The sequence below is a fragment of the Gorilla gorilla genome, chromosome 14, assembly GCF_029281585.2.
Source record: "Gorilla gorilla gorilla isolate KB3781 chromosome 14, NHGRI_mGorGor1-v2.1_pri, whole genome shotgun sequence".
NCBI lineage: Eukaryota > Metazoa > Chordata > Mammalia > Primates > Hominidae > Gorilla > Gorilla gorilla.
In genome coordinates, this window is record NC_073238.2 from 89,915,839 (window position 1) to 89,976,786 (window position 60,948).

The 60,948-nt window shown below is 40.4% G+C and overlaps 1 long non-coding RNA gene across 1 annotated transcript; it reads left to right on the plus strand.

Moving 5' to 3' along the window:
- The first annotated feature begins 32,012 nt into the window (after positions 1 to 32,012).
- LOC109029382 (uncharacterized) lies at positions 32,013 to 43,454 on the plus strand. The gene is made up of 3 exons (XR_002008442.3): positions 32,013 to 32,065; positions 41,912 to 42,032; positions 43,191 to 43,454. It is a non-coding gene; the product is annotated as an uncharacterized lncRNA (long non-coding RNA).
- The last annotated feature ends 17,494 nt before the right edge of the window (positions 43,455 to 60,948 follow it).

Genomic DNA, 60,948 nt, shown 5'->3' on the forward strand with positions numbered 1-60,948 from the left:
AAAATATGGTAGTTGAGATTTTAAAATACAGCAACAGGATAAACAGCAGGAGGAAAGAGAGTACAAACTTGTTAGTTGGAACATTATATTGAGAAGCTCTCCAAGAGGGCAGTTGGAAAAGATAAGGAGATTTAAAAATAAAAAGAATATACAGATATCAGCATAGATATTGTTAAGTTTTTAAAAATCAGTATGGTTAAATAAATATAAGAATGGGTCTTAAGGGCAATGACCAAAGTATTAAAATAGAATGTGTACATTTGCAACCAGAAAAAGAAAATTTGATCTTTCTAAAGAGCAAGGACTGAAATAACAAAAGGAAAAAATAAGTGAGTGAATGGAAAATATAAAATAATATGACCAAATAAATTATAATAAATATTAATATTTAAGTTACTAAATGTTAGTGGGTTACATTTACCAACCAAAAGACAGAGACTCACAGATTAAACTGGAGAATAATCCAAATGTATGTCAGCTACAAGAATCAGATTCAAATGCAACAACAGTCAGATTAAAAACTGAAAAGAAAAGATTCAAATGGACTTAACAAGAAAACATAAACCAAAAGGAAGCTGGATTCACCATCTTAATATCTGACAAAATGTTTATCCAATGGTACACAGAGAGTATGACCCAAAACTGGGACCCAAATCAGATTTATCAGACTACCAAATTTATTCTTGGAGTCTATCTATGCGTAGGCTCCTTAGCTAAATACTTCCACAAGTAGATGAAGATTAGAAAAGAATATAGTTCTCCCAAGAACTTCACATTAATTCTACACATTCCAGCAAAATCTCAAGGTATAGTCAGACATTAGAACATTTACAGAGAGGCAGGTTGTCAACATAAATTCCTAGTAATTATTGGATTATGTTGCCCAAAAATCCATCTTGGCAATTTATCAGAAATTTCTATTGGGCAATTTTTACGATGCCACAGTCTGTTGCCATGAAAATGATTGCAATGTCATAAATTCAGAATTTCAACTCTACAGCAGGATCAAGGAGGAAAAGATGACAAAGCTGTTCAAAGAGAGTGGTACGAGTGCTTCTGGTAATTATCCACAAGAAGATGGAAATAGTAAAATGTACAGGGAGAAAGAAAATGGATATATGAGGCCAAGTCCTTTAATTTAAGTCACAAAATTGGCTCCGACCCACCCTGCCCATGAAGGTTTTAACATATGGCCACTTTTACCATTAATTACTATGATCCTATGGCAAAACCAGTGAACTTCCATGCCTTCATGAGTTGAACTATCTGTTCTTTGAATTCAACACCAAAATCTTGAACTAGAGTTTGAATTTGTGAGACACAGTCACTAAACTTTTGAGAAGAGAAGCACTTAAAATGTTACAGTTAGAGCTTTTTCCTACCTAATTACAGCATTTTAAATTTCATTTTTAGCAGGGATATCACTTTGAGGAGGTACACGAAAGATAATTTATAATTCAATTTTAAAGGTAGAAAGAAAAACATTACACCTGGATCTATAAATCCTCAAAAGCTATTGTTTTTGCATTTAGCACTCTGTGATGCATGGCACCAAGTCCTCCTTACTCAAATATTATCATTTTGGTTGTTATCTCCTTTCATTTATATTTAGCCCTAGCCCAAACCTCTCCTTTGAACTCAAGACCCATATACATGGGAGGTCAAGGCAGGAGGGTTGCTTGAGCCCAGGAGTTCAAGGGCAGCCTGGACAACATAGTGGGGCCTCATCTCTACAAAAAAGTTTTAAAAACTAACTAGGTGTGCTGTTGCACACCTGTGGTCCCAGCTACTTGGGAGGCTGAGATGGGAGGATCATTTCAGCACAGGAGATCAAACTGCAGTGAGCTGTGATCACACCACTGTACTCCAGCCTGGGCAACAAAAAGAGACCCTACTGCAGAAAAAAAAAAAAAAGAAAGAAAGAAAAGAGAAGAAAAAAAGAAAGAAAGAGAAAGAAAAAGAAAAAGAAAAAAATGAAAAGAAAAGAAAAAAAGAAAGCTCATCTACACAGATATGTCTCACATGCCATGCACAAACTCAACTTTTCAAAACCAAACTTGGCATCTTCCCATAAACTTGGCCCTGTTCTAGTGATCTCTATGTGACCAAATGGCACTCTTGTACAAGCCAGAAACCTTGACCTTTCTTTGCACTGCACACTTTACCTTACACATTGCTACGGTTTGAATGTTTGTACCATCCAAAAGTCAGAAGTGGCCCATCAACCCCGGACTTCTCTGCCTCCAGAGCTGTAAGAAATAATTGTTTTCTTTATAAAGTACCCAGTCTCAGGTATTCAGTTATAGAACAGAAAATGAAATAAGACACCCATATCTGAGACATGTCAATTTTATCCTTCAAACAGCTCTCAAATCCATATGTTTGACTCCATTGCCTTGCACACCACCTCAGGTCATGCTGGCCCATTTCAACAGCCTCATGACTGGTCTTCCACACCCAACCTAGTCTCTCCTGTAATCTGTTCTCCATGCTGCAGCCAGAATGATCATTTCAAAATCCAAATCTGATTATGTTATCATCCTGTTTAAAACAATTGGATGAGCAAAGGAAGTGGTTTCTTGAAATGAAATTTACTCCTTTGCTCATCCATAAGAATCCACTCCTCATCCATTAAAGTTTGATCATGAGATTCACTCACATCTCTAGGTTCCACTCCTAATTTTAGTTCTCTTGCTATTTCCACCACATCTGTAGTTATTTCCTCCACTGAAGACTTGAACCCCTCCAAGTCATCCATGAGGGTTGGAATCAACCTCCTCCAAACTCCTGCTAATATTGATATCTTACCTTCCCCAATGAATCAAAAATTGTTCTTAATGGCAACTAGAATGGTGAGCTTTTTCCATATTTTTAATTTTCTTTGCCCAGATCCATCAGAGGAATCACTATGTGCGGCCGCTGTAGACTTACAAAATGTATTTCTTATATAATATTTGAAAATTGAAATGACTCCTTGATCCATGGGCTGCAGAATGCATGTTGTATTAACAGGTATCCAAACAACATTAATCTCCTTGTAAATCTCCATTAGAGCCATTGGGTGACCAGGTGCATTGTCAGTGAGCAGTAATATTTTGAAAGGAATCTTTTTTTCTGAGCAGCAGGTCTCAACGGTGGGCTTAAAATATTAAGTAAACCATGCTATAAACAGATGTGCTGTCACCCAGGCTTTGTTGTTTCATTTATAGAGCAGAAGCAGAGTAGATTTAGCATAATTATTAAAAGCCCTAAGATTTTCAGAATGGTAAACAAGCATTAGCTTCAACTTAAAGTCACCAGCTGCATTAGTGGCCTAACAAGAGTCAGCCTGTCCTTTGAAGCTTTGAAGCTAGGCATTGACTTCTCCTCTCTGGCTAGGAAAGTCCTAGATGGCACCTTCTTCCATTAGAAGGCTGTTTCATCTACATGGAAAATCTGCCACTTCCTGTAGCCACCTTCCTCAATTATCTCAGCTAAATCTTCTGGATAACTCGCTACAACCTCGACATCAGCACTTTCAGCTTCATCTCACACTTTCATGTTATGGAAACAGCTTCTTTCCTTAAACCTAATGAACCAACCTCTGCTAGCTTCCAACTTTTCTTCTGCAGCTTTCTCACCTCTCTCAGCCTTCACACAATTGAAGAGAGTTAAAACCTTACACTGGCTTACGCTTTGGCTTAAGGAAATACTGTGGCTGCTTTGATCTTCTATCCAGATCATTGAAATGTTCGCCATAGCAGCAATAAGGCTATTTCAGTTTCTTATCATCCATGTGTTCACTGGAGTAGCAGTTATCATTTCCTTCAAGAACTTTTCCTTCGCATTCACAGCTTGGCTGTTTGGCACAAGAGGTCTAGCTTTTGGCCTATCTTGGCTTTGGACATGCCTTCCTCATTAAGCTTAATCATTCCTAGCTTTTGATTTAAAGTGAGAAACGTATGACTCCTCTTTCACTTCAACAGTTGGAGGCTGTGATAGTTATTAATTGGCCTAATTTCAATCTTGTTTCTCAGGAAATAAGGAGGTCAAAGGAAAGGGAGAGAGATAGGGGAACAGCCAGTTTGTGGAGTGGTCAGATCACACACAACATTTACCAGTTAAGTCTGCAGTCTTACATGGGCATGGTTCATGATGTCCCAAAAACAATTAAAATAGGAACATCAATGATCACTGATCCCAAATCACCATAACAGACAAAATAATGATAATAAAAGTGTGAAATAACTGCAAAGATTGCCAAAATGTAACACACAAACACAGAGTGAATACGTGTTGTTGGAAAATTGGTGCCAGTTGACTTGCTCAAGCCAGGGTTGCCACAAGCCTTCAATTTTTAAAAAATGCAATTTCTGCAAAGCACATAAAGCTGATAAAATGAGATATCCCTGTATGATATCCTTTCATAGAATCACATTCCTTTCCTTCAGAGTAAATATGTTAATGGGTAGTTATACAATTATCAGGATAGTTATTTAATTAACTTCTGTTTCCTATGCCATACTATAAGGTGCATGAAAACAGGCAAGATGTCTATTTTTGTTTGCATTATATGCCATACTATAAGGTGCATGAAAACAGGCAAGATGTCTATTTTTGTTTGAATTATACCCTCAGCTCTGGCACTGTATCCAGCACATAATATATGCCCAAGGTATTTTTTGAATTTGTGACTAGTAATCTGTCATTTATTGAGATGTTTTCACAAATGACATTTCAAAAATTCTCAAAAGAAAAAAAAAAGGAAACCTACACCTACCATTTTATCCAGCTATGCTACCGCTAGGTACTTTTTCTAGCAATTTTATTTATAATAGCCAAAAAACTACTGGAAACAGCTCATTGCATGCAATAGATGAATAGATAAATGTGAAGTATCCATATAGTAAATCAATACTCAGCAATAATTATGCACAAAGAATATATTTTTATGTTCAAAAGATAATTTAAAAAGGAATAAACTATTGACACATGCAGCAACATAGAAAACCTCAAAAATCTTTAGCTGAGTGAAAGAAGCCAGATACAAAAAAGTGTATGCTGTAGGATTTCATTTGTATGAAGTTCTAGAAAATCCAAACTAAATTATAATGTCAGAAAGCAGGCCAGTGATTGCCAGGGGACAGTGAAGATCTGTGAGAAATTACCACAAAGGAACAAAAGAAAATTGTGGGGGTGACGGAAATGTTTATTATCTTGATTACAGTGACCATTTTATATGTGTGTACATATGTCAACAAACATCAATCTTATCTTTTAAACATAGGCAATTTATTATTTGTCAATTATACCTTAATAAAATTGGAAGCTTATTATTCAGTAGGAATTATTAAGATCTCAATGTAAGCATAATATGTATTTAAAATGTCCAAGAAAATATATGGAAAGGATACAAATTCCAGGATTTTGCTATTACTTCGTTATTTAGTCATTCAACAATTATATCTTATTTTTAATAGAAATTAGTCAAATAAACAGACACTTCTCAAAAGAAGACATTTATGTTGCCAACAAACATATGAAAAAAAGCTCGACATCACTGATCATTAGAGAAATGCAAATCAAAACCATAACATACCATCTTACGCCAGCCAGAATGGCGATTATTAAAAAGTCAAGAAATAACAGATGCTGGAGAGGCTGCAGAGAGATATGAAGAGTTTTACATTGTTGGTGGGAATGCAAATTAATTCAACCATTGTGGAAGACAGTGTGGTGATTCCTCAAGGATCTAGAACCAGAAATACCATTTGACCCAGCAATCCCATTACTGGGTATGTACCCAACGGAATATAAACCATTCTATTATAAAGATACAAGCACATGTATGTTTATTGCAACACTATTCACAATAGCAAAGACATGGAATCAACCCAAAGGTCCATCAATGATAGACCAAAGAAAGAAAATGTGGTACATGTACACCGTGGCATACTATGCAGCCATAAAAAGGAATGAGATCATGTCCTTTGCAGGCACATGGATGGAGCTGGAAGCCATTGTCCTCAGTAAACTAATGCAGGAATAGAAAACCAAACACTGAATGTTCTCACTCATAAATGAGAGCTGAATAATGAGAACAAATGGACACAGGGAGGGGAACAACACACACTGGGGCCTGTTGGTAGGGGATAGGGAAGAGGAAAAGCATCAGGAAAAATAGCTAATGCATGCTGGGTTTAATACCTAGGTGATGGGACGATAGATGCAGCAAACCACCATGACACATGTTTACCTTTATAACAAATCTGCACATCCTGCACATGCACCCCGAAACTTAAAATAAAAATAATCAGGCAAATAAAACAACTAAGAAATTCTACAACTTGTAACTAGAAAGTAACCCTTAAAATAATATTCCCTCTCATAAACTTTGTAAACTAAAGATAACAAATAAAACACTTTTATTCAGATATTTATTTCCTGAGATTGCTAGAAAATATAATGATTTGAGTCCCAGAGTCTTTGGGGATATATTTTCTATAATGGCCTTGGAAAGTTGCATGACCAGAATTTAAAATCAATCAATCAGAAGGAGCAAAATTTTTTAAAAGGCAGTATTTCTAGCAATAACAACAGCAAACAACTCTTCCACTCTTTACCTTCCTTGTTCTTTATTTGTTATTCAAGTCTAGCAATCTGTGTTTAAGTAAAACCTTTGAGCATTTTTGCTACAGGCAAAATTTTATATTCTCTTAGTTCTGTGATACGGAGGAGTCAGCTATTTCAATTTTTTGCAGACTAAATAGAATATTAATGGCCCTAATGATTTTTAAATACTATCAGCAAGGTTGTTTAAAATGACTGTGTCATAGCAACAATCAATAAGATAATGAATGTGAAAATACTTTGTATGTGGCAAACAGCTATCCAAGCATCTGTGAAAAGATGGAAATTTTTTAAAATTATTTTTCAGATGAAAGTCATTTGAAAGAATAGATGGTAAACAATCATAACTTTTTCAAATAAAGGAAGTATTAAAAACAAAAGGCAGACTAGCATAGGCCACTTGAGAAAATGGAAGCCCACGGTCAGTTGTTTTAACACAGGGAGAAATAATTTTACAAATGGGAAAATAAACAGATTAGAAAGTATGCTACTTTTTAAACATCCAGAGAAAAATGTTCCTTAATTATCTTCAGCTCTGGGAATCTTCAATCTAGAAGGGTGTTTACCAAAATATTTTCATAGAACTATTCTACATCAACAAAATGTTTCATAGTCAAATAAGTCTAGAGCATATTGAGTCAAACAAGGCTAAAAGGTTATTAGAGAAATTTTCATAAACTCTAATATGATAATAATAATAATATGAAAGAGAAGATAATATGAAGAGAGGAATATATTATGCAATCTTTTCTAAACTTACTTGACTACAGAATTATTTTTGTCTTGAAGCCTCTCATGGGCCTAACATGGTTCATTTTTATCTAGAAACACCATGAATTAATCAGTATATGTGATTTAACAATTCCAGAGCCTAATGAAGACCAGAGTACATGAGCCTAGCAAAAAAAAATTACATATATACAACTTTGACTACATTGGTTTGAGTAAATGAGAAGATCATTGATTACCAAAATCTTGCATAAAACCATAAGGGGTTTGGTTACAGAAAAATACGAGAGAAGCTCGCGTCTACACGGAAAATGAAATTGTGGGAATAAAAGGAACTCTTTATGTTGTCCAAGTAACTTCTATTGCGTGAAACCCAATTTGTGTGAAAAACCAGAACTCCAATTAAAACAAATTCCAAAACCCAGAAAATGATGAGACTTCAAGAACCCAGTGATAGCTACAGGAACGTGTTTATCAAGCTGGCATTCATGAAGCCCTGGCCCTGCCTGAGTTCTCCATGAACTCTGTCCTGCTTGGTCCCTGGGTACCTTGCACAAGAGTAGCTGGTTCTACCACCCATCAGCCATGTCCCTCCTCATTCTTCATCCCTCTTCAATGGCCTAGGAAGTCTCAGTCACTTTCTGGACATCAAGCTGGAACTTGGAGTCTCTGGGCAGTGATTATCAGACTCAGGGTTTCTGTGTACGGTTGAGCCATGCGTGCACTGCACAAAGGCCAAAGGAGCAAGAAGGGCCTGAATCTGCATTATGCTTGCCAAGTGGTGTTCCCTGGCACTGGGCTGCTTTGGTCTGGAAAAAGAGAGCCTTTGACTTTTGAAAAAAAACATTGGTCAGCTGGCCAAGCATGCACCTGCCAGCCTTCCTCCATGCAGAGGGGTGCCTTTTTCTAATTCTTCCACTTAGAGAATTTTTCTCTTAATTCCCGCAAAAGCAAATGATTAGCTTGTTGCTTGGCCCATCTGCCTTGTCCCTTACTCAGTTATCTCTACTCTATTGCCTGAGAGGCACCTTGTGGTTCTGGTGACATGAATAAAGGTCTTCTCTACAGGACAAGACACAGACACCTGAACCTGAACCTGTTAGCCTAGAAATGCTTCTCCACTCTCCTCCCCTTCCCCAGGGTAAAAACAGCAGAAGGACTTAAGAGAAAGAAAGAGAACTGCTGAGAAGTGGAGACACATCGGGTGTATTTCAAAAATAAAACCCCCATTACAGAACCTGTTGGCCTAACTCAGTCTCTAGATGGAACATTCCTGGGCCAGGTGTCTACCATCTGGGTCTGCTCCACATAACAGGAGCAGAAGGGTAGGGCTGGCTGTGGGCAGTGGAAGAGTGATATGTCTGTTCTCAGAGTAAGTGAACATGCCTGGACAAGCGCACACTAAGACATCTACTACTATTTTTCTCTAGGCTTGGGGATGATGATAATTTTATATATATTAAATAGTCCTGCTTCTTTAACTTTCCACATTTTATTTTATATCCCAATGTCTTGAACTATAGCTTTTATATATGCACTTTTTTCAAGTTTAAAGTCTCCTTTTAGGTGTGAAACTGAGAGCTTTATAAGCACTTGGGGAAAGGTCTGAATCTTGAACTGTGCAAGGGAGAATAACCTGGTGATGCTTCATGGCTTATGCCTGTTTTCCGTACCTAATAGCCAGTACCTCTTCTAAAACATGTTCACATTGATACTCACTTGGCCATCCAGTAGGAATCTATAAAGGGAAAAATAAGCAAACCCTTCCACCAGGAGGATAGCTTTGTGAAGGAGTAGTTCCCTCCAACTCCTTCCCAAATTCCTTTAGCGATTCTTATTCCTGCTTGAACCCAAAAAATGACCTGGCCACAACCATGAGCCTCAGAATAATATTTAAAGAGGAAAAAAAAACAGATTCTGTTAGATACTGACAAAGTAATAAGCTTTACTCTTTGCCAGGAAAATTACAGCGCTGTGGTTCCATATGTCCCTCTTCTATGACATCTCTCTCTACCTTGTGGAGGTTGCACATAAAGTCTTCCCCTAAGGAAGGTGAAAGGTAGGTAGGGCTAGAAAGAATAAAAATAAAAAACCTCTCATGCCCTCACCAAGAATCCCCATATACACCCAGGCCAGCATAGAATTCCCCCAACCCAAAAATGTGGTCTGGAAACAGACAATGTAGGAAAGTGAGACATCAAAAGAAGTGACTGTACAGCTTCTGACAACACAATGAAATCAGAAAGACAGCTCAGGCAGGCTCCTTTGGAACTGCAGCTCCCATTCCTTCAGAGAGAACTCCTGATGCTTATTTCTTCCATGTTAGAATTAGTTTAACACTCATTCCTGATGCCCTCTCTGCGGGTCGGGACATTTTTCATTCCTCTCCAGGATGTTCAGGGAAGCCTTCGCTGTAGGAAAACAAAGCACACACCACGACCCTCACAGGACCAGACACGCTGACCACTTTCTCCTGGAATCCTCAGCAGACTTCTCCCTACCAGCGCTGTGCAAACCATTTGCAGCTGGGTTTTTTCCTACTTGTGAAACAATATCGTCTTCCCAGCAGAGCGCGACTTATTTGATGAATGGTGGCAGAGGGCTAAGGTGGAAATGGATTTTGATTGCTTTGATTGCAAGAATCCAGACGTTTAAAAATGACCTAGATGGCTTAACCCCTTCTTACCTGCACTACAGTAAATGAAATAAAAATATATATATGTATATTCAAGACACAAAACAGAAGATGAAATAGCTGTTTTTCTCAGTGTGTTTGAAGCACTGTGATATTTACAGTCACACTTTAAAAACTATCGTATTACATAAATACATTAATATATTTCAGCAAAAAAAGATTCAAACAACATAGAAGTACAGAGAGTAAAATGCAAAAGTTTACTTTTTACTCCTCATGCACTGCCATTTTTCTCCCCAAGGGTAACCAAATTTACAGATTACTGTATATGCTTCTCATCATTTTTCTCTGTATTTAAATAATAAATGTTTCCTAAACATAGTTTCTGCCTGTTGCTTTTTTCCTTTAACAGTACATCTTTGAAATTTCTCCATGTCACTATATTCGGGTCTCTCATTCTCTTTAATGGCTGCAGAATTTCTGTGTTTTAATATGGTAGAAAATTATAATTGTGTTTTCATGGCTAAAAAAAAAAACTTTGAAAAGGAAGCATACTATTTGCCTGGTTCTGCAGTAACTTTTTGAAAAATTAAGTGGTAGCTTGCAAAAGCATGCTTAAATTGCTAGTGACTGAAAAAATGCTTAACAAAATGAGCCACATTGCTCACTGCTCCCGGTAGCACCCTAGCACGGACCCTGCCTGGTAATCCAGCAAGTCTTGGAGGAAGTTCTTTGGGTAACAACTCTTTGCAATAGTTCCTTGAAACTGGCTAAGTTCAGATAGTTTCCAATCCTGACAATGCTTTACATATAGCCTGTATGATCCTGTAACCCTCCAAGTCTTTAACAAAAAGAGAAGATTGTTAAGAAAACGGAAAACAAGAGATAAAAGAAGAGCCACAGAGTCGTTAGGTTGATTTTCCTGACTGTGTTTACGCCTTTCCATAAATCCTGGAACGGCTGGGCACACCTTCATTAAATTAGGTGTTCTTGATTGGGTTACTCTCACCTTTTTACAACCCCGGATCTCTGTTTTCCCAGTGAAAGATTAATCTCTTGCTCTTCACAATTTAAAGATTCTTTTTGGTAATCAAGTTTCAGTTATTGAACAGATACACATCACGAAACGTTTTCTAGGACTTTCCTTTTCTTTTTAAGACAGTATGGGGGGCGTGTGAGGGGAACAAAACTAACAGCATTCTGTTATCCTCAGGAGCCTATACTTTTAAGTATTTTTAGTTTTTCCCCAGGAGCAAATAACATGGTCATTTCACGTCAGCCTGTTATGCATTAGCACAACTCTGATCAGCGCCATCAAAGGTTATTAATAATACCAATAATATAGATGTTGGAAAATTTTGCATTGATTTAATGCCTGAAATCAATCAACCTTTCACTATTCTCTTTCCTTTCCATTGCTCCTGCAGACTCGGATAACATTCAGTTCCTGAATCTCCAGAGCCTCCTGTAAAGGGGTAATGGAATCCATCAGAGAGTCTAGTAATCTACAGCTCCTGGATTAGAACCCATCAAAAGCTAGAATAGGTCATTTTACCATCAAAAGAACATCGCTCCTTCAAAGAAATGTCAAAACTCAAGCAGTCTTTTCACTCTGAGGTGGCCTTATTTATAGACATTTCTGGTTTCATTTCTCTTGCAATACACTGTGATAACCCAGGACAGTGGCCCATGGATGGCAGCAAAGCCTCGCAGCTGAGACTATGTCTGAATGCAGCTCAGGCTCTCCTCCACATTCCATTTGTTCAAGTAACTTTTCCAGGGCTATGCAGTCAGGCCAATTATCTTAGAAACAAGCAATTATAACCACATTCACAGCTCCCTAAAAGGGTGAGTGCATTCTAGTAACAATTTCTCATGAAAGAAAAACAGTAATTGAAGGATTGGCAAGGCTATTGCAACAGACCAAGACCTCTGGGAAGACATTTAATAGCATGCAGAAGTCCACACACACACACACACACACACACACACACACACATGCACACACACACACACAGAGTCCACTTGCTTTCCCACCAGAGGAATTTTTCCTTCCCATCCAAATCTACCAAATATTTTCTGGAGGAAAAAATATAAAGAGACCAGAGGAAACAAAATAGATGAAGGTATAACTGGCATTCTGGGTTCTGGCCATGCATTATTCTTTAATATCTATATGTTCACCTCTTGCTTCTCTATTGTTGAATGTAAGTCACAGTGTAAAATATTGGCAAAGTATCATTCCTGAGATAATACATGTGGAAGCACTTTAGAAAAGCTAAATCGGGTGGATCACTTGAGGTCAGGAGTTCAAGACCAGCCTGGCCAAAATGATGAAACCCTGTCTCTACTAAAAATACAAAAATTAGCCGGGCATGGTGGTGCATGCCTGTAATCCCAGCTACCTGGGAGGTTGAGGCACGAGAACTGCATGAACCCGGGAGGCGGAGGTTGCGGTAAGCAGAGATTGCGCCACTGCCCTCCAGCCTGGGCAACACAGTGAGATTCCATCTCAAAAAAAGAAAAGAAAAGGTAAATCATTTTGTCTACCTAAGGTAAATGTAGTTATTTTTGGAGCCTAATTCACATCTTTATTGATAGAACATACTATCAGTTCAAACTAGGCATGGCACTCTGAAGCAACCAAACTATCCTACATTCACTATAAGATATATCGCTCTAAAAGTCTACGACAGTCCTCCAGATCTCAGTCTTGATCAGCTACAGCACACACACTAACACATATTGTGGCCTTCTTGCATATATCCAAATGCCTATATACACTGCTTTAGCTCTAATTGTCCAAGGGCTATTTTTCTAAGACAAGGTGGTAAATTCTTTAAGGGTAAGGATTTAATGTAATATTTGTATTTCCCACAACAGAGTATAAGGCTTCGCACATCAGCAGCAATCAGTAACTAGTTGTTGAATTGATTAACTATCAGACATTCATGATAGTTTTTCAGATATTGGACCTCTGGAATGACATATGATTTGAGTAGACTGGTAAAAACGTTATCTAAAAGCATGTACGTTTGCCTAAAGGAAAAGAAATGTGTATTTATTTACTTATTTATTTTTATTTCTTTCTTTAGGCAAAAAATACACACACACATATACTGTACATACACAAACAGAGACACACTGCATACATATATATATATATGTACATATACATATATATGGGCAGCAAGGCTACTAGTTCCATTTGGCTCTGGAAAACAAGAACGACACACCATTTTGGAAGAGAAAAGGGACGTCTAACCTTGCCGCTTTGTTTTGTTTTTCATGCATCCAGACCAGAGTATTAGGACAGAGGGGAGACAAAAGGTAATTGAGCTGGGATTCAGGGGAAGCATTTTGTAAGTGAATAAAAGGCCACAGTGATGAGTTCAGTGGCAGGGGGTTTTCCAAACACATCTCCAGAGAATCTGGGGTGAACCTAAATAGAAAGACTTTCTTTCTCAAAACGCATAAAATAGGTTTAATATTTGCCTCTTGCCTGCGCGGGTGACACCAGTCTGTACCTCAGAGCCCAGCTCCGGGTGCCGCGGATCCCTGGAAGGCTGAGCGGGGGCGGAGCGCCATCTACTGGTTATCAGTGCGACGGGCGCCCGGCAGGTTTCCGGAGCAGAGCCTGCGCGCTAACTGTGCATCATTTAGTCAAGAGGGCGTCTGGAGTCCAGCTGCTCCGAAGTTAGGCTCCAGAGAGAAATGACAACGTACATACACTTTCCCACCCCTTCCCTTACCTAGCTCTCCTCCTCCAATTATCCTTGAGAAGAAAATGCAGAGAGAAAGACATGGAAACACTCCCTCAGAAACGCAGTGGGGAGTGGGAAGGGTGGCACGGGATTTTGTCTAGGCGGGGAAGAGACTAGGGTTTGCCTCTGTACGCTAGGTTTTAGAAAAGGCTTGCACCCTTGCTGGGTGCCTTCTCCTCCACCCGCTGAGCTCACTAGCTAATGAGGCTGCTGGATAACCAAGGGCTCAGGGGACGACCTGGACCAAAGGGGCAGTGGGACAGGGCTGCAGGCAGGTCTGGCCCGAGATGCATGGTGCGGCCCTGTCAAACCCTGGCCAGAGGAGATGCTGTCACCCCAAGAGGAGCAAAAGCCCCATCTTCCTCTGTGTCCAGCTTTCCACTGGCCTAAAAGATGGCTTCCTTCTGGGGCAGCCTCTGTGTCTCCCAGGACTACTGGGGGGCTGGCCAGCCCCCACAGGAGTGCCTCTCTTTGGAGGGTCTACTTTCTTCCAACAGCTCCCCACCCTTCTCTAGACCAGGGAGTAGTTTGATCGTCAAATCACCTTCATTGATTTCCGACAGAGAGTGAGTGCTCTACCACAGGCAGACACCCCTTTGGGCAGTAGCCCACTACTAGAATCGGCATCAGGAAGTCTCCACTTGCAAGAGTTCAAAGAACCACAGAATTATCTATTTCAAAGCGTTGGTAGATGCAAAGCCGAAATTCACACCAGGGCCCATAGTTTCCTAACTATCATGTTGGGATGAAGAGTACAACAAATCACATCTGTAAGGCTTCTGATAAGTGACTTTGTCAAAATGAGAAGCCGTTTACTTACAGAAAGCACAGCGACATCAGGTTAGTGAGCGTGACACAAGCAAGATAGTTTACACCACATCTTCTGTCTATTGCTCCCCAAAACTCCTTCCTCAGGAGGTCTGAAGTCAGCCCCATCACCCACCCTATGCTTCAGCAAAACCGCTACCAATGAATCTCAGAGGCTGGCAATTCTTTGACTCCACAGACTTGGAGAAGACATCTGAAAAAGATGAGAACTTTTAAAAGAGAACAGAAAACACATGTTTTCAAAGAAGATGATGACTTTTTCTGAATATAAGGCAAGGAATGCTGCATTAGATTAGTCCCAGGTTATCTCCATTTGGCCAAATACTCTTAAAATACCAGGACACAAACCAAAGAAGCACACTGCTAATGTATTTTACAACCTTACAAAACTTAGCAGAAAGGGCCTATAATTTAATTGTATGGGTTTGGGTTTTCAGTTACATATAACCCCGCGACAATCTCTGTAAAAGAATAAAGCAGGGATTACGAATAGTGGTTATGACATAAATTTCTAGTATATCTACGGCATTAAGAACCTGAAAAACATCTATTCTTTATATGACACAATGTCCTCTTCTTTCAAAACCTCTGCAATACTTAAGATCCTCTTTTTTTAGGAAACTACATCTTAACAATCTCTAATAGATTCACTAAATGAAGCAGCACCTAAATATTGGCATGTGTGGAGGGCTGTTGATAAAATGGGGAGGTGGGGACCACTGGGGAGGCAGGGGATGTGTCTTAATGCATTTGGTTCTGCATGTTCTGTGTTGGCCATAACTCTCTTGTTAAACCATCAACTCCTCCTGGACAGAAAGATTTTGTTTTTCTTTCTGCACCATGGTTCGGGTACCTAACACAGTGCTATTGTATTAGTCCCTTCTCATACTGTTATAAAGAAATACCTGAGACTAGGTAATTTATAAAGAAAAGAGGTGTAACTGGCTCACAACTCTTCAGGCTATACAGGAAGTGTGATGCTGACATCTGCTCAGCTTCTGGGGAGGCCTCAGGAAACTTACAACCATGGTGGAAAGCAAAGGAGAAGGCAGAAATTCACATGGCCAGAGCAGGAGGAAGAGAGACAGGAGGGAAGTACCACACACTTTTTAACAACCAAATCTCATGAGAATTCACTCACTATGCAGTACCAAGGGGAGATGGTGCTAAGCCAGTCATGAGAACTCCACTCCCATGATCCAATCACCTCCCAGCAGGCTCCATCTCCAACACTGGGGATTACACCTGAACATGAGATTTGGATGGGGACACAGATCCAAACCACATCAGCTTTACAAAGAGCAAATGCTTGAGCAATACCTTGTTCCTGCCAGCTCAGCCTGCCCTGATTCTGAGCAAATCTGTACTTAAGGGGGAAGCATGAAAACTACTCAGCCATGCTGAGTAGTGCCCCATGAGGCACTTTCATGGTCAAATCAGACTCTGAACCAGGTATCTTAGGAGGAAGCCCGGAACAGAAGCATTCTCTTGGCTGCCATATGGGACCAGAATCTCCAATGAGGACAGAGATCTTTCCTGTGGCCCCAGAGTCCTATCTAGCCCCACCTCCACCCCCAAGTTGGCTTTGCCATAGATGAGCTCCTATTATGGGCCTGTGTCTAGATGCTGGCTGGTAATTCCAGCCTATGTATTCATCACTCCTGAGCACAGTTCATCTTGCGCTGCTTCTGGATTGCTGAGCTCTGCTCTTCAGTGACAGCCAGGACCTGCTTGTCTGGCCTGCTAGACCCTGAATGTCCCTGTCTCTCTGAATCAGGTTCTTCGCCACCTTATCTCACCTTGAACTCTGTGAGGGTACATGGTTTGCTGATTTTGACTGTTATTGATGATTCTTTGCATGTCTTTGTATGCCCGAGTACCTGGCCTAGGGAAGAGGTACATATACAGTAAATGTAGGTGGAAAACAAACAAATCAATAAATAGATAATACCAGTACTGCCTATTGACATCACTTCTTGGGCAGGGTCTGCAGCTCTCCAGAACGAATTTATCCACGATAGGTACACTGCATATCTTGTCTCAGCATCCCCTGTCCCCTGCCTTCCCTTGTAGATACAAATCTAAAGATAAGTTAATATCCCAGACTTCTTCCCCGGAGCCTGCCCCATTCCAGTGGGCAGGTGTTGAACCAAGTTCTGGGTCTTTCAGAATCACCATCCCATCATGAGAAGACAGCCATACCCCTGATGCATTCCCAAGTTGTGGTAGACATGATGAGAGGCAGGTTTGGAAACTGCATCCACCCTAAACCCACCATTTTATTTAACCAACACTTAGAGTACTTGCTTTGTGCAAGGCACTGATTTAATCCTTATAATAACACTATGGTTATTATCTCCTTTGGCCCACAAGAAAAATGAGACATGGTGAGCTTCAGCTACCTATCCAAAGGCCCACAGTGGCAGGGCTGCGCATTGACCTTTGGCAGGTGGGCTCCGGAGCCCATGTTTTTATCGTCCAGCCCACACTAACTCTCCAGGCTGTGACCACTCGTGAGGCTCTTCTAGTCACCCTATCAGGAAAGAAGACAAGGATAATTTGGCACAAGCTCAAACTTGTAACAAATATGAAACTACTAAATTAATGCTACCTAGTCTGTTCATTGCTTCTGTGCCCCAACAAAACACAAGTTATTTCAGAGATGGGACGAGGCCACAGCAATTCTTCAGCTGAGCGGTAAGACTAAGGCAGGAGGGATTCAAAGGAAAGGAAGATTGGGAAGGGTTTAAGTAGAACTGAAAGGACATAATGTATTGGTCAAGGAGGATTTAAGAGAGACGGCAGAATCTAGGGTGGCTCCTGTATGATTAGTGCTGTAAATGATGGGACCTTTAACAAAAGTTAGGAATATGATGTAAGAGCAGGAGAAGGCTTACTTTTGTATGGGCCGAGAAACACAAAGATGATTAAGACACGCTCTTCCCAAGAATTATATGTAATGTAAATGATAGCATCTTTAAAAAATTGCTAAAAGATCTGAAAATATTTTAGGCCCATAGAAATTGTTATTTACCTAAAATGTGATTATGTTCTACTCACAGGATCACCCATATATATCATTAAATGTGCAAAATTGCACACACTTCTATGATTTCATATTTTCAAACTTACACATGGACATGATTATGCTTCTAAGAGCTGGGGTCATGCTTCTAGCCAGAACCGTCTGGGAGGTAAAGGCCCATCTGTGCTCCAGATTCCCGTTCATCTCCCCAGGAGGCTTTCAGGAGCCCAGGGTGTGTAGGGAATGCCTGCCAGGCAGGCCCCAGGTGTGGAAAGCATGCACAGACATGGTCTCACCCAGGAGTAGGGCCAGCTGGGTCCTGCTCAGAGGGATTCAGGATTGAGACCAAACATTTGATTTAAAGCAGGACATTCCTGCAGTAAAGGAATCACACACTCTAATATTGGAAACACGCATGGGATTCTTTGCTAAGATTTCAGTTGGCTGTAAGTGAAAGTACAGAAACACTGGAGAAACAATTCAGATAATCTCTAAAAAAGACATTGCAGGCTGGTGACCATAAACTACAGACGCACTTAGATGGACAGTAACAGACATTCACATGTAGCCAGTTTTCCAGTGACTCACACTGAATTTTCTGCAATCATCCTTCCTCTTGTTTTCCTGATTCCAGCCTCACAGATAGCCCATGTGAAATCCATACCTACACTTCCTATTGCAAAGCACCTATGACCACCGACTACGTTGTCAACAGGAAACTCCACAATATTTAGTATGATTTGAGTACAGCCAATCAAAAGTGTCTCCCTAATGAGTACATAGGAAGCTAGGGTTGCTGGCAAATAAAAATACAAGGCTCCCAGTTAAACTTGAATTTCAAATAAATAGCGATTTTTTTTAGTAGAAATGTGACCCATGCAATATATGGACAAACATGTACTAAAACATTTTTTATAAATCTAATATTGAAATTTAACTGTGCGTCCTCTATTTTACCTAGCAACCGTATGTGAGGCTCCAAATAGTTTGGATTTTGATGGCGTTGGAGCTTTAAAAAAATCCTCTACGATATGCAAGTTCCCACAGGAAAAGCAAAAAATAAGCTACTGCTAAATATGATTTTATAAAGGACATAAAATTACCTTTACTCAAACCCTGTTAGAATCTTCTCCTCTTCCCCAACTTTTTTTTTTTTTTTTTTTTTTTTTTTTGAGACACAGTCTCATTCTGTCCATTCTGTCACCCAGTCTGGAGTACAGTGGTGTGATCTCAGCTCACTGCAACCTCTGCCTCCCGGGTTCAAGCGATTCTCGTGCCTCAGCTTCCCAAGTAGCTGGAATTACAGGAACCCGCCACCACGTCTGGCTAATTTTTTTATTTTTAGTAGAGACGGGGTTTCGCCATGTTGGCCAGGCTGGATTGCACCCTTGCCCTCAGCCCCTACACTTACTGGGCCACAAAACTACCTCCCAACTAGCTGTTATGGACTAAATTGTGTTCTCCTAAAATTCATATGTTGGAGCCCTAACCCTCAAAGTGACTATTTGGAGATACAGCCTTTAAAGTGGTATTTGAGGTTAAATGAAGTCATAAGCATAGGGTCTTAATCAGTATGACAGATGTCCTTATAAGAAGCAGAAGAGACATCAAGGATGTACACTCAGAGACAATGTCAGGTGAGGACACAGTGAAGAGGTGGCCATCTGCAAACCAAGCAAAGAGGTCTCAGGAGAAACCAAACCTGCCGACCCCTTGATCTTAGACTTTCAGCCTCCAGAACTGTGAGAAAATAGGTTTCTGTCCTTTAAGTTTCCCCGATCTGTGGTATTTTGTTAGGCCAGCCCAAGCAGACTAATATACTAGTTTTCACATTTGTTTCTCTCCTCTGGCAACACTCCTCAGCCTCATAGCTGGAAATATTGCTACAGTCTTCTATGGGGATCTCCAACTCTATTAGACGCTGTTAAAGTGAGCCAGGAAACACAGATCCACCTAAAACCCAAATCTAATAAAGCCACTCTGCTGAAAGCTTTTTAACAATTCCTTGCTTGGACTTCTCAGCCGTCTTTGGCCAGCCTCAGTGTTGTCCCAGCATCAGCTCACACAGGCTCAGGAGAGCCACCTACACTCATCTCAACTCCACTTTCAGTGGCACCATGTTGGTAGCTTGCAACTGGCCAAGGGGTGGGTAAGTATTTACACCGTATAACCTGCAAACACAAATCAAGGCTTTTTTTTTTAATTAGAGAGCCAATTGTTAAACATTTACCAGCCCACTACTGCCGCCATCAGGATACACTCAGCTCCAAGAAACAAACAAAAAATGCACCCAATGACAGATGTACCTACCAGTGATTCTCAAAATGTGCTCCCAGACCAGTGACACAGCCAGGTGGGAAGGGCTTCCTGGCAGAACTCCAACCCGCCTGCGCACTGGGAGGAATGCGCACGGGGGAGGAGCCACAGAAATTCACACCCTTTGCAGCCTGGAGGAGCCTGGCCCCGCCCTCTTCCTGGGTGGAACCTGGGATTCAAACTGTGAGGCAGAAAGCCCAGCGGGCAGGAAGCACACTCTCTCACTTTGCTAAGAATATCTGTTTCCCTTTTTGTTCCTTTTTTGCCCAATAAATCCCACTTTTCTCACTCTTCAAATTGTCTGCGAGCCTAAATTTCCGTGGCCGTGTGACAAGGACCCCGTCTTTAGCTGAACCGAGGAAAAGTCCCACAACACCAGCAGTGCCAGCGGCAGAAGCAGCCTGAAATTTGTTAAAAATATAACCTCTCAAGGTCCTTCTCCTAGATCTACTGAATGGAAAACTCACCCAGCAATCTGGGTTTAAACAAGCAATTCAGCTGACTCTGATACCCACTTAAGTTTGAGAACTATTGACGTGAACCTGTGCTCTCAAATGTTAGTGTTTTACAAATTAACTGGGGATCTTGTTAAAATACAGACTCTTGACTCTGCAAGTCTGGAGCAAGGCCTGAGACTGCATTTTTAACAGGCTGTCTGGTGATGCCAACACTGCTGATTCACCAACCACATTTTTGAGTAGCAAGAACTTAAACCACAAGACATTTGAAGTTTCTTTGGCAAGGACTCTAGAAGGTAGTTCAGGACTCAGTTAGTGGCTTAGTGATATGATCCTGTACCCTATCTTTCCATCTAGTCCAGTGGTGTGTTCATAAATTTTAACAGTTGGCTGGAGGCACGGAGGGAGACTACTCATATGTAACAGTTACCAATTTCCACAGTGTAAATACTATCCATCGTAGTTAATTTCAACCTACTGATGTGATGCCAACTGGCTTGCAAACTTTTTGAAAATTTCTCAATCAGATATTGCAAGCTGGTATGAGCTGGCTCCAGTACCCCACTGGATATAGGGCTGTGATCCCACCGTACAGGGAAAGTTAACAGTGGTGGGGATGACAGTGTTATGAGCATGGGAGTCCTCAGCTTTGCTGATTCATAGCAGGTCAGAATTATTTTATTAAAGGCCTATGGATGGGCAACAAACTTTATTACTAGTTTAAATCATTCTAGGCAGATGAGGAGTCTCTCATGTATGAAAGTTTTTGCTTACTATATAAGGGGAAGAGGTACCAATAAAAAAAAATACCCTGTGGAAGGTTGTCCATACGTTAATTCACTGAACAAATGCATATTGAATACCTATGATGTTTCAGGCACAATGATATAGTAAACAAGACTCACTCTGTCACCCAGGCTGGAGTGCAGAGGTACAATCTTGGCTCACTGCAACCTCTGCCTCCTGGGTTCAAGTGATTCCCCTGCCTCAGCCTCCCAAGTAGCTGGAACTACAGGCACTTGCCACCACGCCTGGCTAATTTTTGTGGTTTTAATGGAGACGGGGTTTCGCCATGTTGGCCAGGCTGGTCTCGAACTGCTGACCTCAGGTGATCCACCCATCTTGACCTCCCAAAGTGCTGGGATTACAGGCATGAGCCACCACGCCCAGCCTAGAATCCTTTTCTTTAAAGTGCTTACCATCTCCACATAGAGCTGACGCTCCAATTAAACAAGGAAGTGTTCAATGTGAGAGTACAACCATAATGTGAAAAAGATGCCAAATATACAAAGCACAAGAATATGTGCTCCATGAGAGCAGGAATTTTTCTCCATTTTGCTCACAGCCTTATCTCCACCCCCTACCATTGCCTGGTGTCCAAAGCTTAATCGTTATCTGTTGAAAATAATAAAGGTAAGCCACTCTTCTGTGTGCATCACAGCCCAGTGTTCAGACCAGAATAGGGACCAGGGAACTGTAAACTATGCACTGGAATGAACAGGCAAGGACTCATTAAATTCATTTTCCTATATAAAGCCACAGAGTCAAGAAATGGTGTCTGCTGCCCTACAAGGTTCTGTGATTAGTTCAGGAAGAAATCCCATCAAATTTATAGTGAGGCCTAAATAAGACAGATGTTAAGAGGCAAGAAATACCCAGATCCTGGCAGAGGGCTCTGAATCCTCATGTTTCTTGGCACTTCCCCTAATTCACAAGAAATTAGCCAGCAGTGAGAGAAAGCCATTTGGTCCTCTGAGTGTAGTTCTCCCAGGGTTGTGATTTCCTTCTGTGAGTGGATTCCTTCCCCTTTAATGTTTAACTGTTTTCCCTACTGCTCTCACGAGCCAACCCCAAACTTTACATTCTCACACCCCTTTGTGCAATTTAAACAAAGTAAAAGAACAAGAAGAAGTTTCAGTTTTAAATCCTGAGAATGAAGGATGAGCTCTGAAAAGAATAGGTGAGGTGGATTTAAAGTGGAAACAAACACACACACACACGGCCCAAGAGGAGGCTCATAAGCTGACAGACGCCTCTGTTGGCAAGAAATTCTACTCCACTTGAGATTCTAGGAAAAAGAAGAATTTCTTTAAATTAGTACCATTTCAATGAGTCCTATTTCTAAATCTTCCTTCTGCTTTTTTAAAACTGGTTAAGGCTAACATTCAATACTGCTGTAGATTGAATCGTTTCCCCCAACCTAAACTCATATGGTGAAGCCCTAACCACAATGGGAGGGTATTTGGAATTGGGGCCTTTGGGAAGTGAGGTTATGAGGGCTGGGCCCTCATTTTGGGAGTAATGGCCTCATAAGAAGAGGAAGAGATCTCTCTCTCTCTCTCTCTCTCTCTCTCTCTGTCTCTCTCTCTCTCTCTCTTTCTCTCAAGGTGCATACAACAAGGAAAGGTCAGATGAGGACACAGCAAGAAGGTGGCCATCAACAGGTCAGGAAGAGAGCCCTCACCAGAATTGGACCATGCTAGAAACCTGATCTCACACTTCTAGCACCCTGAAACTATGAGAAAATAAGTTTCTGTTGTTTAAGCTACCTAGCGTATGGTATTTTGTTGTGGCAGCCTGAGCAGACAAATACAAAAGCTATCTGAGTCAAATACAAGGCAAAAAAAGTCTTTAAGCTACTTTGTGGAAGTGGGTGTTTGGGGCTCTTTCCTGCACCAGGCATCAGATACCACTGGCACAAGCAGTAGCTGGCTGCAAAAAGGGCTGAAGAGGCCACCATCTCCTGTTCCCTGCTTAGAGCTGAAGACAAATGAGAGAGCCAGGAGCACTCCACTCTTCTCTACACCATGCCAGGCTGGGGGAATTCAAAATGATCAAATAACAGTATAAATTACATTTTCTAAATTCTGCCCCCATCCTCTATTAAAGGAACTTCAACCTTCTCCAAAGGTCCTGTATGCCCCCTGAATAACTATTTCTAGTTATAGTTATAGTTAACTATAGTTATACTATAACTACTTCTAGTTACATTCTAGTTTACATTCTAACACCCCTTTGTGTTGCCCAGGCTGTAGTGCAGTGGCGCAGTCTCGGCTCACTACAACCTCCACCTCCTGGGTTCAAGCGATTCTCCTGCCTCAGCCTCCTGAGTAGCTGGGACTACAGGTGCACACTACCACGCCTGGCTAATTTTTGTATTTTTAGTAGAAACGGGGTTTCGCCATGTTGGCCAGGCTGGTCTCAAACTCCTGACCTCAGGTGATCTGCCTGCCTTGGTCTCCCAAAATGCTGGGATTACAGGCATCAAGGAATTTAGAATTTGTACCACAGACCAGTATCTCCCACACTGATGCCTGATAGAACTAATCCCATGGGACTTACTGTGGAAGAAAAAAACTGTCGGGGTGGAGAGGGGGGTGTTCACGGCCAAATGAGAATGGGAACCACCACATTGGACATCTCCTCGACAACATCCAAGGCTTTCAGGAATCCTTTGTGAAAACTACTATCCCCAGAGTTAATTTGTTTTACTTTGTTTACCCTAGTGTTTTCAAACTTTAAAAACCTTTCTTTTGGTCAAAGGCAATTACCACATTTTTTGGAACCTACTTTGGGAAATGCTGCTTTAAGTTAGGCGGTAGTAACTGAAGATGTTTAAAGGAGAAAATTGACCTACCTAAACCAATACAATTGGAAAATTAATGTGAAGTTCAGAAAGCATTGAAGAGAAGGGAAAGAATAATCAATAAAGAAGTTTTGGCCAGAGTTGAGATAAAGCTATACAGATCCAGACCACAGGGGCTGCAGTGAGAATGAAAAAGAAGAGTGAAAATAAAATAAATTGTTGCAGGAGTTGGCAGAAATTGTTTACTGACAATTTAGGAAGATGCCAAAGGAGAGAAAGGAGATAAGGTTTAGCACCTGGTTTCCGATTAAAAGAATAATTTCGTGACTGAGAGAAATAAGAGATACCAGAAAGAGAAAGGTGGCAAATTTGATTTCAGATATGGGAATTGTATTTTCATGATTCAGGGAACTTATTTCTCTTGGTCTACTATGTATTCCCAATGCTTGATCCATGGTAAGTTTGTAATTAATGTGATTGAATAACTGAAAAGTACTCCAATCAGAAACTTTAGCAAAATATGTAAGAAAAAAAAACACATAGGTACTTCTGTGCCCAGGGGTACTACTGAGTCTGTGAATAAGGCTGCAGATAAACCAAAATTGAGTCATCTTTGTTTTGTACATCATCTCTTCCTAAATCTACATGTGAAACAGGAATTAGGGGTCCTGATATCCAGAAAAAGAAATGTTGAGGAATGGAGATATCCCTTTTCCAACACTAAATAAGCTGCATTTTAAGAAAGACAAATGTGGAAATAGAACCATCAAATGACATAAAAATAGTAATCATTAGGGTGTGAGATGGGATAGAAAAACCAAAAAGAGTGATTGAAATGAAGTCAAAAGGGAAAAAAAGGAAGATTAAATCAAAAGCCCTCAATGTAGATGGGATTTTATGTATATTTTTATATTATTAAAACTTATTATTTTTATGTGAAAAAAACATACCCTCCACCTCAAGAAAGAGAAGGAGAAAAATAGAGCTTTAAAAATTGCATGCTTCAGGCTTGTGGAAATCTATTGTCTGCCAGCATCAGACATGGTATTTACTTCAGGCCATATTCAGCCATGTACAGTATTTCAAAACTGCCACCTAGTAATTTAAAATGACAAGAAAAATAATATAATGGATGCATGCCTGATTTCTCCTTCTCTCCATCCCACAATAAAGGTGAGGGGTCTGAAGGCTCTTGATTATTCTCTCAGCAGAAGTAGCAAAGACTTTGAAAAGAGCGATGTTGGATTTGATTTCTACTTGGATGTTTCATTTCATGCCCTGAAGCTCATCAATTCATTCCCCAGGAAGGAAAGAAGCACACTATGAGGACAGTGGTATGGTGCAGGAGGAGGGACTGGTGGTGCATGGTCTGCACTTTTGTGTCTCCCCAAAATGCTTATGTTGAAACCTGTTCAACAATGTGATGGTATCAGAAGGGAAGTGATTAGGTCAGGAGGGTGGAGTCCTCATGCATGGGATTAGTGCCCTTATAAAAGAGGCCTGAGGGAGCTTGTTTGCTCTTCCACTTGTGAGGACACAGAGAGAAGGCATCATCTGTGAACAAGGAAACAGGCCTTCACTAGACACTAAATCTGCTGGCACATTGATCTTGGATTTCCCCGCCTCCAGAACTGTGAGAAATAAATTTCTGTTATTTGTGAGCTACCCAGTTTGTAGTGCTTTGTTGTAGTAGCCAGAATGAAGTAATGCAGGGGGTGTTTCTGTTTTCCCTTATGTAGACTTCTTGCCCTTTCAGAGATGTGTGCATAGAACCTTGTAGAGCACTGTACCTAAGTCTGACCTAGTCAGGAATTTAAAACTTTTGGAAATGCTTATGACAGAACCTCTTATGCTAGGGCCACAATCTACATTATCTCCCAAACTTATCTCCCATCTATTCTTCCCTGAATACTCTTTCCCCAAGCACCTGGGTTCACTCACAATTTACGAATGGACTCGTCTTCATTTATATTCCTCTGTCCATGCACCTTCTGTTCCCTCTGCATTGAATTCCCTTCCCCCTGCCCAACTCTGACATTTCCTTAAGAAGCATTCACCTCCTCAGGGAAACCTTTACTACTGCACTGCAAGGTGACTACCCACAGCCATGGAATGTGCCAACAGAGAGGTGAAGATTAAGCCTGGGGAAAACGAGGTTGATAACTACTAAAGATGCACTGCACATCCTTAATTTAAAAATATCAATCTAGGCCAGGCACGGTGGTTCATGCCTGTAATCCCAGCACTTTGGGAGGCTGAGGCAGGTGGATCACGAGGTCAGGAGTTCAAGACCAGCCTGGCCAACATGGTGAAACCCCATCTCCACAAAAGATACAAAAAATTAGCCAGGCGTGGTGGTGCGAGCCTGTAATCCCAGCTACTCGGGAGGCTGAGGTAGGAGAATTGCTTGAATCCAGGAGGCGGAGGTTGCAGTGAACCGAGATAGTGACATTGCACTCCAGCCTGGGCAACAGGGCAAGGCTCTGTCTCAAAAAAAAAAAAAAAACAAAATCAGTCTAGGCAGTGATACTCAACAGCTACCAATATGACAAAACCAGAGACAGCTAGTTGCTTGAGACTCTTGGTGGAAGTACACAGCACCACCTATGAAGTGTTCAGGCCAAAAAAAAAAAAAAAAAATCAAACCTGAGTCTAATCAAGTTTCTCAACTGAATGCCTGTTTATAGCAAACATAGGCAACAATGGCGCAAAGATGTTATCAACAAAATTCAGAGTGTGAGAAACTTTACAGTACAAATGATCACATTTTGCCAACAATGCAATTGCAAGGAAAATAAAAAGATATGTAGAAGATGTGGAAAAAGATATGGAGGAAGCTTTAGCTTAAAATAGATTTAAAAGACATCACAGTCAGTTGTAATGTATAGGTCTTATTTAGATCCTGATTCAAACTAACTGTTTAAAAATACATGAAACATCAGGAATCTGATTTGTTAATATTAAAGAATTATTATTCATTTTAAGGTATCAGTATTGGTGTTATGGTAATGTTTGAAAAAGAGCTCTTGGGGCATCATAATACTCCCTACACCCCTGAACTCACTCCAACCCCAACAGTAAGATCCCATAACTTAGGGTTATCAGTGTAGATCCCAAGAAAAAAAAAGCAACAAAATTCGTGACCTGTAAGATCAAAAGGGACCATCCCAGTGTACAACAGCAAATATTTGGAAGGAGATATGGACAGGTTGCTGAAAGATAATTTTTAAAAGATTGAAAACATGACTCTTGGGCCAATATAAAATTAACATGTGTCAAAGATTGTATTCAACCCATTCATTAGTGAGGAAATCACTAAAGTGGTTAAAACCAGTTACATATATATCAAATAAAAATGCTGAAATAAATCCGCTAATAGATACGGAACTGAATAATGTCTCAGAGGGCAATAAAATAAAATATTTAGGTCGTGTTTTCTACAGGTAGAAATCAACAGTCTCTAGTTGTCAAAATTCATTTGCATTGGTATAAACAAGAATTATTTGCTTTACTAACAGTTTTTAACAAGTTAACTTCTTCCCCTAAAGTGATATAAAGTAGACTAGTCCATAGAAAGGCAATTGAAAATTACACACCACTATAGAATCATATAATCCCCAGAAGGTTCACCAGACCATGGATTTTCAACCTTGGCGCCATTGACATTTGGAGCCAGAAAATTCTTTGTTTTGTGGGTTGTCCTGTCCATTGTAGGATGGTTAGCAGCATCCCTGGCCTCTGCCTACTAGAGGCCAGTGGCAGGCCATCCCACCCAGTTGTGACAATCAACAATGTCTCCAATATTGCCAAGTTCTTCCAATTTGAAAACACTGTGTTAGACAATGCCCAGCGCTCCATTGTAAGGACACCAGGATTTTCTTCTGCCCACTTCCAACTCCTAGACAATTTCTGAATAAGTCAGAACCACTTTCCCCACATCTCTTCTCTTTTTTTTTTTTTTTTTGAGACGGAGTCTCGCACTGTGGCCCAGCCTGGGTGCATTGGCGCGATCTCGGCTCGCTGCAAGCTCTGCCTCCCACGTTCACACCATTCTCCTGCCTCAGCCTCCCAAGTAGCCAGGACTACAGGCACCCGCCACCACTCCCGGCTAATTTTTTTGTATTTTTGGTAAAGATGGGGTTTCACCGTGTTAGCCGAGATGGTCTCAGTCTCCTGACCTCGTGATCCGCCCGCCTCGGCCTTCCAAAGTGCTGGGATTACAGGCGTGAGCCACCGCGCCCAGGCTCCCCACAGCTTTTTTACTTCCCCTTGAGTGTAGGAAAAAATCCTCCGAGTTGGGTAGAAATAGAGTTTTTACAGAAACCCAGAGGTATTCTTAACCTCTACCCACTTGAGTGAAGTACCAGGGCTATAGTAGGGGAAAGAATAATGGAACTTCCTTTAAATAAAGGGATCCAAGAAAAGAAAGAACCTGAGCCATGGTTTTCAGGTACACTTCAGAGACACAGCAAACCTCAAAAAGAAGTTCCCCATCTGGGTGGTAGAGATTGGAAACAGCGGAGAACTTTTCTAGGCGCAGGAAAGGTGGAGACAACACTGCGTTTTATAAGACCTAAGAGTTCAAAACCTAAATAGGATGTGGGCTTTTTGTTGTTGTTGTTTCATATACACTTTAAGTTCTGGGGTACATGTGCAGAACGTACAGGTTTGTTTCATAGGTAAACACATGCCATAGTGGTTTGCTGTACCCATCAACCTGCCACCTACATTAGGTATTTCTCCTAATGTTCTCCCTGTCCTAGCCCCCACCCCTAGACAGGCCCCAGTGTGTGATGTTCCCCTCCCTGTGTCCATGTGTTCTGATTGTTCAACTCCCACTTATGAGTGAGAAACTGCAGTGTTTGGTTTTCTGTTCTTTTGATAGTTTGCTGAGAATGATGGTTTCCAGCTTCATCCATGTCCCTGCAAAGGGCATGAACTCATCCTTTTTTATGGCTGCATAGTATTCCATGGTGTATATGTACCACATTTTCTTTATCCAGTCTATCATTGATGGACATTTGGATTGGTTCCAAGTCTTTGCTATTGTGAATAGTGCCACAATAAACATACGTGTGCATGTGTCTTTATAGTAGAATGATTTATAATCCTTTGGTTATATATCCAATAATGGGATTGCTGGGTCAAATGGTATTTGATAAGAGACTGAGCCAGAAGGTCAAGACTGAAGCTGAAACAAGGGAAGTGTCCCCCAGAAAGATGCAGTGTGGACCATCTACTGGGTACCAGAGTGGACAAGTTGCATGTCAGAAGACTGCTGGCTCCAGGGAGCTGAAGGAAGCCCAGTCAGGACCCACAGGTCTCAGTGTGCATTAGAGGAAGCACCCCATTACCAGTGTTGACGGCCCAAAGGAGCAGTTCCTTCCTGACACAGGACAGAGTCAGTACAGAGAAGACAACTCTGACCCCTCCGCCACCACCACTTCTGTCCTTTTACCCACCACACAGTGAATCTGCAAGTCCACGGGGAAAGGTGGACGTAAAATGTCCTGACTGTGGCTGGGCTAAGTCTGAAGGGACTGAAAAAAATCACTGAATGTGACTGAAATTCCCGGCAGTGATTGTATTGAGTTTTATGCCACATTGAGAATAGGAGTTCAGAGCCCCAAAATAAAATGTTATAGACAATAAGTTTATATTTTTGCACACTCAAGTCTGTGACTATAAAATTTGTACCCGTACAAAGATAGGAAAGGTAGTCCTGCACTAACTCGAAACCTGAGATTTGCTTACAGATAGACATGGAGCTTGCTGTGGAAAAAATAAGACTGAACTGAAGAGAATGAAAAATAAATAACCAATGGAAAAATCTGGACTCTGTGAATTGAACTATTCCCCAAAACCATAAGAGACATTGGCCAATGCTCATTACATGGTTGTAAACAACCACAAAATGCCTGCAGCATAAAATCTAAATAACAGCTGGTTATTTTCAAAGCCTAATTTCTTTTTCATGCATTTTAGCCACCACAAACAAATGATTTATACTCAGAAGATAGGAATATCCAGAAAACAGATATTCTAAGATTTCAATTTACTCATTGAGTTTTAATCAGTAGAAGTATAAATCATTTATTAACCAAACAACTGCACATTAAGCATCTTTTTTTAGAATTTTTTTAGAATTCTATTTTATTTTATTTTAAGTTTCAGGATACACGTGCAGTACGTGCAGGTTTGTTACATAGGTAAATGTGTGCCATGGTGGTTTGCTGCATCTATCAACCCATCACCTAGGTATTAAGCCCCACATGCATTAGCTATTAATCATGACCCTCTCCCTCTCCCCACCTTCCCTGACAGGCCCCAGTGTGTGTGTTCCCCTCCCTGTGTCCACGTGTTCTCATTGTTCAGCTCCCACTTATAAGTGAGAATATGTGGTGTGCTAGATACTGGTCTGATCACTGGAGATACAGCAGTAACAGGTGCATTAAATTGTTCTGCTGATGCTTTTGTTCTATGGGGATACAGATAATCCTCCAAAACAAATAAATGTATAATGTAACTGATAAAGAAATGCAGAGCAAGTAAAGAGACACAGAGAGCAACATATGTTAGGTCAGGTATTCAGAGGAGTCTTCCCTGATAAAGCAACCTTTGAGCAGAGTCACGAATTAATTGAATGAGTCATTGGTTGTCAGCGAAAGCATGTTGCAGAGAGGAGCTGTAGATTCAAAAAAATAACCCCAAGGATTCAAGTGTTTGAAGAACAGCAAGGAAGCCACAGAAGAACGAATCAGTAAGCAAAAGCTGAAAATGGTAGGAGGTAAGGACGGATAGGGAGCTGGGAGTGAGATTCATAGCCTTATAGGCCATGGCAACACTTACGGACCAGATTCTGATGAGATGGGAATCTTTTCAAGAGATGTGGAGGAGAAGCTTAGAATGATCTGGCTTGCTGCTGAGTTAAAAATACAAGACAAAAGTTACAGATTGGAAACAGGAAGACTTAAGAGGTTTTGCAATGGTCCACCCAAGAGGTCCTGCTGGACTAATGTCATAACAATGGATTGGTGAGAAACTGTCATATTTAGAATACATTCAAAAGGTAATGTCAACAAGATGTGCTGATGGATTAAACATAGGGTGTGAAGAGAAGAGTTGAAAATAATTCTCAGAGTTTTGGCCTGGAGTTACCATTTATTGAAGACTAAGTAAAAAGGCAGTTTGGCAGGAGGATCAAGAATTTGGAAATGTTAAGTAGATATTGGATATTTGAGTCTAGAATTCAGGAAAGAGATTAGGGCTGAGCATATGATATGTATGGAAGTCTTCATCATATGGATAGCATGTAAAACCACGTCCTCTATGACAGTCTCAAGAGCACGTCTGTCTGAGGACTTTCAAATTTATGAAGAAATGTTGTCAATTGACAGCCTGAAAAATCAAACTTGTAGAATAGATATTTTTTATTTTTATTCATATTTAAACCATCTTTATTTACAAAATACTATCCTGAGAACTACAATTCCATTAAACTTCAATTTGAGAAAAGTATAAGGCTAAATTTTTCAAGTAGTTTACATTTTTCTTCAATTAGTCCAGAAAGCGTTTCACCAAGTTTTTTCTCTCTTCCCACATAAAGCCGACTCCTAACCGATCTAAAACTTCTCCACAAAAAAAGGAGAACAACAAAAAATCCAACAACAGCTGCACATACCACCAGTTCCCATGGAAAACCATAAGGATTCGAATCTGCTCTCATACTCTCAGGTAGTGCTGCCACAACTCTGCGTAGCTCCTCCAGGACCAGGCCCAGGTAGGGCTGAGGGGTAGCACCGGGCTCCTCCATAGCGCGAAGGCTGCTCTGGCGGTCACCGCAGTAACACTGGCCACAACAAACGGTGGAGAACACGCAGCCTTGGGTCTGGAACCCGAATCCGCACGCGGCAACCAACCGAAGCGGACCACTGCGGAGCCGGCTGCGGGGGGAGCTGGGGAACGCGGGCACCCACAGGCCTCACAGGCCCATACTGCATCCCCAACTCTCCCTGGCCCCCTTGTTACACTTTACATCCTGAGGCAGCGCTGGTCCCAGCCAGACCCGCTTCAGTTCTGGCAGTTTTCACATCACATATTTTGAAGCACTTTTTGGTGAATACACTTTTGAAATTGCTGTCTTCTTCATGGATTAAACCTTTGATCATTATATAATCTCTCTGTTTCTGGTAATTTTCTTTGCTTTATCTGATATACATACATACAGGCACTGTTGCTTTCCTTTCATTAATGTTTGTGTAATATATCTTTTTTCATCCTTTTAATTTGGCCTCCCCTGTATTGGTAAATTTCAAGAGTTTCTTGTACACAGCATACAAGAAACATATAAGAAAGGGTCATACTTTTAAATACACTCTTCTATTATCTGTCTCTTGGTAGACCATTCATAATTAAACTAATTGTTGATACTTTAGTGCATAAGCCTGACATTTTTTGTTTGCTGTATTAATTCTTGTTTCTCTGCTTATTTTTCATGACTTCCTGTGGGTCACTTGAACATTTGTTTTAGAATTCCATCTTGTTATTCATAGTGTTTATAGTGTATCTTCTTTTTTACAGTTTTTTTGGTTGCATTTTATACCTTAGTGGTTGCATTTTATTATTATTATTATTATTATTATTATTATTATACTTTAAGTTTTAGGGTACATGTGCACAATGTGCAGGTTTGTTACATATGTATACACGTGCCATGTCGGTGTGCTGCACCCATTAACTCGTCATTGAGCATTAGGTATATCTCCTAATGTTATTCCTCCCCCTCCCCCCACCCCACAACAGTCCCCGGTGTGTGATGTTCCCCTTCCTGTGTCCATGTATTCTCACTGTTCAGTTCCCACCTATGAGTGAGAACATGTGGTGTTTGGTTTTTTTGTCCTTGCGATAGTTTGCTGAGAATGATGGTTTCCAGCTTCATCCATGTCCCTACAAAGGACATGAACTCATCATTTTTTATGGCTGCATAGTATTCCATGGTGTATATGTGCCACATTTTCTTAATCCAGTCTATCATTGATGGACAGTTGGGTTGGTTCCAAGTCTTTGCTATTGTGAATAGTGCCTCAATAAACATACGTATGCATGTGTCTTTATAGCAGCATGATTTATAATCCTTTGGGTATATACCCAGTAATGGGATGGCTGGATCAAATGGTATTTCTAGTTCTAGATCCCTGAGGAATGGCCACACTGACTTCCACAATGGTTGAACTAGTTTACAGTCCCACCAACAGTGTAAAAGTGTTCCTGTTTCTCCACATCCTCTCCAGCACCTGTTGTTTCCTGACTTTTTAATGATCACCATTCTAACTGGTGTGAGATGGTATCTCATTGTGGTTTTGATTTGCATTTCTCTGATGGCCAGTGATGATGAGCATTTTTTCATGTGTTTTTTTGGCTGCATAAATGTCTTCTTTTGAGAAGTGTCTGTTCATATCCTTCGCCCACTTTTTGATGGGGTTGTTTGTTTTTTTCTTGTAAATTTGTTTCTGTTCATTGTAGATTCTGGATACTAGCCCTTTGTCAGATAAGTAGATTGCAAAAATTTTCTCCCATTCTGTAGGTTGCCTGTTCACTCTGATGGTGGTTTCTTTTGCTGTGCAGAAGCTCTTTAGCTTAATTAGATCCCATTTGTCGATTTTGCTTTTGTTGCCATTGCTTTTGGTGTTTTAGACCTGAAGTCCTTGCCCGTGCCTGTGTCCTGAATGGTAATGCCTAGGTTTTCTTCTAGGGTTTTTATGGTTTTAGGTCTAACGTTTAAGTCTTTAATCCATCTTGAATTAATTTTTGTATAAGGTGTAAGGAAGGGATCCAGTTTTAGCTTTCTACATATGGCTAGCCAGTTTTCCCAGCACCATTTATTAAATAGGGAATCCTTTCCCCATTGCTTGTTTTTCTCAGGCTTGTCAAAGATCAGATAGTTGTAGATATGCGGCATTATTTCTGAGGGCTCTGTTCTGTTCCATTGGTCTATATCTCTGTTTTGGTACCAGTACCATGCTGTTTTGGTTAATGTAGCCTTGTAGTATAGTTTGAAGTCACGTAGCGTGATGCCTCCAGCTTTTTTCTTTTGGCTTAGGATTGACTTGGCAATGTGGGCCCTTTTTTGGTTCCATATGAACTTTAAAGTAGCTTTTTCCAATTCTGTGAAGAAAGTCATTGATAGCTTGATGTGGATGGCATTGAATCTATAAATTACCTTGGGCAGTATGGCCATTTTTACGATATTGATTCTTTCTACCCATGAGCATGGAATGTTCTTCATTTGTTTGTATCCTCTTTTATTTCATTGAGCAGTGGTTTGTAGTTCTCCTTGAAAAGGTCCCTTACATCTCTTGTAAGTTGGATTCCTAGGTATTTTATTCTCTTTGAAGCAATTGTGAATGGGAGTTCACTCATGGTTTGGCTCTCTGTTTGTCTGTTATTGGTGTATAAGAATGCTTGTGATTTTTGCACATTGATTTTGTATCCTGAGACTTCACTGAAGTTGCCTATCAGCTTAAGGAGATTTTGGGCTGAGACGATGGGGTTTTCTAGATATACAATCATGTCATCTGCAAACAGGAACAATTTGACTTCCTCTTTTCCTAACTGAATGCCCTTTATTTCCTTCTCCTGCCTGATTGCCCTGGCCAGAACTTCCAACACTATGTTGAATAGGAGTGGTGAGAGAAGGCATCCCTGTCTTGTGCCAGTTTTCAAAGGGAATGCTTCCAGTTTTTGTCCATTCAGTATGATATTGGCTGTGGGTTTGTCATAGACAGCTCTTATTATTTTGAGATATGTCCCATCAATACCTAATTTATTGAGAGTTTTTAGCATGAAGGTTGTTGAATTTTGTCAAAGGCCTTTTCTGCATCTGTTGAGATAATCATGTGGTTTTTGTCGTTGGTTCTGTTTATATGCTGGATTACGTTTATTGATTTGCGTATGTTGAACCAGCCTTGCATCCCAGGGATGAAGCCCACTTGATCATGGTGGATAAGCTTTTTGATGTGTTGCTGAATTCGGTTTGCTAGTATTTTATTGACGATTTTTGCATTGATCTTCATCAAGGATATTGGTCTAAAATTCTCTTTTTTTGTTGTATCTCTGCCAGGCTTTGGTATCAGGATGATGCTGGCCTCATAAAATGAGTTAGGGAGGATTCCCTCTTTTTCTATTGATTGGAATAGTTTCAGAAGGAATGGTACCAGCTCCTCCTTGTACCTCTGGTAGAATTCGGTTGTGAATCCATCTGGTCCTGGACTTTTTTTAGTTGGTAAGCTATTAATTATTGCCTCAATTTCAGAGTCCGTTATTGGTCTATTCAGAGATTCAACTTCTTCCTGGTTTAGTCTTGGGAGAGTGTATGTGTCGAGGAATTTACCCATTTCTTCTAGATTTTCTAGTTTATTTGCATAGAGTTATTTGTAGTATTCTCTGATGGTAGTTTGTATTTCTGTGGGATCAGCGGTGATATCCCGTTTGTCATTTTTTATTGCGTCTATTGGATTCTTCTCTCTTTTCTTCTTTATTACTCTCGCTAGCGGTCTATCAATTTTGTTGATCTTTTCAAAAAACCAGCTCCTGGATTCATTGATTTTTTGAAGGGTTTTTTGTGTCTCTATTTCCTTCAGTTCTGCTCTGATCTTAGTTATTGTTTGTCTTCTGCTAGCTTTTGAATGTGTTTGCTCTTGCTTCTCTTGTTCTTTTAATTGTGATGTTAGGGTGTCAATTTTAGGTCTTTCCTGCTTTCTCTTGTGGGCATGTAGTGCTATAAATTTCCCTCTACACACTGCTTTGAATGTGTCCCAGAGATTCTGGTATGTTGTATCTTTGTTCTTCCTGGTTTCAAAGAACATCTTTATTTCTGCCTTCGTTTTGTTATGTACCCAATAGTCATTCAGGAGCAGATTGTTCAGTTTCCATGTAGTTGAGCGGTTTTGAGTGAGTTTCTTAATCCTTAGTTCTAGTTTGATTGCCCTGTGGTCTGAGAGACAGTTTGTTATAATTTCTGTTCTTTTACATTTGCTGAGGAATGCTTTACTTCCAACTATGTGGTCAATTTTGGAATAGGTGTGGTGTGGTGCTGAAAATAATGTATATTCTGTTGATTTGGGGTGGAGAGTTCTGTAGATGTCTATTAGGTCCACTTGGTGCAGAGCTGAGTTCAATTCCTGGATATCCTTGTTAGCTTTCTGTCTCGTTGATCTGCCTAATGTTGACAGTGGGGTGTTAAAGTCTCCCATTATTATTGTGTGGGAGTCTAAGTCTCTTTGTAGGACACTAAGAACTTGCTTTATGAATCTGGGTGCTCCTGTATTGGGTGCATATATATTTAGGATAGTTAGTTCTTCTTGTTGAATTGATCCCTTTACCATTATGTAATGGCCTTCTTTGTCTCTTTTGATCTTTGTTGGTTTAAAGTCTGTTTTATCCGAGACTATGATTGCAACCCCTGGCTTTTTTTGCTTTCCATTTGCTTGGTAGATCTTCCTCCAGCCCTTTATTTTGAGCCTATGTGTGTCTCTGCGCGTGAGATGGGTTTCCTGAATACAGCACACTGATGGGTCTTGACTCTTTATCCAATTTCCAGTCTGTGCCTTTTAATTGGAGCATTTAGCCCATTTACATTTAAGGTTAGTATTGTTATGTGTGAATTTGATCCTGTCATTATGATGTTAGCTGGTTATTTTGCTCATTAGTTGATGCAGTTTCTTCCTAGCCTTGATGGTCTTTACAATTTGGCATGTTTTTGCAGTGGCTGGTACTGGTTGTTCCTTCCCATGTTTAGTGCTTCCTTCAGGAGCTCTTTTAGGGCAGGCCTGGTGGTGAGAAAATCTCTCAGCATTTGCTTGTCTGTAAAGGATTTTATTTCTCCTTCACTTATGAAGCTTAGTTTGGCTGGATATGAAATTCTGGGTTGAAAATTCTTTTTTTTAAGAATGTTGAATATTGGCCCCCCACTCTCTTCTGGCTTGTAGAGTTTCTGCCAGGAGATCCGCTGTTAGTCTGATGGACTTCCCTTTGTGGGTAACCCGACCTTTCTCTCTGGCTGCTCTTAACATTTTTCCCTTCATTTCAACTTTGGTGAATCTGACAATTACGTGTCTTGGAGTTGCTCTTCTCGAGGAGTATCTTTGTGGTGTTCTCTGTATTTCCTGAATTTGAATGTTGGCCTGCCTTGCTAGATTGAGGAAGTTCTCCTGGATAATATCCTGCAGAGTGTTTTCCAACTTGGTTCCACTCTCCCCGTCACTTTCAGGTACACCAAGTATACTTAGATTTGGTCTTCTCACAAAGACCCATATTTCTTGGAGGTTTTGTTCATTTCTTTTTATTCTTTTTTCTCTAAACTTCTCTTTGCACTTCATTTCATTCATTTCATCTTCCATCGCTGATACCCTTTCTTCCAGTTGATCGCATCAGTTACTAAGGCTTATGCATTTGTCACATAGTTCTCGTGCCATGGTTTTCAGCTCCATCAGGTCCTTTAAGGACTTCTCTGCATTGGTTATTCTAGTTATCCATTCATCTAATTTTTTCCCAAAGTTTTTAACTTCTTTGCCATTGGTTCGAACTTCCTCCTTTAGCTCGGAGTAGTTTGATCTTCTGAAGGCTTCCTCTCTCAACTCGTCAAAGTCATTCTCCATCCAGCTTTGTTCTGTTGCTGGTGAAGAGCTGCGTTCCTTTGGAGGAGGAGAGGTGCTCTGATTTTTAGAGTTTCTGATTTTTCTGCTCTGTTTTTTCCCCATCTTTGTGGTTTTATCTACCTTTGGTCTTTGATGATGGTGACGTACAGATTGGCTTTTGGTGTGGATGTCCTTTCTGTTTGTTAGTTTTCCTTCTACCAGTCAGGACCCTCAGCCGCAGGTCTGTTGGAGTTTCCTGGAGGTCCACTCCAGACCCTATTTGCCTGGGTATCAGCAGCGGTGGCTGCAGAACAGCGGATATTGGTGAGCTGCAAATGCTGCTGCCTGATCGTTCCTTTGGAAGTTTTGTCTCAGAGGAGTACCCGGCCGTGTGATGTGTCAGTCTGCCCCTACTGGGGGGTGCCTCCCAGTTAGGCTACTAGGGAGTCAGGGACCCACTTCAGCAGGCGGTCTGACCATTCTCAGATCTCAAGCTGCGTGCTGGGGGAACCACTACTTTCTTCAAAGCTGTCAGACAGGGACATTTAAGTCTGCAGAGGTTATTGCTGTCTTTTGTTTGTCTGTGCCCTGCCCCCAGAGGTGGAGCTTACAGAGGCAGGCAGGCCTCCTTGAGCTGTGGTGGGCTCCACCCAGTTTGAGCTTCCCGGGCGCTTTGTTTACCTACACAAGCCTGAGCAATGGTGGGCGCCCCTCCCCCAGCCTCGCTGCAGCCTTGCAGTTCAATCTCAGACTGCTGTGCTAGCAATGAATGAGGCTCTGTGGGCATAGGACCCTCCGAGCCAAGCGCGGGATATAATCTCCTGGTGTGCCGTTTGTTAAGCCTTTTGGAAAAGTGCAGTATTAGGGTGGGAATGACCCAATTTTCCAGGTGCCATCTGTCACCCCTTTCTTCTTTGACTAGGAAAGGGAATTCCCTGACCCCTTGCACTTCCCGGGTGAGGCGATGCCTCGTCCTGCCTCGGCTCACACACGGTGCGCTGCACCCACTGTCCTGCACCCACTGTCCAGCACTCCCCAGTGAGATGAACCCGGTACCTCAGTTGGAAATGCAGAAATCACCTGTCTTCTGCATCGATCACACTGTGAGCTGTAGACTGGAGCTGTTCCTATTCGGCCATCTTGGCTCCACCCCAGAATAGATATTTTTTAATCTTGTATATCCATCAAAACATTTTCAACAGGATAAGAAAAAAAATGGTTTCTGTCATGACAAATAATGCTTCAGCTTGGTGAGGTTAAAAATCCAGATTTATTGAAATTTTAAAATAAGAGACTGACATTTCCCTCATTTCTTTCTACCACTGTATAATAGATATTTAAAATATTTCTGCTTAGTTTTCTGAAGCAGGCTCTATGACAAGTGTTGCAGATACAGTTGTTAAAATCACTCATTAAATATGTGCAAACTATTAATCATTGTCAGTTAATAGAATCGTTAAAACAAATAGAAGGCAATAGATTAAAAGACCTTGTGTTCTTTGTGAATGCTGTTTGTTTGGGTTGTGGAAGCATTTTACAAAAGTTTATTGTACTGTTAATTTCCATTAAAATAATTACTTGGGAGGCCATTAGCTGAGGTAGCTCCAGTGTAAACAGTCATATTCTTAAAAAAAAAGAAATTTGACCAGGCACGGTGGCTCACGCCTGTAATCCCAGCACTTCGGGAGGCTGAGGTGGGTGGATCACAAGCTCAGGAGATCGAGACCATCCTGGCTAACATGGGAAACCCCGTCTCTACTAAAAATACAAAAAAATTAGCCGGGAGTGGTGGCAGGTGCCTGTAGTCCCAGCTATTCGGGAGGCTGAGGCAGGAGAATGGCACGAACCTGGGGGGCAGAGCTTTCAGTGAGCCGAGATTGCGCCACTGCACTCCAGCCTGGGCGAGAGAGCAAGGCTCCGTCTCAAAAAAAATAAATCAACAAAATGAAATTTAAGTGTAACCAACCAGAAACTGCCAACTAATTTCCAACTAGGACTGTCCACTGGGATGATCCAAATGAGGCTACTGCTGTACTTTAACCAATCAAATAATTTATTTGCTTTGTGTCCATGATTACCCTATAGCAGCTTTCCCTCAACTACCTCAGTCCCTGGATCTCTTCTGGTTTAAAGCTGTCTGCTGCATGATTTGCTGTTTGCTCATATAAACTCTTTAATATTTTAATGTGCCTCAATTTACTTGTTAATACTCCCATTCAAGATTTTCTTGAAACAAAGGGAATATTTGCCAAATATTCAAAAATCAAAGACAAAAGGGGCAATATGATTTATGATTTCTCACAGATCTCACACTGCATGTGAATGAGCTAAACATGAACTATTGAGAAAAGGGAAAGCTTATTTGTGACTTAGACAGACAAGTACAAACATTTATATTGAAATCTAAATTTTTCATAATACATGTAAATAATTATTTTACTCATTTTTCTAGCATGAATCAATATACACAAGATTTTAACAGCAATTTATAATGTTATATAAACTGGCTGTAAGACCACAAGAAAAATATTGATTAATTTAAAGTTGTTTTTCAATTTATGTATACCCGCTTTGAATTCAATGTTAACACTATATTGACACCAGAGTTAGTAAATTTACTTAACTTACACAGGTATAGTTTTGAAACTCATACTTGGCTTCAAAGTCAAATTAATTCTTCTCAGAACATGAACTGGTTTTATCAATGTGAATGTGAATATAAGAGGAAAATTATGTTTTGATACTCAATTTAGTTATTGGAATATTTTAAGTATGTTTGGAAAATCTTGGATGTGTGGCTCTACTTTTCAACCAGAAATGTTATGAAATCTGGATACAGATCAAGTACTGACAATAAACATTCTGCATTTAGCATCCACATTGAGATGAGTATAAATATATGCCAGATTTCAGACTTAGTAAGAAATAGAGAATGTAAAATAACTCATTAATACTTTTTATGTTGATTAGATGGTGAAATGATGTTATTTTGGCTATACTGGATTAACTAAGATACATATATATATATATATATATATATATAAATGGAGTCTCGCTCTGTTGCCCAGGCTAGAATGTAGTGGCTCCATCTCGGCACACCGCAACCTCTGCCTCTAGGTTCAAGCGATTCTGCTGCCTCAGCCTCCCTAGTAGCTGGGATTACAGGCATACACCACTACACCTGGCTAATTTTTTTGTACTTTTAGTAGAAATGGGGTTTCACTGTGTTGGCCAGGCTGGTCTTGAACTCCTGACCTCAGGTGATCCACCCACCTCAGCCTCCTAAAGTGCTGGGATTACAGGCGTGAGCCACCATGCCTGGCCTAAAATATATTATTAAAATTGACTTTACATGTTCCTTTTTACTCTTGTTAATACGACTACTAGAACATTTAAAATCACATTAGTTGGCCCAAGATATGGGTGGCAGTGAGTGAGCTTGTGCATTGGAAGCTAGGAGCAGCCAGAAGATTGCCCTGTATCCAACCAGATGTGAAATGTTTAAATAAGAACACCTCCAAGCATGAGATGTATATGAAGTGTCTTTTTTTTTTTAATCCAATAGACATTCACTTTCAGTTGAGACCTTAAGTGGGAAGGGGTGCTTCCCACCCAGAAAGATCAAACTCATCTGCTGGCATTAAACTTAATAGATTTGGCAGACAGGATGCAGGTGAAAAAGAACACAGATACTAGACATTCAGATTAAAGAGAGACAAAAAGCATATCCCCAATATTTTATAGTAAAGCAGGTGGCCTGTCTTTTACAAGGCATTCTATAAAGAAGTTAATGCACTTAAACAAGACTTAGTATCTAGATATTTGTATACCTTGAACAAGTACATGAAGAAAGTCCAACTTTCCACATGTTGTACACACAAACCCTGAAGCAGCCAGTCTAGTATAGATTGTGATGAATCTATAAAACAGGATCTACAAAGTCAGAAACAAAAGGAGAATGGCCCAGGCCAGAAGCCTGGCAATTCTGCTAGGTATACTAGCTAAGTATTGCCAGCACTCGTTGAGTAAGAAAGAATTGGAAGTTAATATTAAAACTCACTGCATATTTTATGTAGTTATTATCTGTAAAGTAAAAAAAAAAATAGAGAGGTCTCATTCAATAATATGAGTTAATGGATTCATGACTTAACATTTTAACTTTTTTTATAAAAGTCTAATTTAAACAACCTATCTAGGGACATTTTCAGAAAGATACAGGGACTGAGTTGAGTCTCTCCACTAAGAATAGATGCTAGTGCCACAATAGGAGAAAAACAAAGGAACAGTCCCTCTTCAATAATTCTGTTTGATGCCTGTTTCTGTCTAGATGTGTTACAACTTGTCCACATACCTTCACAAATCAGAAAAGAACTAAATAGGATTATATCAACATTTGCACTCTATGTACCTATTCTGAAGAATAACACAGGAAAGAGATTACTTGGAAGGTATATTTAAATACTTAATTTCCTCAATCGAGTTACAAGAGAAATGGACTGAGAATTAGGCCTCTGGGCTTGAGTCTATCAGTGATGGGGATTCCTTCGCTTTTCTGGAATTTCTTTTCTCATTTTCTTAAACATATGACTACGAAATGGATGGCTGTCAGCCAGAGAATCCTATCAGAACCCCCGAGATATTTCCATATATATATATATATATATATATATATATGTTCTCACCTCTGGGAGATTCTTACCTGCCATAATTGGGAGAAGATGGGGTTGATCAAGAAGAGGAGGTCTGTCATGTGGCTTTTGACACCGCGCCCCTCGTCCACCCCATCCTCCACCACAGTTCCCAGCCAGTTTAGAACCGCTGGACTAGATAAATCACCAGGGTTCTTTCCAACTGAAACAATCTCTGATTCTATGACTCATTGAACCATGAAATAATCTAATAGATATGACCTAATACAAGGGATCTCTTGCCCCTGAATTCCATGACATTTGACCACAAATAGCCTATAGAGGATAATGAAGTTTCTGTGGCTGAGCAATCCCACCTCCCTGCAAAGAAACCTTTGCACCCTCCCTTTAACTTACTCAAAGCAGTTTCAAATAGGAACCAGAATCAAATTAGAAAAGTAACCTAGCAGACAGAAATGTGCCACACATTTGCAGAATAGGAATATAGAAAGTAGGAAAAGCTATTTTTACTATGAAATTTGTAAAAGCAACTCACTTCCATTCTGGAATCTTCTTCCTAATGAAATCATTTTTCTCATCCGCCCAGCTGTGCAGGAAGTGTGAGTTATCACAGTTCCCACTGTTGTAACTCCAGTCCCACGAAGTCAGAGGAGTAAATGAGCTGCTCCCTCACCATTTTGAACTGATATAGGGGATTTCATATTTTAGTCAATCAAGAGCACATTCCGCATATGTTGTCTTTCTCAAATGTTTGGATATCTTTTTTTTCTTTTTTTTTCTTTTTTTTTTTGAGGCAGGGTCTCACTATGTCACACAGGCTAGAGTGTAGTGGTGCGATCTCAGCTCAGTGCAGCCTCAACCTCCTGGGCTCAAGTAATCCTCCCACCTCAGCCTCCTGAATAGCTGGGACTACACATACAACCATACCCAGCTAATTCTGTTTTTATTTTTTTGTAGAGACAAGATCTTTCTATGTTGCCCAGACTGGTCTGAAACTCCTGGACTCAAAACATATGAATATCCAGCCCTGGAAGCTAAAAACAAGCTTTGTGCCCAAAAAAAGTTTATATTTTTGATTTTTCTACAACTAAATGGAACAGGGTTTAACTGAGAACAGTTTTCAAACACAAGTCTTAGAGAAGATAAGGATTACAGGAGTGAGCCACCGTACTCTGCTGGACATCATTTAGCATATATGACAAGGTAACTGACGAAGGACAACTCAACCAAAAAATGATTAAAAGCGTTCCTCTAGTCTACTTTGCATTGAAAGAGTAAAGTGTTGCTCTAGGATTATTCTGTTTTGATGATATGTTTTGAGATTAAAGCAACATTAAAATCATATTTATAAATGTTAACATATATGAAGGAGATTGCCTGAGAGATTTTGCCAGCCTTCCTGAAAAAACGCCAATGGATGAGCTATCCATCTTAGAAAATTTTAGGTTAACATAAAATGGTATGTAAGCACAAATGGAGGCAACACTTTGGTTCTATTTCTACAATAAAAGTTTTAGAATTACTTTTCTATTTTTGTATGCTTTATAAAAAATAAATTACACAATGGAGGGTAAAATAGAATTTAAACTTATGTGTATGCAGAGCACCATAAACAAAACTAAGTAAAAAACCCAGAGCAAATGTCTTTAGATTGTATGCATCATCTGTTACTAGCACTCTCATTTTACAAAGTAAGCAAACAGGGCAGGTAAATAGACATTTTTATAAACTCATTTATAATTGGCTTGAAGTAACAGAGGATGAAACCTGTAGACAATGTCATGTTTTATTTTCAAAGATAAATTCCAGCTCTCTCACGTGCAGCTGATATTTTTTACTCTAAAGCTATGAACTTATTTACTTTATATTTCTTTATTTTACTAACTCTTAGCATTTTATTTTTCAAATAGCTGCATCTATTGAGAAAAATAAGAGAAAAATAAAGTTATATTTTACAATATTATTGCCCAGAAATGGTTGGTTACTATTAACACTTTCTGTTGACTTGACAAAGAGAAAGTGCATGTGAAGAAGAAATTTTAAAATGAACATTGAATCCAAGAAGTCTTGAATCTATGGATGGACATAACAAGGCACCTTGGAGCAGACTTTATTTTGTTCAGGGAAGAGTTGCTTAACTGGCTCCTCTTAGTTACACAAAAGTAAGATTAGCAGGCACTATTACCTGGGGGAAAGATAGAACCTGATGAACCCTGACAAAGTCTCCCTATATTTCTTGATGAGCAGAGGTAGCATTTGTGGAGAAGGTGGACAAATTTGCATAAGAGTCTAGAAGCCTCCTGAGGAAAAAAAAAAAAAAAAGGTGAGTCTGATCTTTTCCCTTTTTGAAGTTCAACATTATTAGAATATTTGGGATGGTCTTGACAGTGGCCTGATGGTAGGAAAGGACACCAAGTACCCAAAGTAGAGTCCCTCAGAAGGGTAGAAATCTGGGGTACTTTATTCTTTCAAAGTAAAGATCTGAAGTCTGGGAAAAGGGATTGGCCCAGCACAGAGTGTGGCTGAGTCTAGAAGATCCTCAAGACTTAACCTGTTTTGTGAATCCAATTAGACAAACACAAAAGAGGTAACCTGGGGATTCTGAGCATGGAGTTTGGAGCCACTTTGTGATCTGCAGAGATCTGAAGCAGCCAAGAGTGTGCTGTCTCTCTGTAGCAGGGGAGAGGGATGCATGAGATGGCGCAACTAGAACGGTGCGTGGCCCACAGAAGGAACTCAGTAAAGATTCAAGGGGAGACAGCAGGCAAGAGAACATAAGGATTCAATCAATCAAAGCAAGAACTGCTAAAAACAGGACCCATCCTTGAAATGATCAGATTGCGTACTAGCCCTTCCACATTGAATAAGTCCCTGGGGTTCTTGAGCAATTCAGGGTGGAATAGTACACAAGAAAGGTACGGGACCCTCTTCTAAAACAGAACTCTGGGATCCCAAAGATTTGAGAAATAAGAGAGAGGTGAATGTATTTGTAAGCCAAGTTAGTAAAGTAACATGTTTGAATATATATGCATTTTAAAACAGAACATATGAAACATAAGTTCTTATACATTGCTGATTTTCACTTAGGTTTATTATTATACATTGGCTCAAATACTTGTTCATTCATTTGATAAACAGTTACCAAACACCTATTATTTACCAGCACAATGGGTACTAAACAGAGTAATGCACTGCTTAGCCCTCAAGGGTTTCATAGTTTAATAGGGGAGAACAATAAATTACAACCCAACTTGGTAAGTGCTATCATTGAGAAATGAACAAAGCATTGTGGAAGCCAGATTAATACTACATAGAAGAGGCTTTAGTGCCTATTCATCTGACCACTCTTCACTTCATACTTCTTTTCTGCTTTGACCATAAGCAGGGAAACAACAGGAGAGGAGACCAAGTAGCATGCTCGCCAATGTCAAATGGTCAAGTCATATAAACACTTACAACATCACTGAATTTGTTGCTTAGGAACTCATTGGAAAATCATTCAAGAAACACTTTTAAAAAAATACTGCAATCTCATTGAGTTAGGACTCAAAGTGAAGGTGCCTTTTGGTAGAATTTAATAAGGAAATTTTGCTAATCTTTTAAAGTATTCTACAACCAGTAGTTGTTATTCCAACTCTGGGTCTTTGTCACCTTTACTCTAAATTCAGAGCACAGATAACAACCTACTCTTTACTTTTGAAAACACCTTTTCTCCTCAGAATAAAGGAAAAACTGTCCTTGCCCCATGAAAGGACATTTTTCCCCAGGTGTGAAGGTGGTTGGACAACGTGTTCAACCTAGGTTTCCCTCCTCCCTAGTTTAAAGATTTTTGCATAGGGAAAAAAGGGCTCTATTCATGCAGGCAAGGGGTTAGAAAAGCTCATCCTTGAAGAAGGCGAAAGGAATACATTTTTTGTTTTTTCTGTTTTTGAGACGGGATCTTACTATGTTGCCCAGGCTGGATTCAAACTTATGGGTTCAAGCAATCCTCCCACCTCAGTCTCCCAAGTAGCTAGAATTACAGGCACATGCCACCACGACCAGCTGGGATTCTTTTTAATTCATTCTGTAAGCCTCCTCTCTGTCAAGCCAGTCCCTCTACGCTGCACCTTCTGGCTTCCCAGAATCATGGCGCTTGCATACTGAGGATGAGGAAGAGAGAAAACGATTTCTAATTCTCCCAGTTCCATTCATACCAAGAGATATTCCTTCAGCTTCTCTCCATTATTTTCTACCTCTTCTCCAAGAAGAAATTTGAAAATTGGAAATGCGGCTTCAGGAATTGGAGCACAGGAGGATAATATTTTTTTTAAGTCACTTGATAGATACATTCACTCATCTAAATTTACCTGTTGTAATGGCAGCTGCACACTCAATTTCCTTTTAAAAATTCACAAATGTATGTGGGGCAATAGTCGTAGGTCCACTGGCAGATGATCTGTTTTTACAAAGTGCGGGAGTCGCCATCTAAAACCTATAAACTGTCACAGTCTGTCATCATTGCAAAGATGTGGCCATTATTTAAATTAGACTCTGAATGATTTCTTTCCTCTGTGATGGCTTTTCAGATGGTGATATGTCAGAAGCAGGCCACAATAAACTGGCAGTAAGCATTCAGAACGCATTAGTCCTGCCTATAATTTGGTGCTTTCAGGAAAGCATACCAATGATATATAAAAGATTGTGTCTCTGTTTATCCCTGCAAGAAAAAAAAATCCAAGGAAATATATTTGACATAATTACTTAAATACGAGCTGGGCATTATGGCTTCTGAAGGTAGAAAAAAAATTAATATGCCTCACTTATTACCAGCTAGGATAGATCCTTGCTAAGAAGTCTGTCTTGAATATGGGTGAAAACAATCCCTCATCTTGGTTTAGTATTCAATATTTCATAAAGCCTTAAAATAATATAATCTCATTTGATTTTCATAATAATGCTATTAACATTATTATGATGAGTATGTAATCTCATTATTATTCTCATTTTATATATGAGAAAGCTGTAGCTCAGAAAATTTTTGGTGACTCACTCAAGGTTACAATGGAGTTAGTAAATGATAGAACAACCTAAACCCAGGTCCTCTACCTTCAGAACTCCTACCCCTACTAAAGCTGCTGTGGAGTCTTATGGCTTTAACCTCTCGTTTGCATAATGAATTCATTTTGAAGTGTGTCCAAAAAATAAGCAGTCAAGTTCAAGAAACAGAATTTTAGTGCAGTGATTATCATGTTTCTCAAGCTACACATTAGAATCACCTAGGCAACATTACAAATTCTGATTCTCAAGCCACACTGCTGCCCAAATAAATCAGATTAACTGGTGTCAGTAGTTTTTTTGAACTCCTAAGGTATTACAACGTGTGGCCAAATGCACTATTTTTCTAAATTGATGGGCATTAGAGTCCCCCTGAAAAGCTTGTCCAATAAAAAATAGCCCATCCTACGCCAGAAGATTTGATTCATTAGATAGGGTAGAACTCTGGCTTGAATTTTTAAAAAGCTCTTCCATTGATTCTGATGCACAAAGTTTGAGAACATTTACCTTAGGGGTTAAGACCAACTTTTGAGTTAGATGAATCTGGATCTGACAGTTCTGCCGTTTACTAGCTGTGTGACTCTAAACAAGTTATTTCACCTTTCTAAGCTTCAGTTTCCTCATCTATAAAGAGGAGATAATAGTAGTCCTTCTTTTTTACAGTTGTCTTAACAATTAAATGATACAGTGCAGTGGTTCTCAAAGTGTGGTCCCTGGACCAGCAGCATCAGCATTACCTAGGATATTTTCAGAAACACAAAAACTATCAGGCTCCAGCCACATCTACTGCATCAGAAACTCTGAGGGTAAGGTCTACCAGTACTTAGCAAGAGCCATTCAAGGTGATTGTTATGCATACTAAAATTTAATCACTAATATAATGCATATAAAGTGTTTAGACCAGTGCCTGGTATACAGAAAGTGCTCAAAAAATGTTAGATATTAGGTTGTGATTATCCACATCATTTTCATCATCTTCATCTGTATGATTAGCTTGTAATGCATGGTAAAAAGAAACTCAAAAATCCCAACTGGAAATAAAATTATAAAAGGAACAGGCTCAATGTCAAGATTACTGCTAAAATTCTCAACACAAATGGTCTTTGTCTTCATGAACCATTCAACATTCCTGATAAATTGCGACCATCTGACTATATCATTTCCCTCTTCAAAAACCCATCAATAGTTTTAACTGCCCACAGTTCGAAGTCTAAAGTCTGGCCTTAACTTCTTCACCAGACAGGTGTGTATAGCTCTCTCCATTCCTGTATACATCCCTGGCTTTCTTCCAGGTCTTTGAATGAGTCATGCTCCTGTCTACCTCCTGATTCATGAGAATTGCCCTACTAAGAACTGTTATCTCTCAGAAAAGGAAAGGATGCAAAAATTAGTCAAGAATTCATCCAGTAGTTAGTTAAAATAACCTACTGAGTTCATACTATGTGCCTACTATATTCCCAGAGAAGTGCTGGGGCTTTGTAGATGAATGAAACAGATCTCATCCCTAACTGAATAGAGTCTAATGAGAGAAAAGCAGACATTAAACAAATGTTCACAAATAATTAAATGGCTACATGTGTGCAACATTCCACAAAAGCAAGTACAAGGTACTAAGAAAGACTCTAATGGAGTCCGCGACCTGGTGTGCCGGACAGCAGATGATGTGAGCTAAGGGAAGGCTCCTGAGAAAATGATGTTTAGCCTGAGGTTGAAGATGTGTAGAAACTACACAAGAGGAAAGAGCATAGGGCAGAGAGATTATGAGCATCCCAGGTAGAGAGAATAATAAGTACAGAGGTCCACAGGTGGGAAAGAGAATGGTGCTTCAAAGATGGTTTATCTGGGACAAGTCTGAGTTGATAAACACCTGTCCACTCAACCTCTATCACCAACATCAGAATGAAGGGTGGATACTTAAACCAATATTAGCTTGATTCTCTGTGTTTGTTTAAGAACCCAAGAAGTATTAGGCCACATTGCTGAAACTTTGAGAAACTAAGTGAATTGGTCATAAGCAAAATCTAAAGTCTTTGGAGCATTTAGGAGTCCATTTGGAATTCAGATCTCATCAAAAATCATCAAAACTGAGTCCAAATGACTGGTGAAGAAATGTGATGAAAAGTTAGAAGAAATTATATTATTTTTGCCTTCAGGAAAGAAAGATGAAAAGCAATTTTATACTGGTCCTCTGTATTTGAAAGGCTTTTATATATAAGAAGATGATCTGTTTTTCTTCATCTTCATGGAGAACAGAGGAAAAAGAAATGTGTTTAAACAGCAGTATTAAAAATATAGATTGGTATAAAACAATTTCTTGACAATAAAGAGAATTAAGTTTTAGGGATGTTACAAGGGGAGACTTAAGTAGTTTCCCTAAGGCATTTCCAAATAAGCTAGATCCTCCTATACTGGGATATTTTACCTGGAAGCAGAATGGTGAGCTACTAAATTCCTTCAAGTAGTTTGCTAACCTGTGAAGTCCATTCCAAAGAAGGCAAAGACCAATGCAAATAAATTGAAACAACAGTGTCATCTAGTGGAAAGTTCAGTCATACCACTCAATATACCAATCTGATTGAATCCCTATATACTTTAAATATGAAAACTAATTAATTTTTAAAAACCTAGATGTAAATTTGTTTCAAGATTTTATTTTCCCATTTATGCCTCAACCACATACACTAAAAAGAACCCCCAAATCATCAGGCTAATTGATAACTGAACCCTCTAGAGGGAACTAAGAAATTATAAGTACTTTGGTAGTCATAGTTTAAAGGGTAGACCCAACCGAATTGGAATGTTTTAATTAAATTCTTAATAGCCACACTCCTGATGTACGTCTTGGGCTTTCCAGATTTGAAGCCAAGTCTAAATGCTGAAATGAGAAGTGATTGCTTGTTAGGAGTCATGGAAAGCTAAAATGACTGACAGGCCTTTTTAGCTGCCCTCCTCCTGGTGCTTCTAGGTGACCCCTCTCAGACATAGTCTTACAGGAGACATCCCATTGTTTCAAAAGGAGACATCCCATTGTTTAGATGGATCCAAAAATCCAGTTTTGTCAGCAGAGTCAGAAATACGTATATTCACAAGCAGTACTTCATGCCAATAAAATGTACATGGGACAGACAGGGTTCTTACAGGAATTGAATGAGATAACATATATGACTTATGTATGGAAACTTCAAGTGTCAGTTACTTGAGATCCAAGTCTACTCTTTATTCTGTACTCTGTGAAAATGTATTTTTCCTTTGCAGTTTGCATGATGATAAAATTTGAACTTTGTCAGGTGAGGGTGCTGGAGGGACCCTGCAGGAGGAAGCAGTTGTGCTTCCTGGTTTTGTGATAGCCCTCTGGACAGGCTGCTTCAGCCTGTGCAGCTTCTGCAGCACCCAGCACCTACAGCAAAGGCAGCTTTTCCAGCGCAGGCTCCTGCATTGCTAGCTGGCCAGAAGTCCAAGGCAGCTCCCATGCACGCCTTTGCTCCACACTCTTTAATAGAGCTTTTCCGTGATGTGCCTCAGGCCTGGTACCTTCCCAAACATGGCTTCCCTGGAATGCTTTTTGAGGGCTTCACAGCCTCAGCAAACTTCTCTGCCATTCAGGGAGCCACAGCCATGCCCTCACCAATAAAGTCTGGATCTCAGCCTTGGTACGAGGTTTGAGAGCAGGGAGACCAGCTTTTTCAGATGTGTTCCTTCCTTGGGTTCTCTCTTTCAGCTCTTAGTGGCTACACCCTGTATCTGTCATTCCTGCATTCTTTAAAGTTATTTTCACTCCTTACTAGCCAATCCCCAGGCCTCCAATTCCATATTACAGTTATAAATCTTTATATTAAATATTCCCTGTTCAAATTACTGTGTGGTTTATGTCTCCTGATTGGACCCTGATTGATACACCATACAACAAATGGTAGCTAGGGACAGATCCAAGTTTTATGGGATCTGAGTTTTACAGAATTTGGGGGAGTTCCCCTTCAAAAGGAATATATGAAATTATTAATACAGAATTACATACAGAATCTTGGAAGATCTTCATGCAAATGACAGACCCTGAAACATTGGCTTTACAGTAAACCCACCACAGATGACAGCGACTGTTTTGATTAGAAGAAGATGTGAAAGACACGTGTCTCACATCAGTTTACTTTCTTCCTTGATATCATGGTATTTGGGAAACAGAATTCATTACCAGAGAGGTAGTGTTTTGAGGAATCACTTATCAAGGAATATCAAAACCTGGATAATAGTCGCTGTTCTTGTGCCTTTCGCATGCCCTCCCTCCACCCCACCCACCCCCACACACATCCTTTGGCTCCCTGTTGAGTCTCTTCTGACTCTTTAAGGATCCTTTAAAAGGTACTTTGCTTTTCCATTGCTTTCCTGCCTGCCTGCCTGGGCACAACTAATTGCTTCCTTATGTATGTGCAAATAAAGCTTCAAACATATAGTATTTTATTATGGATTCACCAAACTGAAATATAGATATTTATCTGTGTGTCTCTCTCTCCTAGTGCAGGGCACACATCAAATATTCAGGTAATGCTGTATGAATTTAATTGAATTAAATGATGCAAATTTCAAACATGCTTGAAATTAGTCAGTGTCCTTCAAGTCACACTTTGTGGGTGATTGATTATCCCATTTATTCAAAGCTCTGACAATGAAATTATTAATACAAAATAAGGTACTGTCTCCCAAGCTGAGTTCCATAGACACTAATCCTAGATTGCACAATGCATGTTTTAATCTAATAAAATAGGTTCCCCCAAACAAAAAGAGATGACACAATCTGAGTGAAAGAGAAAATAGATATCAGACAACCGAACACATCTATAAAATGTTTAAAAATGGCATTCACTTAAGTGATATTAACATAGAAGTTGCACCCGCAATGAGTCACTTTCCATCCTTTATTCTCTCAATAAAAGGAAGCCCAGGCCAGGCATGGTGGCTCATGCCTGTAATCCCAGCACTTTGGGAGGCCGAGCCGGGTGGATCACCTAAGGTCAGGAGTTGGAGACCAGCCTGACCAACATGGTGAAACCCCCGTCTCTACTAAAAATACAAAAATTAACCAGGTGTGGTGGCGCACACCTGTAATCCCAGCTACTCAGGAGGCTGAGGCAGGAGAATCGCTTGAACCCAGGAGGCAGAGGTTGCAGTGAGCCAAGATCGAGCCACTGCACTCCAGCCTAGGCAACAGAGTGAGAGCGAGACTCCGTTTAAAAAAAATAACAATAATAAATTAGCCAGGCGTGGGGTGTGTGCCTGTAATCCCAGCTACTCAGGAGGCTGAGGTGGGAGGATTGCTTGAACCTGGGAGGCAGAGGCTGCAGTGAGCCAAGATGGCGCCACTGCACTCCAGCCTGGGTGACAGAGCGAGATTCCCTCTCAAATAAATAAATAAATAAATAAATAAATAAAAGAATGCCCATTTCCCAGAAAGTCTAAATTTTTTAGTGATACTGCTTAATTATTGCTATGGTTTGCATGTGTCCCCCCAGATTTATATGTTGACGGGAGGTGGGGTCTCTGGGAGGTAATTAGAGTTAGAAAAGGTCTTCAGGGTAGGACCTCCATGATGGGACTGGTGGCTTTATAAGAAGCAGCAGCTAACACACATGCTCTTGCCCTGTGACCAAGCGATGGCCTCCACCAGGTTAGGACCCAGCAAGAAAGCCCTCACCAGTTGCCAGCACTATGCTCTTGGACTTCCTGGCCTCCAGAACTGTAAGAAATAAATTTCTTCTTCATAAATTATTCAGCCTATGATATTCACCAGTTGCCAGCACTATGCTCTTGGACTTCCTGGCCTCCAGAACTGTAAGAAATAAATTTCTTCTTCATAAATTATTCAGCCTATGATATTCTGTTATAGCAAAAGAAAAGAAAACAGACTAAGACAATTACTTTATCAAATACTAGTGCTCCAAAATGTTAAGATTTCTTCCATCCATTCATCAATTAATCCAGCCAGCCAACCAATGTAATGCAATGTTAGGAATAGGCCTATTTCAGGAATCCTTCATTCTAATCTGTTGGCCCTTCCTTTCTTCGCATTGCTCTTCAAAGTAAAGCAAAGTTTATTTTATTCTATTTTATTTTTTGAGACGGAGTTTTGCTCTGTTGCCCAGGCTGGAGTGCAGTGGTACTCTCTGCACTCTGCTCACTGCAGCTTCTGCCTTCTGGGTTCAAGCAATTCTCCTGCTTCAGACTTCTGAGTAGCTGGAATTATAGGCGCCTGCCATCATGCTCGGCTAATTTTTGTACTTTTAGTAGAGATGGGGTTCACTATGTTGGCCAGGTTGGTCTTGAACTCCTGACCTCAAGTGATCCACCGTCCTCGGCCTCCCAAAGTGCTGGGATTACAGGCATAAGCCACTGCACCTGGCCAAAACGTATTTTCTATCATAAACTTTGCATGTCCCCAGAAACCTCTCCCTGAATAGATTAGGATTCAATCGAGTTACACAGATTTCTTTCAGTGACACACAAACATCTGAGATCATGACAGATAAATCTGATTTTTGGTCCATCATGAATGGATGTATTCAGAATGTTTCCATGATTCCATTTCTCCTCCATCAGCCCATTGGACCAAAATGTTATAGATCTACTTGCTTTCCTACAACAATCATCGTTTCTAGTCAGAGCCAGAGTATAAGGCTAGAGAAAGAGATGAGGAGCTGGAGAACACTAAGACATTTCCTTTCCTTTAGTTCCCCAGAGCCCCCAGACTGGCCCAACATATGGGTTTTGGGGTGGGGATGGCACCTGGGGGATATAGCTTGGGAGTTCCTATTCAGGGATTTCCTTAGCCCTTAGTAGAAATCTCTTAGAACAAAAATAGACATTTTCCTAATTCATTGTGCCCAGGCACCAAGGAAAAAATAAATTGCTAAATGCTATAAATTGGTTTAGATATGAGAGTCCAAAAAGATATCATAGGAATCTGCAGTCCCTCTGTGGCTGTATTTAAGGTTTTCTTCATCATAACTTTTGAACAGTGTAAGTTAACAGAAACCAGAAGAATTCTAATTTTCTATCTTCTCTCCTCCTCTCTCCTCATTCATCCCCCAAACTTCTGATCTCCTAATCTTTACACATTCTTCCCTTTCTATTTCCTAAATTGCTTATCTCAGGAGAACCAATATGAAAAGCACTCTTAACTTGAACAAAGGCAAACGAACAAACACACTGAAAGACTCTGCAAGATCTGGAGATGATGAAATGTAGATAAACCTGGGACTAGCTCACTGCTCCAAGGAAGGCTACAGTAGCCTGGCAAAGTCATTGAAATAATCAATTTTGCAGTCAGACCATGCAGCATTTGAGCCCCAACTTCCTCACTTACTAGCTGTGTCATTTAATTTTTCTCATTTGTAAAATATTAATAAAATTATACTTTCTTTCATAGTATTGCAAAAATTAAATGAGATAACGTATGTTTAAAATGCATTAATCTAATAAGTTATCCATAAGCAATAGCTCCTTTTGTTATTATTATTATTATTTATTTGTTTATTTATTTGAGACAGAGTCTCACTCTGTCGCCCAGGCTGGAGTGCAGTGGAGCGATCTCGGCTTACCGCAACCTCCGCCTCCTGGGTTCAAGTGATTCTCCTGCTTCAGCCTCCTGAGTAGCTGGGATTACAGGTGCGTGCCACCACGCCTGGCTAATTTTTTGTATTTTTAGTAGCGACAGAGTTTCACCATGTTGGTCAGGCTGGTCTCAAATTCCTGACCTCCTGATCCACCTGCCTTGGCCTCCCAAGGTGCTGGGATTACAGCCATAAGCCACCGCGCCCGGCCGTTAGTTATTATGTTTATTATTACTTCACTCTTTCAACTTTCATATCAATTAGAACTGATGAATTTATACCATTTTCAAGAAGTCAGACAGGCAAAACAGAAAGCTTTACAGGGAGATGTTCTTGGTAAATCTCACTGGGAACGTTTTCTTATTTTCACATTTTACTTCAATTACAGGGTAATTCTTCATGGATCAGATCATCCTGTGTCTTCTCATAGTTGCACAGCAACCAACAGCTACAAATAGTCACAGTAGTGGCAGAAGCAGCCATGTCTAGATATGGGGCAAACTAGAAACATCATATAATTTACAATTGAATTTAATGAAGCTGCATTTATGACTCATGAATCTCTTCTGTTTCTGTGGTTTGGATTTAGGGAAAGAGTATATTTGCCAATTTGTGTGTGTGTGTGGTTGTTGATAGTAATTATTTGAGACAGCACAGTGTATAGTGAGTAGGTCAAAGCTTGGTGCAAGAAGGGGTCCAGGATGGAAAACACAGCTTCATAATTTGTAGCTGATGTGGCTTAGGCACAAACAATAAACACTCTCATTATGTCATTTGAATTCTCTTTTATTTTGATGCCTTCTTTATGTGCCTGTGGTCAGCTTACAGACTTAATTCTAACCAAAACCTAGAAAAACCTTTTGTACAGCTTTCTGCCTTATAACATGAGCAACTAAACCAGTTCACTGTCAAGTATTCTAGTAAAGGCCACTGGTGGAATGGAAGGCAGAATTAAGAGTAGTGTCAAACTTTTTTTCTGAGAATGTCAAACATACTGATTTGGCCCTTTTAGTGAATGAAGTGGGGATTCTCTAATTATCCAGAAGTCTATAGTAAGGTTATGTAACAGACAGATCCAAAAATTAATACTAGGTAACAGAACCAACCAATCTAACATAATCTTTCTCCTCCTTCACCTTGGGCTTCTGGAGGGAACAACTCTTGCTTACTGAATTTCTTCACCCATTTGGACTGTTATAACAAAACTTTAGACTGGTTATTTTATAAACAACCGAAGCTCTGGAAGTCAAAGATCAAGGTTTTGGCAGATTTGATGTCTGGTTATGGCACCTCATAGATGGCACCTTCTGTGCAAAAAGAAGCTAACAAGCCCCCTCAGGCCTCTCTGATAAGGGCACTAATCTCATTCATGAGGGCTGTGACTTCATGACCTAATCACCTCCAAAGGCCCCATCTCCTAATACCTTCACCATGGGGGTTAGGTTTTAACATATAAATCATGGGAGAACACAAACATTCAGATCATACCAAATGGAGGAGCATGTACAAAACCGAAAGGTGCAGAAAGGCTAAGGTGATCTACAAATCGAAAACTGAATAGCTTCTCACTCAGAGTGTGTTGGGGAAAGTTTGGTAGACAGCTGTGAATAAAAGACCCCAGTTGTAGCAAAATGAAAGTAGAAACGTACAAGGATTTAAGAAGGGGGGTTGTATTTCATAAATTGGATCTTCTTTTTCCTTGAAATTTCTGTAACATTGATTGTGGATTTTGAAAGCTGTCAGAAAGTGAGGACGGACAGGAGTCTAGAATTTGTATTTGGGCTTGTACTTGGGTTCTACTGACCAAAGTAGAAAATCATCACAATTTCAACAGAAGTATGACTTTGTATCTATCCAACAAATTATGTCATTTGACCCATGATACATATATTCTCTACTCTTTCCTGAGAGGCATTGAACTATCTTAAAATATTAGTTTTCAAATGTTGCTATATGATCTAGGGGCCAAAACACATCTACAATGTATGGAGCATAGAAATTCTGTTTAAAAAGAAATATATTTAATATACATTGCTTATCTAGATAATCTCTGGATATGTTTAATTTACCATATATTAGAAGATGTAGCCTATGCATTAGTTTACTGAATAATGAAGGAAATCTCAAATACAATATAATCTTTTGAGGTACCGATTTTAGGGAATAGAAAACAGCTGATTATGTTATATTATTTTTCAGTAGGTAGTTGAATATTGTAAGTCATTTGATTATACTTGAAGAATGTATGAAACTACATAAATATAAAAACATTAATACATTTTGGTTTACTTGAATAGTCATTGAAAATTATGCATACAGATACTTTAGAGATCTTTAATGACATAAATACATCATGATGTTAATATCAGATACAGAATTGTATTTATGTCTATATCTATTTTGTAACGTATGGAAATGATGACAAAAGAAATATATAAACATATTATTGATAATTTGTAGATAGTAGAAGTGATGTAAATTTTCTTAAACTTTTCAGGACTTCATAAATAATCTCCTATACTGACTTTTACATTTGGAAAAACATAAACAAGCATTAGTTTTTTAAATGAAGAAATAATAAGCAAAGTGGTTTGGACTAAAAGATATTAGTCAATTTAAGCCTGAAATTCTTTTAGGGTCATGTAGTCAAGACAAATGACTACTTAAATTTTTTTTTTTTTTTTTTTGAGATGGAGTCTTGCTCTGTTGCCCAGGATGAACTGCAGTGGCACAATCTTGGCTCACTGCAACCTCCGCCTCCTAGATTCAAGCAAATCTCCTACCTCAGCCTCCCAAATAGCTGGGACCACAGGCACATGCCACCACGCCAGGCTAGTTTTTGTATTTTTTTGTAGAGATGGGGTTTCACCATGTTGGCCAGGCTGGTCTCAAACTCCTGACCTCCAGTGATCCACCCACCTCAGCCTCCCAAAGTGCTGGGATTACAGGCATGAGCCACCATGCCTGGCCTATTTAAATTTTATTAATTTAATTAAGAGGCTTTCCTGATCTCATAAGGTTAGGTTAGGTGGCCCTCCTCTTTGCTTTACTATCATTGCCTAACTGATCTAGCAGGATGCATTGTCACTATATTGTATGGCTTCTTCTTGTCTATCTTCTCTATAGGACTGTATTCTCAGCACTTAGAACACTGGCTGGAACACAGTAGGTTTTTAATAAATGTTTGTTGAATTAATAAAAAATTATTCTGCAATTTACCTCACCAGTGAATGTGTATGCTATTTATGATTTCCTATATAAATAAATCATGCATCTCCCACTCGAGGGGAACACAGATGCTGTACAGCACAATGTCAATAGAAAAAGACATTTTATTAGATGTGGGCTTTTCTCTGTTTACCAACTTTTATTCATTCATAGAATGACCATCAGCATCATCCATATGACAGAAATTTAGTATTGTAGATTCATGAAAGCAACATTTTAGAGGTAAGCATTCATAGAAATTCATTTGATGATCCAAAGCCTTTCTTTATCATTTCAGATTATATGTTTTTTACCAAAAAATAGAATTTTAAGATAAAATTTATTTTGTAGTTAGATTTTTTCAAAAGGACATATCATTCTTCCATCTTCACCACTCCAACAATGAAAAGCCAAGACTAAAATTAAAATGCAGCAACTATATGCCAATAGTCAGAAGGAAGAGGGGAAAATGACTGATTCACCTGTTTTTTGTTTTTAATTTCATTTTATTATTTTTTTTTTGAATACAGGGTCTTGCTCTGTCACCCAGGCTGGAATGAACTGGTGCCATCACAGATCATTGCAGCCTCCACCTCCTGGGCTCAAGCAATCCTCCCACCTCATCCTCCCAAGTGCCTGGGACCACAGGCACATACCACCACAGCCAGATAATTTTTTATTTTTGGTAGTAATGGGGTCACCATGTTGCCCAGGCTGGTGTCAAACTCCTGGCCTCAAGCAATCCTCCAACCACAGCCTCCCAGAATGTTGGGATTACAGGTGTGAGCCACTGTGCCTGGCCTATTCATCTATTTTTCTAAAACAAGGCTAACCATATAGTTTCATGTATTACTGACTTGTATTACTCAGAGGGGAAAAAAAATGGCTGGTAAAATATATTTATTTGGCCGATTCCTTGTACTGGCATTTTTTAAAAAACAAAAGTAAATTATGAGATGAAGATGAATTACGAATTATCATAGACTGAAAGTTAAACCATAATTTTCTTTCCTTGTGCCTTACATGATTTATCTGAAGTTTTGGAAAATTATTTATTGCAGAAATCATACAACTGAATGAAGCCTTAGTGGTCTAAGTCCATCATTTTACAAATAAGAATACTCAGACGCGGCAGGGCACAGTGGCTCATGCCCATAGTCCCAGCACTTTGGGAGGCCGAGGCGGGTGGATCATTTGAGGTCGGGAGTTCGAGACCAGCCTGGCCAATATGGTGAAACCCCATCTCTACTAAAAATACAAAAATTAGCTGGGCGTGGTGGCACACACCTGCAATCCCAGCTACTGGGGAGGCTGAGGCAGGAGAATTGTTTGAACCTGGGAGGTGGAGGTGGAGGTTGCAGTGAGCCAAGATTGCATCACTACACTCCAGCCTGGGTGACAGAGTGAGACTCTGTCTCAAAAAAAAAGAAAAACTCAGATGCTAAAAAGTTTGATGACTTGCCCAGGTCAACAAGAAGTAAGTGCAGGAGCGGGAATTCGCCCTGGCTCTACATGGAGACATCCTGTGCTCCTAACACTAAGGGCTACATGGTCTCCTGGCCCTCCTCCCAAGGAGCTGCAGCAAGCTAAAGCTACCCGAAAGCCCCACAGAAAAAAATTCTATATAATGTGGCTTAATCCATTGTCTCCCAAATTTATTTGGTCATAGAACCTGTTTACCTGTTAGTGAGAGGTGACAGCGTGCTGGCAGTCCTCAGAGCCCTCGCTTGCTCTCAGCACCTCCCCTGCCTGGGCTCCCACTTTGGTGGCATTTGAGGAGCCCTTCAGCCCCCCACTGCACTGTGGGAGCCCCTTTCTGGGCTGGCCAAGGCCAGAGCCCACTCCCTCAGCTTGCAGGGAGGTGTGGAGGGAGAGGCACAAGCGGGAACCGGGGCTGCGTGCGGCGCTTGCGGGCCAGCTGGAGTTCCGGGTGGGCGTGGGCTTGGCGGGCCCACACTCGCACTCGGAGCAGCCGGCCCGCCCTGCTGGCCCCGGGCAATGAGGGACTTAGCACCCGGGCCAGCGGCTGCGGAGGGTGTACTGGGTCCCCCAGCAGTGCCGGCCCACCGGTGCTGCGCTCGATTTCTCACTGAGCCTTAGCTGCCTTCCCGCGGGGCAGGGCTCGGGACCTGCAACCCGCCATGCCTGAGCCTCCCACCCCCTCCATGGGCTCCTGTGCAGCCCGAGTCTCCCTGAAAAGCACCACCCCCTGCTCCACGGTGCCCAGTCCCATCGACCACCCAAGGGCTAAGGAATGCGAGGGCACGGCGCGGGACTGGCAGGCAGCTCCACCTGCAGCCCCAGTATGGGATCCACTAGGTGAAGCCAGCTGGGCTCCTGAGTCTGTTGGATATGTGGAGAGTCTTTATGTCTAGCTCAAGGTTTGTAAATACACCAATCAGCACCCTGTGTTTAGCTCAAGGTTTGTGAGTGCACCAATTGACACTCTGTATCTAGCTGCTCTGGTGAGGACGTGGAGAGTCTTTATATCTAGCTCAGGGATTGTAAATACACCAATCAGCACCCTGTGTTTAGCTCAAGGTTTGTGAATGCACCAATCGACACTCTGTATCTAGCTGCTCTGGTGGGGCCTTGGAGAACCTGTGTGTCCAAACTCTGTATCTAACCAATCTGATGGGGAAGTGGAGAACCTTTGTATCTAGCTCAGGGATTGTGTAAACGCACCAATCAGCACCCTGACAAAACAGGCCACTGGGCTCTACCAATCAGCAGGATGTGGGTGGGGCCAGATAAGAGAATAAAAGCAGGCTGCCCCAGCCAGCATTGGCAACCTGCTCCGGTCCCCTTCCACACTGTGGAGGCTTTGTTCTTTTGCTCTTTGCAATGAATCTTGCTACTTTTCACTCTTT